The sequence below is a fragment of the Triturus cristatus genome, chromosome 6, assembly GCF_964204655.1.
Source record: "Triturus cristatus chromosome 6, aTriCri1.1, whole genome shotgun sequence".
NCBI classification, from domain to species: domain Eukaryota; kingdom Metazoa; phylum Chordata; class Amphibia; order Caudata; family Salamandridae; genus Triturus; species Triturus cristatus.
The window spans coordinates 1,009,152,411-1,009,224,499 of record NC_140589.1 but is presented as its reverse complement, the minus strand read 5'-3'; positions in this window follow the sequence as shown (position 1 = coordinate 1,009,224,499).

The window sequence follows — 72,089 nt, the reverse complement described above, 5'->3', positions numbered from 1 at the left end:
GCCCGTACCAACTAAACCACCAAGCTCGAGGATTGTGAGCTAGTCATCATCTCATCCGAACTACCTGACTGGTCAACAGACTGTCCCGCTCCCCCTTACCCTGCATTGAGAGACTTGAATCGAGGGGACCCCTGAGTCCAGACCTCCTTGTACCATTCAACCGTACCTTAAGAAGTGCTTATAAAGAACACTGAACCTTATCCGTGTGTGGTATCTGTCTGTGGGGGGGAAGTTACTTGTCTGTACGATCGCTGGAGACGGCTCTCCCCGGAGACCTCTCCTCCTGACCCCGGCCGACCCTCCCGGTCCGTCTACCCTTTCTAACAATCCATTTGGAACTTTTCAGTGGAACCTCTATCTTTGGCTGACATCGTGGTTTTGTCGTGGGGTGAGCTACTCTCTGTACGATTACGCGTTGATTCGGATCGCGCCGCTGGCCACCAATGTTAGACGGACCGGGAGGGTCGGCCGAGGACAAGGGGAGAGGTCTCCGGGGAGAGCCGTCTCCAGTGATCGTACAGACAAATAACTTCCCCCCCCACAGACAGATACCACACAAGGAGATGAGTTAGCGTTCTTTATAAGCACTTCTTAAGGTACGATAACAAGGTACAAGGAGGTCTGGACTCAGGGGTCCCCTCGATTCAAGTCTCTCAAGATGGGAAAAAGAGGGGTAGCGGGACAGTCTCGTTCCCCGTCTGGTAGTTGAGATGGTATGGTGGGTAGCTCACAATCCTCGAGCTTGGTGGTCTAGCTGGTACGGGCCGCGGCAGCGCCAGCAGGTCCCTGTGAAGATGGTCGATACACGGTCCGCGGCAGCGCCAGCAGGTCCCAGAGAAGATGGTCGTTACAACGGGCCGCGGCAGCGCCAGCAGGTCCCGACGAGGATGGATGTTGCAGAAGGCCGCGGCAGCGCCAGCAGGCAGGACGATAGTTCACAAGATAGGGCTACGGCAGTGCCAGTAGTCCGTCAAGGCTGAGTTCTCTCGGTGTCTCTCGACTCCAGGATACAACTGCCTTCCTGCTCCGGAGCTGCCCCAGTTATAGGGCAGGTGCCCTTTGATGTCCGGACCCTCGCACTTGGAGGTCGGAGGGTCCGGGGTGAAGGTGTCCAGACACCCAGCGGGAGGGTGGAGCCGGTGCCTGGGGGAGCTGGAGGCGATCGTCACCTGGCGGGGGAGAGTCCTTGGCGCTTCGTTCTCCCATTGACCTGCCAAGTGGTCCGCTCACCTCCTGGGTGGATGGTGGTGCCGGGATGTCGGGGCCGGCCAGGCCCAGGGTTAGGGTCGGGGGGAGGCCACGCGGCCTCGCGGCGCAGGGCCCAAGATGGCGGCTTGACCCGGCCGAGGGAGCCGGTGGTGGCTTGGGCCCGTGATACATGGAGGTCCGAGGGCAGGAGTTCCGTCGGGAGACGGGGTGCGGGTGATTCTCGTGGGTCACGCCTGGCGGGCCGGGGCTTGGGCCCTGTCATGCGGGGAGGAAGCAAGCCCTTTGTGTGGCCTGTCCAACATGCGTCCCCCCCAGCTGAAGGCGGGGAGAGTCACCCATCTTCTTGGGGACTCTCCTCGTCGAGGCGGAAGAAGCGTGACAGGCCATCTGCGTTGGCGTGGTCTTGGCCCGGTCGGTGCTCCGCGGTGAAGTCCATTCCCTGCAGGGAGATGGACCAGCGCAATAGTTTTGGGTTCTCCCCCCGCATCTGCATCAGCCACTGCAGGGGTCTATGGTCGGGTTGTACCCGGAAGTGGGTACCGAAGAGATAGGGCCGGAGCTTCTTGAGGGCCCACACCACTGCGAAGGCCTCCCTCTCGATTGTGCTCCAGCGCTGTTCTCGGGCCAGGAGACGTCGGCTGATGAAGGCCACTGGCTGGTCGTGACCCTCGGGGTTCACTTGGGAAAGAACCGCCCCGATGCCGTGGTCGGAGGCGTCTGTCTGTACCACAAATTCCCGACTGTAATCGGGGGCCTGGAGCACAGGGGCGGTGCACAGGGTGGCCTTCAGCCTTTCGAAGGCCGCTTGACAATCGGGGTCCAGTTAATCCGCTTCGGTTGGTTCTTGGACGTGAGACCCGTGAGGGGCCCCACAATGCTGCCGTAGTCCCTCACGAACCGCCGGTAGTAGCCGGTGAGCCCCAAGAAGGCTCGGACTTCGGTCTGGGTGACGGGGGGCTGCCAGGACTGGATGGCAGCAATTTTAAGTTGCAGTGGGGCCACCAGCCCGCTTCCCACCTGGTGCCCCAGGTAGGTCACGGACCCTTGGCCAATTTGGCATTTGCCGGCCTTAATCGTGAGGCCGGCCCGCTGGAGGGCCTGTAGGACCTCCTGGAGGTGGCGGAGGTGGTCGGACCAGTGGCGGCTGTATACAGCGATATCGTCCAGGTAGGCAGCGCTGAACTCTTCGAGCCCCGCCAAGACCTGGTTCACAAGACGTTGAAATGTAGCGGGGGCGTTCTTCATGCCGAAGGGCATGACCTTGAAGTGGTAGTGGCCATCGGGGGTAGAGAAGGCGGACCGTTCCTGAGCCCGGGGTGTGAGACCGATCTGCCAGTAGCCCGCTGTTAGGTCGAAGATACTGAGGTAGCGGGCGATAGGAGGATGAGCGTCGGTCCGGGTGACAGCGTTCAAGCCCCGGTAGTCGACGCAGAATCTCAGTTCAGGTGTGGTGCCGGGGGCAGCGGCTTTGGGGACCAGTACAACCGGGCTGGCCCAGGGACTGTCCGAGGGCTCGATGACCCCGATCGTGAGCATTTTGGCCACTTCCTCTTGTATGCAGGCCCGTACCCGATCTGGTACGCGGTAGGCCCGGTGTCGGATAGGGGGACTGTCCCCGGTGTCGACGTCGTGCAAGCACCAAGGGGTGACCCCGGGAGTGAGGGAAAACAGTGAAGCGAACCGCAGCAGGAGGTCCCGGCAGCCCTGGCGTTGCTCTGGGGTGAGAGCCGGACCCCGTCCACGGAACCGTCATTCTCCTGAGTCTTCAGGAGATCCGGGAGGGGTTCGGAGTCCTCCTCTGCCCCACTGTCCGTAGCCATCAGGAGGCTGAGTTCTGATCGCACAAAGTGTGGTTTGAGTCTGTTGGTGTGGAGGACCCGAAGGGGGTTCCGGGGGGTCCCCATGTCGATGAGGTAAGTGACGGGGCTTTTGCGCTCGACCACCTTGAAGGGCCCCGTCCACTCATCTTGCAAGGCACATGGTTCGGTGGGGGACATCACCCACACTTGTTGACCAGGTTCGAACTCGACGGAGGAGGCATTGTGATCATACCACCTCTTCATGTCTTCCTGGCTGGCCTCGAGGTTCGCCTTGGCCATCTCCCTGAAGCGCCGGGTCTGATTGCGTAGGGCCAGGAGGTACTTGAAGACGTCTGGAGGGGTCTTTAGGGGGGCCATCTCCCAACCTTCTTTGACTAGGCTGAGGGGCCCTCGCACAGGGTGCCCGTACAGGAGTTCGAAAGGGCTAAAGCCGAGGGACTTCTGGGGAACTTCTCGGTAGGCGAAGAGGAGGCACGGGAGTAGTACATCCCACTGGCGACGGAGGGGCTCTTCCAATCCCCCAATCATCCCCTTGAGAGTGCGGTTGAATCGCTCCACTAGTCCGTTCCCTTGGGGGTGATAGGGGGTCGTGAATCGGTAGGTGACCCCGCACTGTTGCCAGAGGGACTTCATGTATTTTGAGATGAAGTTCGTGCCTCGGTCGCTGACGACTTCTCGGGGGAAGCCCACCCGGGAGAAGATCCCCATTAGGGCCCGGCCAACCACCGGAGCTGTTACAGTTCGTAGAGGCACCGCCTCGGGGTAGCGGGTGGCGTGATCCACCAGTACCAGGATGAACCTATGTCCTTGTGCCGTGCGGGGGTCCAGGGGCCCCACAATGTCTATTCCTACCCTCTCGAACGGGGTGGTGACCACTGGGAAGGGCTGTAGAGGGGCTTTCAGCTTACGGCCACTCTTCCCGCTGGCCTGGCACGTGGGGCAGGACCGGCAGTGGTTCAGGACGTCGTTCCGCATCTTCGGCCAGAAAAAGTGGGTCACTAGGCGACTGTAAGTCTTGTCTTGGCCCAGGTGTCCAGCCAGGGGGACATCGTGGGCCAGGTTGAGCAGGAAGTCTCTGAAGCGGAGAGGTACCACCAGTACTCGACCGGCCCCTAACTCGGCGATTCTCTGTTCGCTGTATAGCAGGTCGTTCTCCCAGTAGACGCAGTGAGTTCCGGTGGAGTCCCCTGCGCTCTGGGCGCTGGCTTGTTGGCGGAGTCCCTCGAGGGAGGGGCAGGTCTTTTGCTCCTGGCGGAACTGTTCTTGGGTGGGCCCCCCTTCTTGACGCCACTGAGCCAGGCCGGGGAAGTCCTGGGGTTGCGCGTCCCCTTCGGTCGTTGGTCCTGGGGGGTTGGCCTCGCCGTTGTCTTCTACTGGGGCTACCGGGGGCGGAGGTGCCGGCCATTCCGGTTCTTCTGGTCGGGGGACGGCACGGGCGGCCATGGACCGGGTGGTTACGCAGGCCCAGTCCGGGAGGCCCAGCATCCCCAGGTGCTCTCTTCTCTCGACGGTGGCCCACGGGGAACTCTCCAGGTCGTTCCCCAGGAGGCAGTCCACGGGGGCATCATCCCGGACCGTCACTTTCAACAGGCCGGAGAGCCCTCCCCATTCGAAGGGGACGCAGGCCATTTGGCACAGACTTTCGGAATTGTCGGCTGAGCGGACGGGGCAGAGAATGTTCGGCAGGATCTGCTCGGGTTTCACCAGGTGACAGCGGACGGCCGTCACACTGGCGCCTGTGTCACGTAAGGCCTCGGCCCGATGCCCATTAATGGTCACCCACCGACCGTATTTCCTGGTGTTGGCGGGTAGGGGAGCCCGCGGGACTATGTCTTTTCCCCCTAGGCACGCTAGAACCATGGCGGCCGGTTCCCACTCTTGCTGGGCCGGCTCATACTCTTCCTGTTCCTCTGATAGTCGTTCTTCCCCCAGGGCGGCGGCAGCTACCTGGCGGGGCTTGGGCGTTTGGTTCTGCGGGCAGCTCGGGTCATTGGCGTAATGGCCGACTCGCTGGCATCGGTGGCATGTGACATTGGCTCGGAACCCTGGACGCATCGGGGGGTTTCCCCGGCCGGCCGGGGGCGGGGTGCTGGCCACGGGTGTTGCCGGGAGGGTGTCTCTCCCTCGCCCCTGGCCTCCTCCTCCTCCCCGAGGACGGTGCTGGCCTTGGTTGCTTCGGTTCTGCTCGTGTGGTCCTCTCCGGCCCACTCGGGTGCTTTCCCATCGGTCAGCTTCAGCGGCGAGCTGCCGGGGGTCAGTCAATTTACTGTCGAGGAGGTGCTGCCTGAGCTCGACGAAACAGTTGTTCGACAGGTGTTCCCATACCATAAGGTTAAAGAGTTGTTCGTAGGTCGTTACATGGCTCCCCTTGATCCAACCCTCGAAGGCTCGGCTGAAATAGTTTACGTACTCCACCCAAGTTGTACCCGGGATCCGGGTGCAATCTCTGAACCTCTGGCGGTACATCTCGGGTGTGAGACCGTAGCGGGTGAGGAGGGCAGCCTTCATGTGGTCGTAGGACGTCATTTGGTGATCTGGGAGCTGCAACAGGGCATCGCGACCTTCGTTGACGAACCTCCCCCATAGTCCGGCTCCCCAATCACTCCGGTCGATCCGGTGGGAGGTCATGGCGATCTCGTAGGCTTTGAACCACTGCTGTATGTCGTCTTCTCGGACATACTCTCGGACAACATCCTTGGGGATGTGGACTTTTTTCTCGGTTGCCCCTGGGGTGTGCGGTCGCTCAGGCACCCCCGGTTCTTTATTCTGTTTCCGAAGTTCTATTTCCGCCAGTTTGCGCTCGTGTTCGAGTGTTATTCTTTTTTCCTCAAGCTCTCTCTGTCTCTGTTTTTCTTCTCGTTCCTCTCGGAGCCGCAGGTGCTCTAGATTTAGTTTCTGCTCGGCCAACTTTAGCTCACCGTCCATCTTGAGTCGTGCCATTTCTAACTCGTGTAATCTGGTCCTTTCTCTTTCCTGGATCTCTTCCTGCGAGAGGCCCGTTCCCCGCTCCTCGGGAGCCGTGGCGTTCCCCTCTGGTGCGACACTGTTTTGGTCGGAGGATCCGGCGATCCCAGTTTCTGCCCACGACTCAAGGGCGCGCTTCAAATCATCTTTGGTACTCAGGCCGGTGGTAGCAATGCCTAGTTCCATGCAGAATTGTTTAAGTTCGCGGTGGCTATATTCTTCCAATTTATCCATGTTGGACAGGCCACACGAAGGGCTTGCTCCCTCCACGCACGACAGGGCCCGAGCTCCGGCCCACCAGGCATAACCCACGAAAAGCACCTGTACCCCGTCTCCCGACGGATCTTCTGCCCTCGGACCTCTACTCATCACGGGGCCCAGCCCCACCGGCTCCCCCGGCCGGTTCAAGCCGCCATCTTGGGCCCTGCACCACGAGGCCGCGTGGCCTCGCCCCGACCCTAACCCCGGGCCTGACCGGCCCCGACATCCCGGCACCACCATCCACCCGGGAGGTGAGCGGACCACTTGGCAGGTCAATGGGAGGACGAAGTGTCAAGAGCTCTTCCCCATCCACCCGGGAGGTGAGCGGACCACTTGGCAGGTCAATGGGAGGACGAAGTGTCAAGAGCTCTTCCCCCGCCAGGTGCCGATCGCCTCCAGCTCCCCCAGGCGCTGGCTCCACCCCCTGCTGGGTGTCTGGACACCTTCATCCCGGGCCCTCCGACCTCCAAGTGCGAGGGTCCGGACATCAAAGAGCGCCTGCCCTATAACTGGGGCAACTCCGGAGCAGGAAGGCAGTTGTATCCTGGAGTCGAGAGACACCGAGAGAACTCAGCCTTGACGGACTACTGGCGCGGCCGTAGCCCGCTCTTGTGAACCATCGTCCTGCCTGCTGGCGCTGCCGCGGCCTTCTGCAACATCCATCCTCGTCGGGACCTGCTGGCGCTGCCGCGGCCCGTTGTAACGACCATCCTCACCGGGACCTGCTGGCGCTGCCGCGGACCGTACATCGACCATCTTTCCGGGACCTGCTGGCGCTGCCGCGGACCTTGTCCCGACCATCTCGACCGGGACCTGCTGGCGCTGCCGCGGCCCGTACCAACTAAACCACCAAGCTCGAGGATTGTGAGCTAGTCATCATCTCATCCGAACTACCTGACTGGTCAACAGACTGTCCCGCTCCCCCTTACCCTGCATTGAGAGACTTGAATCGAGGGGACCCCTGAGTCCAGACCTCCTTGTACCATTCAACCGTACCTTAAGAAGTGCTTATAAAGAACACTGAACCTTATCCGTGTGTGGTATCTGTCTGTGGGGGGGAAGTTACTTGTCTGTACGATCGCTGGAGACGGCTCTCCCCGGAGACCTCTCCTCCTGACCCCGGCCGACCCTCCCGGTCCGTCTACCCTTTCTAACATTGGTGGCCAGCGGCGCGATCCGAATCAACGCGTAATCGTACAGAGAGTAGCTCACCCCACGACAAAAACACGATGTCAGCCAAAGATAGCAGCTCCACCGAGAAATTCCAAATGGATAAGTTAGAAGAATACAACCACCGCGAACTAAGACAATTCTGCATAGAACTTGGCATCGCTACCACCGGCCTGAGTACCAAGGATGATCTAAAGCACGCCCTAGAGTCGTGGACAGAAACTGGGGTCGCCGGACCCCCGACCAAAGCAGCATCACACCAGAGGGGAACGCCACGGCTCCCGAGGAGCGGGGAACGGGCCTCTCGCAGGAGGAGATCCGAGAAAGAGAAAGAACCAGATTGCACGAGTTGGAAATGGCACGACTCAAGATGGATGGGGAACTCAAGTTAGCGGAACAGAAACTCAACCTCGAGCATATGCGTCTCCGAGAAGAACGAGAAGAGAAGCAGAGACAGAGAGAGCTGGAGGAGAAAAAAATAACGCTCGAGCACGAGTGCCAACTAGCGGAGATAGAACTTCGGAAACAGAATAAAGAACTGGGGGTGCCTGAGCGACCACACACCCCGGGGCCAATCGAGAAAAAAGTCCACATCCCCAAGGATGTTGTCCGCGAGTATGTCCGAGAAGACGACATACAACAGTGGTTTAAAGCCTACGAGATCGCCATGACCTCCCACCGGATCGACCGGAGTGATTGGGGAGCCGGACTTTGGGGGAGGTTTGTCAACGAGGGTCGCGATGCCCTACTGCAGCTCCCAGATCACCAAATGTCGTCCTACGACCACATGAAGGCTGCCCTCCTCACCCGCTACGGCCTCACACCCGAGATGTGCCGCCAGAGGTTCAGAGATTGCACCCGGATCCCAGGTACAACTTGGGTAGAATACGTGAACTATTTTAGCCGTGCCTTCGAGGGTTGGATCAAGGGGAGCCATGTCACCACCCACGAACAACTCTTTAACCTTATGGTATGGGAGCACCTGTCGAACAACTGTTTCGTCTAGCTCAGGCAGCACCTCCTCGACAGTAAGCTGACTGACCCCCGGCAGCTCGCCGCCGAAGCTGACCGATGGGAAAGCACCCGAGTGGGCCGGAGGGGGCCACAGGAACAGAACAGAAGCAACCCAGGCCAGCACCGTCCTCGGGGAGGAGGAGGGGGCCAGGGGCGAGGGAGAGATGCCTTGCCAGCAACACCCGTGGCCAGCACCCCGCCTCCGGCCGGCCGGGGCAACACCCCGTGGCGTCCTGGGTTCCGAGCCAACGTCACGTGCCACCGATGCCAGCGAGTCGGCCACTACGCCAATGACCCGAGCTGCCCGCAGAACCAAACACCCAAGCCCCGCCAGGTAGCTGCCGCCGCCCTGGGGGAAGAGCGATTATCGGGGGAACCAGAAGAGTATGAGCCGGCCCAGCAAGAGTGGGAACCGGCCGCCATGGTCCTGGCGTGCTTAGGGGGAAGAGACATGGTCCCACGGGCTCCCCTACCCGCTAACACCAGGAAATACGGTCAGTGGGTGACCATTAATGGACAGCGAGCCGAGGCCTTGCGTGACACAGGCGCCAGTGTGACGGCCGTCCGCTGTCACCTGGTGAAGCCCGAGCAGATCCTGCCGAACATTCTCTGCCCCATCCGCTCGGCAGACAACTCTGAGAGTATGTGTCAAATGGCCTGCGTCCCGTTCGAATGGGGAGGGGTCTCCGGCCTGTTGAAGGTGACGGTCCGGGACGACGCCCCCGTGGACTGCCTCCTGGGGAATGACCTCGAGAGTTCCCCGTGGGCCACCGTTGAGAGAAGAGAGCACCTGGGGATGCTGGGCCTCCCGGACTGGGCCTGCGTAACCACCCGGTCCATGGCCGCCCGTGCCGTCCCCCGATCAGAAGAACCGGAATGGCCAGCACCTCCGCCCCCGGTCGCCCCAGTAGAAGACAACGACGAGGCCAGCCTCCCAGACCCGGCGACCGAAGGGGACGCGCAACCCTAGAACCTTCCTGACCTGGCTCAGTGGCGTCAAGAAGGGGGGCCCACCCAAGAACAGTTCCGCCAGGAACAAAAGACCTGCCCCTCCCTCGAGGGACTCCGCCAACAAGCCAGCGCCCAGAACGCAGGGGACTCCACCGGAACTCACTGGGTCTACTGGGATAACGACCTGCTATACAGCGAGCAAAGAATCGCCGAGCTGGGGGCCGGTCGAGTACTGGTGGTACCTCTCCGCTTCAGAGACTTTCTGCTCAACCTGGCCCACGATGTCCCCCTGGCTGGACACCTGGGCCAGGACAAAACGTACAGCCGCCTAGTGACCCACTTTTTCTGGCCGAAAATGAGGAACGACGTCCTGAACCACTGCCGATCTTGCCCCACATGCCAAGCCAGCGGGAAGAGTGGTCGGAAGCTGAAAGCCCCTCTGCAACCCTTCCCTGTGGTCACCACCCCGTTCGAGAGGGTGGGGATAGACATTGTGGGGCCTCTGGACCCCCGCACGGCACAAGGACACAGGTTCATCTTAGTACTGGTGGACCATGCCACCCGCTACCCCGAGGCGGCGCCCCTACGGACCGTGACAGCTCCGGTGGTTGGCCGGGCCCTAATGGGGATCTTCTCCCGGGTAGGCTTCCCCCGAGAAGTCGTCAGCGACCGAGGCACGAACTTTATATCCAAATACATGAAGTCCCTCTGGCAACAATGCGGGGTCCCCTACAGATTCACGACCCCCTATCACCCCCAAGGGAACGGACTAGTGGAGCGTTTTAACCGCACTCTCAAGGGGATGATTGGGGGATTGGAAGAGCCCCTCCGTCGCCAGTGGGATGTACTACTCCCGTGCCTCCTCTTCGCCTACCGAGAAGTTCCCCAGAAGTCCCTCGGTTTTAGCCCTTTCGAACTCCTGTACGGGCACCCTGTGCGAGGGCCCCTCAGCCTAGTAAAAGAAGGTTGGGAGATGGCCCCCCTAAAGACCCCTCCCGACGTCTTCAAATACCTCCTGGCCCTACGCAATCAGACCCGGCGCTTCAGAGAGATGGCCAAGGCGAACCTCGAGGCCAACCAGGAGGACATGAAGAGGTGGTATGATCACAATGCCTCCTCCGTTGAGTTCGAGCCTGGGCAACAAGTATGGGTGATGTCCCCCACCGAACCATGTGCCTTGCAAGATAAGTGGACGGGGCCCTTCAAAGTGGTCGAGCGCAAAAGCCCCGTCACTTACCTCATCGACCTGGGGACCTCCCGGAACCCCCTTCGGGTCCTCCACACCAACCGACTCAAACCACACTTTGTGCGCTCAGAACTCAGCCTCCTGATGGCTACGGACAGTGGGGCAGAGGAAGACTCCGAACCCCTCCCGGATCTTCTGAAGACTCAGGAGAATGACGGCTCCGTGGACGGGGTCCGGCTCTCTGACGCCCTCACTTCGGAGCAACGCCAGGGCTGCCGGAACCTCCTGCTGCAGTTCGCTACCCTGTTCTCCCTCACCCCCGGGGTCACCCCTTGGTGTTTGCACGACGTGGACACCGGGGACAGTCCCCCTGTCCGACACCGGGCCTACCGCGTACCAGATCGGGTACGGGCCTGTATACAGGAGGAAGTGGCCAAGATGCTCACAATCGGGGTCATCGAGCCCTCGGACAGTCCCTGGGCCAGTCCGGTTGTATTGGTCCCCAAAGCCGCTGCCCCCGGCACCGCACCTGAACTGAGGTTCTGCGTCGACTACCGGGGCTTGAACGCTGTCACCCGGACCGACGCTCATCCGATCCCCCGAGCAGACGAGCTGATCGACCGGCTGGGGGCCGCCCGCTACCTCAGTATCTTCGACCTAACAGCGGGCTACTGGCAGATCGGCCTCACACCCAGGGCTCAGGAACGGTCAGCCTTCTCTACCCCCGATGGCCACTACCAACTCAAGGTCATGCCCTTCGGCATGAAGAATGCCCCCGCCACGTTTCAACGCCTCGTGAACCAGGTCTTGGCGGGGCTCGAAGAGTTCAGCGCTGCCTACTTGGACGATATCGCTGTATACAGCCGCCACTGGCCCGACCACCTCCGTCACCTCCAAGAGGTCCTACAGGCCCTCCAGCGGGCCGGCCTCACAATTAAGGCCGGCAAGTGCCAAATTGGCCAAGGGTCTGTGACCTACCTTGGGCACCAAGTGGGAAGCGTGCTGGTGGCCCCGCTACAACTTAAGATTGCTGCCATCCAGTCCTGGCAGCCCCCCGTCACCCAGACCGAGGTCCGAGCCTTCTTGGGGCTCACCGGCTACTACCGGCGGTTCGTGAAGGACTACGGCAGCATCGTGGGGCCCCTCACGGGTCTCACGTCCAAGAACCAACCGAAGCGGATTAACTGGACCCCCGATTGTCAAGCGGCCTTCGAGAAGCTGAAGGCCGCCCTGTGCACCGCCCCTGTGCTCCAGGCCCCCGATTACAGTCGGGAATTCGTGGTACAGACCGACGCCTCCGACCACGGCATCGGAGCCGTCCTTTCTCAGTTAAACCCCGAAGGTCATGACCAGCCGGTGGCCTTCATCAGTCGACGTCTCCTGGCCCGAGAACAGCGCTGGAGCACCATCGAGAGGGAGGCCTTCGCAGTGGTGTGGGCCCTCAAAAAGCTCCGGCCCTATCTCTTCGGTACCCACTTCCGGGTGCAAACCGACCATCGACCCCTGCAGTGGCTGATGCAGATGCGGGGGGAGAACCCAAAACTCTTGCGCTGGTCCATTTCCCTGCAGGGAATGGACTTCACTGTGGAGCACCGACCAGGCCAAGACCACGCCAACGCGGATGGCCTGTCCCGCTTTTTCCGCCTCGACGAAGAGAGTCCCCAAGGAGATGGGTGACTCTCCCCGCCTTCAGCTGGGGGGGACGCATGTTGGACAGGCCACACGAAGGGCTTGCTCCCTCCCCGCACGACAGGGCCCGAGCTCCGGCCCACCACGCATAACCCACGAAAAGCACCTGTACCCCGTCTCCCGACGGATCTTCTGCCCTCGGACCTCTACTCATCACGGGGCCCAGCCCCACCGGCTCCCCCGGCCGGTTCAAGCCGCCATCTTGGGCCCTGCACCACGAGGCCGCGTGGCCTCGCCCCGACCCTAACCCCGGGCCTGACCGGCCCCGACATCCCGGCACCACCATCCACCCGGGAGGTGAGCGGACCACTTGGCAGGTCAATGGGAGGACGAAGTGTCAAGAGCTCTTCCCCATCCACCCGGGAGGTGAGCGGACCACTTGGCAGGTCAATGGGAGGACGAAGTGTCAAGAGCTCTTCCCCCGCCAGGTGCCGATCGCCTCCAGCTCCCCCAGGCGCTGGCTCCACCCCCTGCTGGGTGTCTGGACACCTTCATCCCGGGCCCTCCGACCTCCAAGTGCGAGGGTCCGGACATCAAAGAGCGCCTGCCCTATAACTGGGGCAACTCCGGAGCAGGAAGGCAGTTGTATCCTGGAGTCGAGAGACACCGAGAGAACTCAGCCTTGACGGACTACTGGCGCGGCCGTAGCCCGCTCTTGTGAACCATCGTCCTGCCTGCTGGCGCTGCCGCGGCCTTCTGCAACATCCATCCTCGTCGGGACCTGCTGGCGCTGCCGCGGCCCGTTGTAACGACCATCCTCACCGGGACCTGCTGGCGCTGCCGCGGACCGTACATCGACCATCTTTCCGGGACCTGCTGGCGCTGCCGCGGACCTTGTCCCGACCATCTCGACCGGGACCTGCTGGCGCTGCCGCGGCCCGTACCAACTAAACCACCAAGCTCGAGGATTGTGAGCTAGTCATCATCTCATCCGAACTACCTGACTGGTCAACAGACTGTCCCGCTCCCCCTTACCCTGCATTGAGAGACTTGAATCGAGGGGACCCCTGAGTCCAGACCTCCTTGTACCATTCAACCGTACCTTAAGAAGTGCTTATAAAGAACACTGAACCTTATCCGTGTGTGGTATCTGTCTGTGGGGGGGAAGTTACTTGTCTGTACGATCGCTGGAGACGGCTCTCCCCGGAGACCTCTCCTCCTGACCCCGGCCGACCCTCCCGGTCCGTCTACCCTTTCTAACAATCCATTTGGAACTTTTCAGTGGAACCGCTATCTTTGGCTGACATCGTGGTTTTGTCGTGGGGTGAGCTACTCTCTGTACGATTACGCGTTGATTCGGATCGCGCCGCTGGCCACCAATGTTAGACGGACCGGGAGGGTCGGCCGAGGACAAGGGGAGAGGTCTCCGGGGAGAGCCGTCTCCAGCGATCGTACAGACAAATAACTTCCCCCCCCACAGACAGATACCACACAAGGAGATGAGTTAGCGTTCTTTATAAGCACTTCTTAAGGTACGATAACAAGGTACAAGGAGGTCTGGACTCAGGGGTCCCCTCGATTCAAGTCTCTCAAGATGGGAAAAAGGGGGGTAGCGGGACAGTCTGGTTCCCCGTCTGGTAGTTGAGATGGTATGGTGGGTAGCTCACAATCCTTGAGCTTGGTGGTCTAGCTGGTACGGGCCGCGGCAGCGCCAGCAGGTCCCGGTGAAGATGGTCGATACACGGTCCGCGGCAGCGCCAGCAGGTCCCAGTGAAGATGGTCGTTACAACGGGCCGCGGCAGCGCCAGCAGGTCCCGACGAGGATGGATGTTGCAGAAGGCCGCGGCAGCGCCAGCAGGCAGGACGATAGTTCACAAGATAGGGCTACGGCAGCGCCAGTAGTCCGTCAAGGCTGAGTTCTCTCGGTGTCTCTCGACTCCAGGATACAACTGCCTTCCTGCTCCGGAGCTGCCCCAGTTATAGGGCAGGTGCCCTTTGATGTCCGGACCCTCGCACTTGGAGGTCGGAGGGTCCGGGGTGAAGGTGTCCAGACACCCAGCGGGAGGGTGGAGCCGGTGCCTGGGGGAGCTGGAGGCGATCGTCACCTGGCGGGGGAGAGTCCTTGGCGCTTTGTTCTCCCATTGACCTGCCAAGTGGTCCGCTCACCTCCTGGGTGGATGGTGGTGCCGGGATGTCGGGGCCGGCCAGGGCCAGGGTTAGGGTCGGGGGGAGGCCACGCGGCCTCGCGGCGCAGGGCCCAAGATGGCGGCTTGACCCGGCCGAGGGAGCCGGTGGTGGCTTGGGCCCGTGATACATGGAGGTCCGAGGGCAGGAGTTCCGTCGGGAGACGGGGTGCGGGTGATTCTCGTGGGTCACGCCTGGCGGGCCGGGGCTTGGGCCCTGTCATGCGGGGAGGAAGCAAGCCCTTCGTGTGGCCTGTCCAACAGGGGTACAACACAATTAATCATCCAGCCACACACTGTGCATCACAAGCGACACCAGGATTATGTGCAGCACCTCAAAGCAGTCACATGCCACAGGCCACTGAGGCGCACTCAGCAGAGTACACAGACACACACAGCCACAGGACAATCACCTGCCATTGCCGACTGCAGCTACACACCTCACTCTGCACATGTGCCACTAGACTGGGGGTGTCACAGGTGTGGGGCTGGCCCATCACCGCAGACACACAGCACTGCTCCCTGCTCACATCAGATGGGCAGGGTATATCCATCCCTCATGCAGCTGGGGTGCTACACTCCACATATGCACTCACCCACATGACAGGGGACTTACACCCACCCACCCACCAGTGTCCAGGGGACAAACACATCATTTGTACACTGTCAGCACAGGTACACTAAGCAAACACACATCTGTGGGTACTGCCACCTGTCACACTGGGGGGAGCACATATTCACATTAGGACTGTAGTAACACCATTCCCAGGAGGATTAGACAGGCAGAATGTGTAATGCCACATGCAGTGATTGTCCCAGTACACACAATGCAAGTGAGGAGAGCAGACATGCACCACAGCCTGCTCTGGCTGGGTGACATTAGGCATTCCCCCACCCGGGACCCACCCTAAAGTACATTGCATGTGTGTTACACCTGGACACAATGGCAGAAGTCACAGTCACAAAAAAGGGGCACAGTCTTTGCTAGTGGACTCAGCACTCACCTGAACCCCTGGTCGACCATACAGCATGGGGTACTGTGGGAGGATCACATCCAGCAGGGCTTGGTTCTCCTCCTGGGTGAAAGGCTGGGCCCTCTCCACAGACCTGGACATGGTGCCAGAGGGATCAGAGCAGCAGCTGTGGTGTGGAATCAAAGGTAGTGCAGGCAAGTGCTCTCTCATGGGACCTGGCTGCCTTATATCTGCCTAGCTGCCCTGTTTCATGCACAGGAGTACAGAGTGATTGGTCACTCACATTTGCATCCTATGTTTCCTCCAATCACTTTAAACCTACCACAGTCAGTGCCTTAGCATTTTTTTTTAAATGAGCATGATGTCAACTCTACAACCACTTTGCAACAATGTAGATTCTTTCAAACCGACTTTAGCTGGACAACTGATGAAAAAATTCAAACTTGAAACTCGGTCTCCATGACAACCAGCATGCATGTAGGGCTTTATACTTGTCCCTCATGTGTCCCCCATGTAATTTGGACATTCACACACAGGTACGGTGAGTTCCAGGGCCCTAGGGCACCCCAAATGCATAGAAACGGCCCGTAAACGCGCGTGTACGGGGCGTATCACTATGGGTACGCATACGCGAGCAAAGCCATAGTGAAACGGGCCGTACACGCGCGTGTACGGGGCGTATCACTATGGGTACGCATACGTGAGACTGACACACTCTCCCAATTATACAGATGTCCTCGTTTTATTCAGATTCTCTTCACTAATGTCACTGAGGCCGATTGCCTTCCTTTAACGGTTAACTTACATCCTCCCCTCCAGCAAACGTGCAGGTGGGCAAGGCAGCAAATTTAAAAGGACAGCTGAGCCAGAACCAAACTAGTGGCATGTCTAGGCCGTAAACGCAAAAGCACAAGCTAAGCTAAGCTAAGCAATCAGCATAAATATGTTAGAAATGGGATTTCTGGTTGGCTAGGGCTTGCGCCAAAGCCAGACAGAAACCACCACTCTAGTCAGGGCTGGGGAGTTACACGCCAAAGATAACCCCTGCTCACCCCCTTGGTAGCTTGGCACGAGCAGTCAGGCTTATCCCTGAGGCGATGTGTAAAGCGTTTGCGCGCGCACCCAGCAACAACACCCAAGGCCCACCACAAAGGAAACTCCACACAAGGTATTATATAAAAATAACCTTTGTATTATACCACAACACATTAGATAAAACACACACTCTACAATGTGCCAACAGGCACGGGCAGAATTTACAAGGGATTATATGTACAGGGGACAGGGCCACATGGACCGCTGTCCGGAATTAGCACTCTTAGAACATAGCACATAGAACATAGGAAATAAAATTACAGTTGCGCAAAATTACACCTAGCACACAACCAGTCACTACTGGTATCCGGTAAGTACCACCTACGCAACCCTAACCACCTTAGGAAAATATTGCGCAGGGAATCAGGACCTCACTGGCACCACCTGTACTAGGGAGAAACAACCACCTAAGTATCACAATACCTGGAGGGGTCTAAACACATAAATACATGATGCATAACATTCAGAGGTGTAAGACAAAGCACATGACGCATAAACACATTCAGAGGTGCAGGAAAGGAATAATAGCGCAAAAACTCACATTAGCCACCACTGTGGCAGTCCCTAGGCCAACTGGCCTTGAAGGGGCGGGGACGCCCTGTGTCCAGCAGAGCCAGGGCGCGCCGGCGCAGGCTGCGCAAACCAAGGCGCCCACAGCACAACGTACACGTAGCAGTTGCCCACTAAGTGCTGGGCAACTGGAGAGATGCTGGGGCCCCACTGGGCCTTCCTAGACAAATATGGCAGGGGTTGGAACCTCTCCTGGACTCCGAATGCACCAAATGCCCCCTAGAACCTTCGTGGCTCTGAACATCACTGCGGGGCAAGGTGGGAGTGGCCCGCTGCCATCTGGGGCCACTCAGTCACAACAGAAATGCCCCCTTGACGTTGGAGCGTGCAAGCTCTGTAAAACAACCAACGCGGGGACGTGGGAGCCCTCTAGGCTCGTTAAACAAATAGTTTGCGCTGCGTGGGAGCCTCGTGGGCTCACCACACCACAGAAATGCCCCTGGACGTTGGAGCCACTCAGGGGCTCAAGCACACGGAAGAATAATGCCCCCAGAGGACGTGGGAGCCTCACTGGCTTTCATGCAAAATGCCCCCGTTCGTTGGAGTGCTACTCGCACTCGAGAACATCTGTGCCCAAGTTGGAGCGCTCTGAGCACCAAAAGAACTGCTCCGTCCAGGTGGGAGCCTCGTGGGCTCTCTTCAAACCGGGAGTGCCTCGTTGGAGCGCCCACGCGCTCAGCAGCCGCCTAGGCTGCCTTGCACACCCTCCCGGCCAGAGCCCCACTTACCGGGAAGGAGGCGCCGGTCTTCGGGTCACGGCGGGAGGCTCTCTTCTTCCGTGGCGTGCGCGGGGCTCCCACCATCACCGGGGAGCCCCGCTTGGACCAGCAACGCTCCTCAAGCTTCTGCCTTGGCACTGGAGCGCGGGGTAGGCTCCCGTCAGCTCCTTCCTTCAGTACCGCGGCCTCCCTCACTCTCCGGCACCGGCGAAGGCGGGGTAGGCTCCCGCCCTTCTACTTCCGGTTGTCCCAGTCAGTGCTGCCTGACTTCCGGTACGAACCGGGCTGCAGCGGTGATTTAGGCAATAGTTTCACGTCGCGGGGTGGGCACCCGCGACGTAAGGGAAATAAACGGGGTGGGCACCCGCAACTAAATTATCAAATAAGCGGGGTGGGCACCCGCCAACGCACCACAATGCCGGGTGGGCACCGGCCTCCAGAATAAAGCGCTCCTAGCGCTACGGCCAAAGTGAAAGCGCTCTAGAAGCGCTGGGGGCATCAAATAAAGCGCTCCTAGCGCTAAGACAAAAAAAGAAGCGCTTCCAGGCGCTTTGGAGACACACATAAAGCGCTCCCAGCGCTTTAGGATAAAAAGAACCACAAAGTCCAGCAAAGTTCTTCCCTGCATGCAGCAGGGCAGGGGTGGGGGGCAAGGCTGGACCCAGAGCCAGCTCACTGGGCCTCCAGGCAGGGAGGTAGTCCAAGTGGCGGTCCTCTGGTCCAGCAGCAGCAGCAGCCCCCCTCAGGTAAGATCCTGGCAGAGAACAGTTTCTGTGGGGACACAGCCCCATTTTTATACAGTCAAACCCTTTGTTCTGGGTTCAGGGTGAGGGGGAAAACCAGTCGCAGCTGGTTGGGGAGCACCCTTGATGTGCTCAGCCCCTCACTCTATTCACTGGCAGGGCTAGGGTCGTCAGTCGCACCACAGGGGGCGGGGCCAGCATTGTGTGTGGAAAACCCTGTCCTATTCAGGACCCAGGTGTACTCCTCCCACCCATCTAGCTGCTGATCTCCCCATTCACCACTGGGTGACTCATCCTGACTCTGGGGAATCCCTAGCCCGTCACATGACATGACCAGCCAATCACGCGACAGACACCCTGCACACAGAAGTGCCCACCTCTAGAAGTGGCACTTGCACAATAGGTACATGCACGCCGCACACATCATCGCGCAGCATTCACTCCCACGAGTCCGCACATACCAAACTCGGGCCTGCACACCCCACGCATCAGGAACTACTAGGGACACATACACTCCCCATGCATTCCTATGGGAGGGCAGGCCTATCTCACCACATGCACTCAGAGCACGCACGCACTTTACCCTGGGACACAGGGAAAGTGCGCAGAAACCAAAAAAAAAGCCAAAAAGTCCAGGGGTGAACCTGCCAGAAGGGCCAAGTCCAACACAACCCCCTTCCAGCCAAAACGCAGGGCAGACCAATCACCACCGTGATGGACTTCCCTGCTTGGGGCGATAGAACACGGACGCGGGCCCGCAACTGCAGGGACACCCTCCGGTTCTACGCCACGGTGAACCCATGGAATTCTTTCTAACACCACTGTCTGGACCAACTGGGCTACCCCACTGGTACTCCCAAGCTGTCCGCGGCCAAGACCAGGCCCTAGGCCACCCAGGTGCCACCGGTCTTTGCCTAATCACAGAGTGGGGGGTAGTAACCCCTGGCACATAGCGGCCATTCTCCACTCTTCCTCTCTGCATGACAGGACTAGACTGCCACTGGTTCTCCAGCCTAGGGTCTACACCCTCAGGCGGACCAGGAGTCTCAGGGAAGGCTCTCCTCCCCCTACCTCTTCTCCTAGGGTTCCTCCTCCTCTGGCGAGGGGTACACCTAGAACGCCATTCCAACCCAGGGTTTAACCCCTCAGGTTGTACCGGGGGCAGAGGTGGGCTCTCCCACCCTCTGCACCCCCTTCCAGAGCCCTGCTCCCTACCAACTGGGGCGGTACCTCTGGAAGAAGAACTGGTCGGGACGCTGGTTACAGACGTCCCACCTTTCAGGTCAGGCTGATCCCGAACCTGGCCTTCCAACCTCCGGCCTAGAACCTTTGGTGGAATAGTTGCCTGGCACTCCAGGACTTCTGGGGATTTCCACTCCATCCCCCTGAGGCTGTCAAATGACACATATGTCGAGCGACTGTCTGTCTGGCGCTGATCTCCCGTCCCCTGTCCACCTGACAGTGCGCGGAGATCCCCCAGAACAGAAGTGGTGCCACCCTGGCCACTACATGGGATCCTAGCCCAACTGGGTAGTCCCTGACCCACAGGCTCTTCCACTGGGGAAATCATCCCCCAATCACTCCTCACGCTGGACTCCTGTACCCTCCCTACCGGATCGGTACTGCCAGACACTAGAACCACAGGAGCCCTGGTTACAGGTGCTCCAGGTCCTCTACTCACTAGGAGATCTTCCTCAAGTGGAGTAACAGGACAGCCTAGGTCCCCAACTTGGTGTTCCCTCAAGAAACCATCCAAGTCCTGAGGCAGGGTTTCGTGCATCTGGGGACCCTCGGTCACCCTCTCACTCCTGCTCCACTGAGCCAGGCAGTGAGCCCCTACACCCTCCTCGCTATCCTGGGACCTAGCTGGGCTACACTGAGCCTCTTCCACCACGCTGGGCTGGAAGATACCTGACCCACTACTTTTGGAGTCACTCCCTAATGACTCTAGAGAACCTCTAGCCCTTTCCCAGCGCTCTGCTTCATCCGCAAGGTCAAATGGCTCAGACAATCCACACCCCAACAGGTGTTGGCGCAACCCCGGCACACAACAACTGAGCAGGTGTTCTTTGAGAACCAGATCAAACAGTTTATCAAAATCAGTTTCTGCGGGAATTCTTATCCAATCAGCCAGTGCATCCTCACATTTATCCACAAACTCCTCCCAAGACTGGTGAGACAGTTTCCTACTGCCCCTGAATTTCAACCTTAAATCTTCCTCCTGGGAAACAGGTACCAGACTGGGGGAACTGGGACTGGGATTTCCTACACTGGAATCTATCTGGCTGCTACCACTGGACTCAACCCTCCCTGGTGAGTCCAGAAAACCACAGCTGCGCTCAGGGGATAACCTACCCTCCAGAGCTAGTTTCTCTCTGGCAAAGGCCCTCTCAGCCTCCGCCATCTGTCTTTTGACCTCCAGCTGCGCCATAGCCTGGGCATGCTGCAACCTGAGCTTTTCTAACGTCAGCTGGTGCTCCCTTTCTTTCCTCCTATCTTCCCACTCCTCTGGGGACAGGGAAAGGGATGAGGCGCTGCCTCCTACTCTGGACCCAGCAAGGGACTCCCTACCTATGGGGTCCTCACTCTCTACTGGCGTCCAGGTATTGTCATCCTCTTCCTCCTCTTCTGAATCTTCAGGGCTCCCCACAGACCCACCACCCTCTAGGTGTGAGGCCCGGGCCCTTTCCATACTGTGCTCAAGATCCCATGGACCCTTTTGCCATAGGACCAGGTGGTCCTGAAGTTCGTACAGAGTGTCGGACTCTCCCCCTGTACAGGACCTTTCTAACTCCTGCCTCTGGCGCCAAGCTAGCTCATAGGGATCACAAGCAGGCTCCATTCTGGCGGACGTTATGGTAAAAAGATTCTACAGGGAACCTAGGGGTCTGAGCCTAACAGGAGCACACAATTCACAAAAAGATTCAGCAAGCTCTCTAACCCAGAGAACTCACACTCACTTGCCTAGTGCCACACACCATTCATCCACACACACAACCCTCCCCTCGGACTGGTAAGGCAGTTTCTACCACCCCTGATTCCTCAACCTGACCACCACGTGACACAGGTACCAACTCTGGGCGCAGGGCGGGGGACAAATGTACAGGACACTATTACGCTGCCACCACTGGATCCCACCCTCTGGTGAATCCAGAAACACAATGCACTTGGGGGGGATGATCTACCCTCCCGAGCTAGGGACACCTAACTCACAGTGCACAAAAACACATTTCCAAAGAAATGACAATTAAAAACAAACTTAGAACAATAATCCCTATACCATGTGATTTATCTAAATGCAGAGTTTTGTAGTGCGGCCAGTTGCCGCTGCGGTACAGCGCAAACGCAAGTCCAAATCCCACCCTCTGATCACCAATGTTTGAAATGGGATCTCTGGTTGGCTAGGGCTTGCGCCAAAGCCAGACAGAAACCACCACTCTAGTCAGGGCTGGGGAGTTACACGCCAAAGATAACCCCTGCTCACCCCCTTGGTAGCTTGGCACGAGCAGTCAGGCTTATCCCTGAGGCGATGTGTAAAGCGTTTGCGCGCGCACCCAGCAACAACACCCAAGGCCCACCACAAAGGAAACTCCACACAAGGTATTATATAAAAATAACCTTTGTATTATACCACAACACATTAGATAAAACACACACTCTACAATGTGCCAACAGGCACGGGCAGAATTTACAAGGGATTATATGTACAGGGGACAGGGCCACATGGACCGCTGTCCGGAATTAGCACTCTTAGAACATAGCACATAGAACATAGGAAATAAAATAACAGTTGCGCAAAATTACACCTAGCACACAACCAGTCACTACTGGTATCCGGTAAGTACCACCTACGCAACCCTAACCACCTTAGGAAAATATTGCGCAGGGAATCAGGACCTCACTGGCACCACCTGTACTAGGGAGAAACAACCACCTAAGTATCACAATACCTGGAGGGGTCTAAACACATAAACACATGATGCATAACATTCAGAGGTGTAAGACAAAGCACATGACGCATAAACACATTCAGAGGTGCAGGAAAGGAATAATAGCGCAAAAACTCACATTAGCCACCACTGTGGCAGTCCCTAGGCCAACTGGCCTTGAAGGGGCGGGGACGCCCTGTGTCCAGCAGAGTCAGGGCGCGCCGGCGCAGGCTGCGCAAACCAAGGCGCCCACAGCACAACCTACACGTAGCAGTTGCCCACTAAGTGCTGGGCAACTGGAGAGATGCTGGGGCCCCACTGGGCCTTCCTAGACAAATATGGCAGGGGTTGGAACCTCTCCTGGACTCCGAATGCACCAAATGCCCCCTAGAACCTTCGTGGCTCTGAACATCACTGCGGGGCAAGGTGGGAGTGGCCCGCTGCCATCTGGGGCCACTCAGTCACAACAGAAATGCCCCCTTGACGTTGGAGCGTGCAAGCTCTGTAAAACAACCAACGCGGGGACGTGGGAGCCCTCTAGGCTTGTTAAACAAATAGTTTGCGCTGCGTGGGAGCCTCGTGGGCTCACCACGCCACAGAAATGCCCCTGGACGTTGGAGCCACTCAGGGGCTCAAGCACACGGAAGAATAATGCCCCCAGAGGACGTGGGAGCCTCACTGGCTTTCATGCAAAATGCCCCCGTTCGTTGGAGTGCTACTCGCACTCGAGAACATCTGTGCCCAAGTTGGAGCGCTCTGAGCACCAAAAGAACTGCTCCGTCCAGGTGGGAGCCTCGTGGGCTCTCTTCAAACCGGGAGTGCCTCGTTGGAGCGCCCACGCGCTCAGCAGCCGCCTAGGCTGCCTTGCACACCCTCCCGGCCAGAGCCCCACTTACCGGGAAGGAGGCGCCGGTCTTCGGGTCGCGGCGGGAGGCTCTCTTCTTCCGTGGCGTGCGCGGGGCTCCCACCGTCACCGGGGAGCCCCGCTTGGACCAGCAACGCTCCTCAAGCTTCTGCCTTGGCACTGGAGCACGGGGTAGGCTCCCGTCAGCTCCTTCCTTCAGTACCGCGGCCTCCCTCACTCTCCGGCACCGGCGAAGGCGGGGCAGGCTCCCGCCCTTCTACTTCCGGTTGTCCCAGTCAGTGCTGCCTGACTTCCGGTACGAACCGGGCTGCAGCGGTGATTTAGGCAATAGTTTCACGTCGCGGGGTGGGCACCCGCGACGTAAGGGAAATAAACGGGGTGGGCACCCGCAACGTAAATTATCAAATAAGCGGGGTGGGCACCCTCCAACGCACCACAATGCCGGGTGGGCACCGGCCTCCAGAATAAAGCGCTCCTAGCGCTACGGCCAAAGTGAAAGCGCTCTAGAAGCGCTGGGGGCACCAAATAAAGCGCTCCTAGCGCTAAGACAAAAAAAGAAGCGCTTCCAGGTGGTTTGGGGACACACATAAAGCGCTCCCAGCGCTTTAGGATAAAAAGAACCACAAAGTCCAGCAAAGTTCTTCCCTGCATGCAGCAGGGCAGGGGTGGGGGGCAAGGCTGGACCCAGAGCCAGCTCACTGGGCCTCCAGGCAGGGAGGTAGTCCAAGTGGCGGTCCTCTGGTCCAGCAGCAGCAGCCCCCCTCAGGTAAGATCCTGGCAGAGAACAGTTTCTGTGGGGACACAGCCCCATTTTTATACAGTCAAACCCTTTGTTCTGGGTTCAGGGTGAGGGGGAAAACCAGTCGCAGCTGGTTGGGGAGCACCCTTGATGTGCTCAGCCCCTCACTCTATTCACTGGCAGGGCTAGGGTCATCAGTCACACCACAGGGGGCGGGGCCAGCATTGTGTGTGGAAAACCCTGTCCTATTCAGGACCCAGGTGTACTCCTCCCACCCATCTAGCTGCTGATCTCCCCATTCACCACTGGGTGACTCATCCTGACTCTGGGGAATCCCTAGCCCGTCACATGACATGACCAGCCAATCACGCAACAGACACCCTGCACACAGAAGTGCCCACCTCTAGAAGTGGCACTTCCACACTAGGTACATGCACGCCGCACACATCATCGCGCAGCATTCACTCCCACGAGTCCGCACATACCAAACTCGGGCCTGCACACCCCACGCATCAGGAACTACTAGGGACACATACACTCCCCATGCATTCCTATGGGAGGGCAGGCCTATCTCACCACATGCACTCAGAGCACGCACGCACTTTACCCTGGGACACAGGGAAAGTGCGCAGAAACCAAAAAAATTACCACACCAAGTCACCAATAAAAAGCCAAAAAGTCCAGGGGTGAACCTGCCAGAAGGGCCAAGTCCAACAAAATAGTTAGTAAAGTATGGAATAAATGCTGCGAAAAAATATGATGAAGGCATTAGACACTGTAAATTTCGAAAACTTGTGTTTTTTGACATTTGGCTTGTTCAGTACACTAGGTTATAGCACTCCATTGACATTTATCAATACCAAAAGTTTCTGAACATGAAATTGGGACAATCATGAACTCCTCATACAGAAGACGATGCAATAAGTGAAATAAGTGAATGTCATGTTATTGGCCCTACATATAGGCAAAATTGCTATAGAGGGCACAACAAGTCTATTAAAACATATTCAAGAGAGGTTTGTTTATGTGGCCCATCCTGAACTGAATTATTTCAAGTTGCTCAAAAATGTAAAGATCAATGTAAATGGTACAGTGACTTAAAGTGATTTGACTTACGTCAACTAATCTGCACAAGCATGGTTTACATACACACTGTGCAACTATGTTATCTCTTTCTTATTAATTGTGGATTGCTGTAAAGTTTATCACCAATAACACAGTCATTTCTACTGACCTCAAACATCTACAATTCACTGTAACAAAGAATACAAAGCCTCTTATTATGATGTTGGTTGGATTTGCCTCCAACCGACAGGCTGCGGACTGGGAACCGACCGACCTCAGGTCCGCCATTCTGACCGCATGGTGCGGTCGCAAACTCCCATTTCTTAATGGGAGCTTGTGCGGTGGGCTGAAATCTGCCACAGCACAAACTCCATTGAGAAATGGGACTTTGTGAACATACATGCACTGTGTGGCAGGCACCGAGGTGCAGGGAAGTGCAGATGTGAGGGCCGGGTGGGAAGGGGGCCCCCCCCATTGTCACTTTGCAACAGGCTTTCCATGTGAATATATAACTTTTTTTCGCATGCGTTTACTTCGCATGCCGTTGCTACGCGGTCGTTAGTACGACCGCGTTGTTATTTAGCATACCGTTTGTACGTAATTCGGAACTACGAATTGCAGTAAGGGGGTGCTGGATGTTGGAATAGTATAATTTACTATTCCAACTCCAGTCTATGCGGACACTAGGGAAGGTGTTGGATTTTAAATCCAACACCTTCCCCCCCTTACTGCAATTCGTATTTCCGAATTGCGTACAAACGGTATGCTAACTAACAACGCGGTCGTACTAACGACTGCGTACTAACGCCATGCGAAGAAACGCATGCGAAGTAAACGTCGCTTCCCTTCCATGTCGGAGAGGCCGACATGGAAAAGCTGTCAAAACCAAAAACTTAATCCTGACAGCAGAAACGCCATCCTTAAGGAATTATGAGGCCTTTCCGACAGTCCGACAGGCTCCAGTAGCCTGTTGGATTGTGTCAGTCGGTCCCTTCGCCTGCTGCCTTTGACCACACACATCGTAATGCGTCAGTCAGACTGAAGAAGTAGATGTGGTTTGCACCACAAATGACAAGCTTCAGTTGCAGTCTGTACCGCATTGTAATGAGGCCCGAAGTGAATATATAATGGTTCAGCCACACCTTGGGATCATTTGCAAGCTTCCCAAAGCAGGTTCCTCACGCTATGGGAGTGGCCTACTGACCTGCAGCCAAGTTTGAACTACTTACCAATTGTCACTTAGGGTGACTGAGTTTCGCACCATGTAAGCGTTACACAAAGGAAAGCTAAAAATAGAATGTGATCCTTGGTTATCAAATCAAAAGAAAACAGGGAATGAATCCGAGAATTGCTTTAAGCTGCAGCCTACTGGTATCAAACTTAAAAGCAGCCATCACTTTCTTTTTCCAAAATTAGCTCAGTAGTATTTGTCCACTCTTCACTGAAGATGGATCATGAGAGCCATCATTCCCACACACAGCACTCACCAACAGCAGACACAAGCTAGCATTTCCTGCAGTTGCCTTTTGCGTGTGGACCACCATCTAGGAGCTACTATCTACCGGGTCAGGCAAAATTTAAATAATGTTGGCATAATTCGTGTAATTTCAAGAGTGCTGCGTTATGCTTGTTTCACAAACCTCTTAAAATGATGCCATTATACCAATGGCATGTTACTATGTTGTCGTTTATGGAAAAATTATAGCGTGGGAATTATTCAAGCAATCAGAAAGCAAGCAGTTGGTTTTCACTGCACTTCATGTTATTTTTTTAGCGTAAAGTGCGATGATGATAAATTTGACTTATACATACTGTCATGTAACTGAGAGGAATTTTTCAAAAAAGTCAGGTAATTATGCGAAAGAAAAGTAAAACAATTTATAAATGGAGCGCATTGCTCCATGTATCTGCTGGAGAAGAGCAGACATGAAAATAGCAAAGCTAGACTGTGAAATGAATATTCTCCAAACAGCTTTAGGTTGCAGTATGCTCTGTCTGCCCTTCAGTATGTACGTCTGTGGCACTGAGTGGAAAACTGGGCAAAAGAAGAGTGCTGAAATAGCAGACAGATACTGTCCATTGTCAAATAAATTATGGACTGTGGACATTACAGTTAAATTCACAGTGAGAGTGGTGCCCTTGGCTGTTCCTGGTGCCCCCTCTTTCCACTTAGCTACCTTCAGTAAGGGAATGCTGAGTGAACAGAAGAATCAGGAGTACATATTGTACTGTTGTGAGTCTATGAGTGCTAGGACCCTTGCAGTTCTGGGCGGATTTAATAGAGGAAGTATGTAACTTGCTGGGAGGTGTTCAGGTGTGATTATTGATGGTTATGATGTAATCAGAGCAGTAGCTACTGGCAGGGAATGAGGGGCGGAGAGAGGAGGGTGGCAGGGGGAAAAAATAAAAAAAATAACACTGACCGCTTCTGCTGGTCGTGTCTCTCTGCCTCTTCTCGAGTTCCAGAACCAGGAAGCACCCAGATTCCCCATAGGCAATAACAATGCTGCAATTCAGCATTGTGATTGGTCTGAGCGCTGAGATGGAGACTGGGGTCCTGGGCATGTTCAGCCTGGTAGATAAAACAGCATGTAATACTTGTAGTTCAGTAAATGTGACAAATTCACAATAATTAAATTTACCACATCCTCTCAGTTACACTTTGTGCATACCACCATGCATACAGACAGCATTGAAATTGCCAGAGCAAGTGAACGGGAAATATGGTAACCATCACTTCGATACACAAATGAAGGTGTACATTTTCAGTATGCATTGACGTACCTTCATGCTGCTGCTAATGTGTATCAGGCTGAGCATGGATGTTAGCCAAGCCATTTCAGGACCCTTCTTACAGTGGTCTGAGCCAAAAATAATGGTTGGGTGGACAACCTCAGAATATCCTGTGACTCACTGAGTTAGAGCACCCATTGCGCTGCAACAGTTGGCAAAGATTGCTTGTCATGCAGTGTTGCTCATCTGGGTATAGAGAACCCCATATATTTGAGTGTGCTAGGCATGCAGTGTTGCTCATCTGGGTATAGAGAACCCCATATATTTGAATGTGCTTGGCATGCAGTGTTGCTCATCTGAGTATCTAAAACCGCGCACATTTGAGGGTGCTTCTGGAAGACCCTCTCCCAATGCTGAGACATTGACATTGAAAGGTTTTATTTGGGCAGGGCCCCCCATTTCGAACATTTAGACTTAATGGTCTAGATGTATTGTGGGCCAGGTCATATCACAGGGATATGTTGGCTTCTGGCAATACAATCCAGCCATAAATTTGCAGCAGGACACTCCGTATCACAAAATTACATTCACAGAATTCCTGTCTCATTAGTACTTCTGAGGCAGGGTTCCACCTGTGATTTCCCATGTCAATCCTCATGAATGGCAAGGCACTGCAGAAATCAATTTCTGCGTTTGCAAAAGGCATTATAATAATAATGTCCGTGACGTAAAAAGACAGAGGGTGCAATCAGTGAACTCAAAAGCGGTGGGACAAACATTCCTACTGTAAGAAATTGGGGGTTTCATTGAGGGTGCTTGTAGGAAAGTAGGATCTGCTTCTTATGGTTTCCCCCATGTTTTGCTTGATGTGATGCTGTTTTTGACTAGTCTTACTGGGATCCTGCTAATCAGAGCCCCAGTCTATCTGCTTTCTCCCTAAACTGTTGTGATCAGTACCTAGGTATATCCCACATTGGATACTGGGGTACCCTTGTCAGTCCCTAGTATATGGTACCCATGTACTCAGGGCATGGGTACCCCAGAGGTCTCCCACGGGCTGCAGCATGCATTATGCCACGCTTGAGAGACCATTTAAAATGGAACTACAGGCCTGCCATTGCAGCCTGTGTAAGTTGGTACATGCAGAACTTACTAAAGATATAGGTTTACTATATTTAAGGATCACTGCACTTAACACCTATAAGTCACCCCTTTAGCATGCCTTCACAATCCTGAGGGCAGGGTGCTTGGTTCTAAGTGAGAGGGTGCCCCTGCATGAGCAGGACACCCCTGCAGCCTACGGAGTCCATTCTCCCAGGTTGTCAGTGAATCAGCCATATACTATATAGTGGGGCATCGCATGACCACACGAAGATTATCTCGAAAACGGCTGCAACGAATCCTATCAAGTTTGGTATCAAACATTTTGGACTCATATCCCCACACCATAAACGGTGTGGGGGTATGATTCCAAGCACCGGGAAAGCACTCCATTAAGCTCTCAGTGTTACCGGTACCTGCCTTCTAGTCCTGGACAGCACAAAATGGTTGCTGCCGACCAGAGACACATTTCTGCCCTCCTGCTGCTGAGCCAAGTTCGATCAGGGGAAGGCAGAACAATAGGCATCTTGTCACAAGGAGATGTGACCACCTGCCAGACAGGATTTAGTGCATTAGTGCTGGATTGGTGTGCTTGCCAGCGCCTGTAAATCTGCATGAGGGGCACATTTGGTGACCCTGTACATAGTCCAGTTCAAACAGTCCTGGAAGCCGTTGGCTCCCGCTCTGGCATGAAACTGGACAAAGAACAGGGGAGTAACCTCCCCCTGTCTAGACCCTACCCTAGGAGGGTCCCCTCAATCTTCCTAACCCTTTCCTTAGGGTACTTAAGGGCTTACCTGGGTGTAGGTCCCTAGATTCATCGTGGACAAGATTCAGAACTGAAACCACTGCACTTCTACCGTCTGGGTACTCTGGACTTCGTTTGGGTCTGACTTTGTCTACGTTTCAGTCTGCTGCATCGTCTATGCCTGAGAACCATACAGGAGCCATGCAGAACCTGTGGAGCTATTCAAGACACTTGAAGATGATCTCCCTTGATGTGAAGGAACAAATTCCCTGCATTTGCAGGTACCTCAACACTGCTGACCGGTCTGCTGATCCCGAGCTCCTACAGACTCCGAAGGGTTTAACAACAAAGGTTGTGGTTATCTACATCTCTAGAGGCCCAAGTTGTCCTCTCAGTGAGTTTGAGGTCAAAATCCCTCGTGGGGGCTGCATTAACTGAATCCATGTGTATTGCGTACGTTTGCAAGTGCATATGCTTGTTGGCAACTTTCCGACAAGTGCTTTGGACTCCAAGTAGCCCCAATCTAAGGCAACTTCTTCCACCAAGATCTTCAGCCACAACGCCTTTTGGGCACGGCGGCCTACTCCTGTTGTTGAGCTACTCGAAGTCCTCTCGCGACTCCTGTGCCTCTGGCCTGTGGATCCATTTGAGGGTCACCTTTGTTTTCTTTGGGCTCCCCTGAGTGCTCGGGCCCTGCCCTGATTCCCCTGCTTGTGGTGAGTCTCCTGGACTTAACTGGTCCCAACCGTGCACCGTCTTGACTTCCTGTGTGGGTTGCCTTTGCTCAGGCTTGTTGGTGCTCCTCCCAGACACCGTCCTCTCAGCAATCAACATCCTTCATGGGACAGCTCGTATCCGGGACCTGGTCATCCTCAGAATTGCCTGGTCCTCCAACTGCAGATTCAAGGTCACCGCCATCCTTCCTGAAGCACCCGACATCGAAGGGCATCCCTATTCCAAGTCTTCTGGTCAATCCTGAGTGACAAAGACACTGTCACCTCTGCTTTCAGGTATTCCTCTTTAAAAATCCACATTTGGATTCCTCCGGACACGTTCTCCTCTTCCAACAGCAGCACTTTCCTGAAGTCCTCCATTGGGTATGAGAGCGGTTTCTGATGCCACTTCACACCTATGCACTCGGCTTCCCTGTGATAGGTAACTTGGGTACCATGGTATCCACAGGTGGGGTGGCACTCCAACCTTCTGTCTTCCACGGGGTTTCTTCAGGGTCCACTTACAAAGGGTCCCTAATCTTTAAAATTCCAGCCGTTACTTGCACAAAGACTTGTACGGAGCACGAGGTCGTGTTCACACACTACACACGCTCTCTGTAGCGTCCCTATCTCTTTACCTTGGGTGGTTCTGTGGGTACCCAGCAACTCTACATACTCTCGACATTGTCCTGACGCGAGTCATGGTTCTTATACCACTTTCTCAGTACATGGTTTGGTCCCCCCCAGGGCCCACTGTATATTAGTGCTATTTACTGTGATTTCTATGCTTAAGTATTGTGTGCTTTGTGTCTATCTATGTGTAGGAGTTACTGTAAGCTACTAGATAGAGTTATATAACAAATAGATATTTTTATAAACACTTTGTTCTGACATATCCTTTTTATTGGCATTTATATTATTACATTCAGTACCGTCTATACATTACTCTCTGTTACAGCAGTGACATCTTTTTGATAGAAAAGAAAAGAAAAACAATCAACGTGCTACGATTTATATTCCTGCATTAATACACAGACTAATCAATCCTTGAGGGTCTTCCCCACCATATACTATTCTCTAGGTCTATTCTAGAACATCCACATTTTTGCCAATATGCTGCTGCTGTAAATAAACATTTATTTTATTTTATGGGGAGAAATCATGTTTACAGTCTGTACTAATTCCTCTCATATTTATGCCATGTATTTGTCTACCTATAAGTTATAGTGTACAACAAAGAAAACTTACTTAGGTATCTGTGGAACATTTGATACCAAACTGAAACATATGAAGCTACTGCATCTACCGGGGTCCTCCGTCTGCTTGATATATCACTTTGGTGTCAATCATGATTTTATAAATAATTTGTGTGGTTCTATTTCATTTAATCTATACTATAAGATTGCATTCTGGTAAAACAAGCTGCTTTACACTCCTTCAAGACTAAGCCTGAAGGCTGCTCTCCACAGCTACCACTTGGGTAGATTTCTAAGGTTGTCTGAGACCTCCTAAATCACCATAAGGGTTGTCTGGGCTGATGCTAGGTGCCCACGCACATTAGTGGACATCATATACCAGGCCAGCTTCTCACAGTGGTGAAAATCCTTCTTCAACCACAACAATTCTTCTTAGGGTGAACTAAATAAGTCACTAAATTAGCCTGTACTTAACCCTCTGGTAGCTTGGCACAAAAGAAGTCAGGATTAACTTAGAAGCACTGTCTTAATTATTGATACAGCACACAAACAGTATTAATGTGAAACACAGCACAATAAAAATAATAAACCAATTGAGAAAAATAGTATAAACTTTCATAAATAACAACAAAAATTCAATCTGTAGAATCTGAGAAATGCAGTTTTAAACATTTAATTAAAAATAGCTCCAAGAAGCAGAAAGAGCTAACTATTTGTATCTGGTCACACTAGTATTGGCCAACCGTGATGGAGTGTGGGCCAGATACAGGGAACAAGCTAGTCCTGCTAAAAAAGTTACTGTTATATTCCCGAGTTAGGCCATTGTAGAGAAGCAGTTTATTTCTTACATTTTTATTTTGTAGAGTTTTATATAGCGCAAACTAAACCCAAGAAATCGGGTATCAGAGCATTCATTCATTCACGGGGAGATTACGTGATTTGCCCAGAATCACAAGATGTTGAGCGTCGTTGCCGAGACTCGAACCCGGTTTCCCAAGATAAAAGTCGACCGCTCTAGCCATAAGGCTACATCCTCTCCCCAATTGTCGTCCCCCCAAAAATGTCAGCTGTTTCCTTTTGTACATATTTGCGTGTGCGACAATGTTGGATTAGTTTCCCTGAAACTAAACTTCATTATACATCTAGCTTCGCACAACACCCTGAAGATCATGCACAAGGTGTCTTTTCGGACAATGTACAAATGTCATCTCTATCTTCATCCACAGGGTGACTGGGCTATCTACAGATCCAGAACATCACTAATCTATACACACATCGCAAGGCTGAGTTCTATTATAAAAGATGAACATCCTGATAGATTAGCAGAGGAGGCTCTTCCACTGACACAGAGGATCCTGGAATGCTGAGAAATCACCACACAAAGGTCCGACATCTCATGAGGGGTATCCAGTTTGTGACCAAGACGGGGTCCTTCATTTTCTCGCACCAGGTAATGGGGTTTATTGGCTCTACACTGACACACTCTCTATGTACACCTAGAGTACAATTCGCATAGTAGGAGTATGTCAATTACTGCCTTGTGTTATATGTCAGCCGATATTCATGTTTTTAGCACCATGGTAGAACTATATCTACTATTCCCGCTTTTAGTGCTTGTAATCACTTTTATCTGTTTCTGACTATTAATCATTGCAGCACATGTATTCTATACAAGAATAACACTGGTTCAATAAATATATTGAACATGTATCACTGTGTATTGTCTGTATACTTACCTGAGAATAAGTAAGCAGGAGTTTTCTGAGTGAAAGGTTCTGTACTGTTTCCACAATCCCTGCGGGGTCAGCGTTGTCATGTTCAGTGGTTGCCAGAAACCATTTGCTCCCTGGTAAGTTAGGGGGGCTTACTGTAGCACTAAGAGCTATCTGGTCTAATAAGCCAACATATCCTGTCGAGCTGTCTGGAATCAGTCTTGACACCAAGCCCCTAGTTTATGTTGTTCAAATAATGTGCAGAACATATGTATTAGTAGGAACTTCACGACATGGCACCGCCAACATTGGTTGGGGTCTTATTCAGCGGTCAATCTGGGTAGTTCAGTCGTGCTTTCTCAGAGACTCCTACTCTCATTTAAAGTGGAGACGTCCGAAGTGGGAAGGGAAATAAGTCTGCCCCAGCTGAGTAGGTATACCCTATATATTGGCTGTTGGTTATTCAAGCTTGGAGGATTAGAAGTTCCCTCATTGTGCAAACCATATCTCCATAAAATTCATTTAAATAAAATAGCTTTTCTCTTCACACAATGTCCATAAACTGAGAACCAGGTGAGGACATTGAAGAGCAGGTAGCGTCTCTAAACATTACAGAAAATTGTTGATAAGCAGTTACTATACAATTACTACAACATGGCCTCCTAGCAATGGGTAGAAATGTTACCTTCATGGTTGAGGCACACAAAGCATTCAGAACAAAGGTTTTCTACTCTTGGGTTAAATTCCCACCTGCAGACGCACATACACAGTTGTTTCACACTTATATTGAAGATGAACCACCTGAGGAATATTTCCCATACGTGGACATAGAAGTCCCATTAACTTACCAACAGCGTATTAATTGGTTTAAAGGCACCCTACCCCATACTACAGAAAAAATTAGACTCAGTCTACTCAGCAGAGAAGGAGCGACCTGGCCGGTTTTAGCTTCATACATACCACATCCAAACATTACTGCTTTATCAGCAGCTGAAATGATTACACTATACAGAGATTTTTTAAACATTTACAGAAATCTTACTTAAAGCATAATGAGAACATTGACAGTCTAACCTGTGAGGGCTGCTCAGGCGGCACAACCTCTATTGGCTACTACAAGTATTAGCCCCCAAACACTGAACACCATTATGGGAAAGATTCCCACCAGCCGGGAGCAAATCCAGTTCTAGTTAGAGGAGAACAAAGCACAGCTTGAAGCAGCTTTTCCCATATGGCCAAACAGGAAAAACACAGAATGCTAATGCTTTGCTTACCAATGGGGATGGCTCCCCCAATAGAAGATTGTGTCACATGGGGTGCAATCCCCGTTGCTGTTTATACCAGAACTCATGGTACCCCTTCAGTAGATGTTATACCAGATGTACTGAAAGAAATACAGAATGAGTATGGGGAAGGGCCTGCCCTAGATCTGGGGATGAAACCAATGGGCAATTTTGCTCAGGTATCGGCCATTATGTTAAGTAACATGAAAGGGGAGGCAGAAGCAGTGGCTATACGCCAATACATGAGGGAATTTACTCTTGCACATCAGGAGAGAGAATTGCCTAAGATTATCAAAGATACATATGCTTCATTAAGTAGAGATAATCTGGGATCAAGACCTGGGCAACTAATAGTTAAGAGCAATTCAGAAAAAGATAACTCTATGCAAGCACACGATTCTTTAAAGAAGACATGGGATAATAAACATAAAAATAAACAAAATGGAATAAAGTCACGGTGTAGGTCTCCTCAACAGGAGCACACAGAGAAAAAATGCAATTTGGGAAACCGTGACAATATTAGAAAGCCTGACAGGTATCAGGATTAGGCCCGGGCCGAGAACTCCGCCCCGCCCGTGGAATATGTGGCGATTTGCCTTCTCTGCATTCCGCAAAGAACATGGAGAAGGCAAATCTCTGCACACTCTGCAGCGTAGTGGAGTTGGCCAGCCCCCGCCTCCACCACCCCTATATTAACAATAAATGTTATTACTTAAGAACAAATTAAAACCCACTAACCTGTACTGCAGCGTTCCCGGGCTGCTCTCCTCCTCTTCGTCACCATTTTCTTCTAATCCAAGTGAAAACTGCCCATGCGCGCGTGTCCACGCATGCGCATTTCTTGTGAGAAATGCGCAGGCGCGCGCATGTCCACACAAGCTGACATGATAGATTCTAAACATTTACATGCGCTGTTTAACACAACTAACCTAGTGATCCGCATAGTCGTTGGACCAACCGGGTACACATATATCACTTTCAATGAAGGAGATACATTCCCTATTGCATACAAATCACATTTATACGCAAATTCTGAAATGCGTTTTGCACCAACTGAGAAGATACTCACTGCGTACAGACTGCTTTATTGAGAGAGAGAGACCATTGGTGCAGGGGAAGCGCATAATTGTTGTGACCCCGGTTCTGACCCTAGAGGCCGTTACAAAATCAAGCATCCCAAATGCTAAAGTAGTACATCCAAGATGGATTCAATGGGCTAACTCTCTCACTGCAACAGATGTAGATTACAGATTTAACTCTACATTAAAAACACAGTGTTTCTGCAGTACAAACAAGAGTATCCTCCGCTGAATGAAGTTATGCCTCTAGATCGATAGAAATGCCTCATTTATACCAATAATTTTGCCCAGCTGGCCCTAGGAATGAAACAGCAATATTCAGTGGCATGTGCTATTGTAAAAGGGTGCATGCATGACGAAAAGTTCCGTCCTGGAAAAACCCACACCCAGTCCCTAAGGGACTGTATGGCACAGCTGGCAAAAATAAAAGCTTTGATACTGGCACTTCAAACTATGGCTCATAAATTCCCCACGCTAATTGTGTGTGATTCATTTTTCTGTGTTCATGCCTATAACAAATATTTACATTATTTTGGCCAAAATGGATTTAGGGATTCCAACGGTTGCCCAGCAAAGCACAAGATGCTTTGGGAAAAGGTGGCAAAGCTGAAAGAAGGCCTGCCAAGTTATTCATACATTGAGTCATCAACATGTTGGCGTTCACGTTGAAGGAAATTCAATGGTGAACGAAGCCACCAAGGTAACAGTTCATACTGCTGCCATTGCTGCAATAACTTGCTCAAGTATGAGGAGTGAAGAAACAACTATGGTGGCAGCTAATGCCACAGGCAATGGAACAGGTCCACCAAAGTGCTTTCCAGTCAAAAACTGCTACAAGTTAGCCGCACAAAACATTCCATCTGCTCAAATTCCAGGAGTGGGGAATAGATTAAGCCTGAGCAAAGCACTACGCTACGCGCGCGTAGTTTGCGAAGTTTGCGCTACTTCACACTACGCGAATTGCACGTAGCACAGTGCAAATACGCGTAGCGTAGCGTTGCACAGCGGTCAGTTTTTGCTTCCTCGCGGTCCTCAACGTCAAGTTGGTGACCGCGAGCAAGCCAAATGACATCCTGGCGAGACTTTTTCCTCGTTCGCGATCAGCAACATCAAGTTGGTGATCGCAAGCGTGGAAAATAAACCTCCCGGCGAGATTCTCAACGCGGGGAGGTTAGGTTTCTCATTGCGAGGGGTCGCGAATGCTCGCGACCGCTCGCGATGAGAAACTACCAGTCCGCGTTGAGAAAGCTGCAGCTCGAATAAAAATCTACTCGAGCGGCAGAAAACTACAGCTCGCACTGTGCAAGATGCCGTTTTCAATGATTGCACAGTGCCGGTTGCTTGTCCGCACTGTGCAATCATTGAAAACGGCATCTTGCACAGTGCGAACTGGGTACTACGCAGTTCGCGAAGTGCTACGCGTAGTGCGAAGTGCACTTTGCGTAGCTACAAGTAGAGCTACTTCGCGAACTACGCCCAGGGTTAGAATAGATTTATATTAAACATTGGTCACAGATTAGGACTGATATTTGCTGCACACAAGGGACTTGCAGGCACATGCATCAACGTAGACTTTTGCGATTCCTTAATTGCGATTATTAAGGAATCGCAATTGAGGAATTGCAAAAGCCTTCCAGGCACATGCATCAAAGGAAAAACCGGTCGCAAACGGGCAGATTCTCAGAATCTGCCCCTTTGCGACCGGTATTTTTGCATTTGGGATGCATCATCCCAAATGCAAAAATCGCAATTTAAGGAATCTCTAAATTGCGATTACTTAAATTGCGATTGCATTTAAGGAATCCCAAATTGAGATTCCTTAAATGCAATGCATTAAAGTAAAAAAAATTGCGATTTCGCTAATAGGGGGAGCAAATTACCATGAAGTTCAACTTCATGGTAATTTGCAAAAGTTTGAAAAATGCACTTTTGTGAATCTCCAATTCATTCCTATGGGCCTAAAGGCCCATAGGAATGAATGGGACGGCATTCCTTAATTGCGACTCGCAAATTGCGAGCCGCAATTAAGGAATGTGTAGGAATCGCTATTTTTATAGCGATTCCTACATGCATAGGCTTTTGCAATTCCTCAATTGCGATTCCTTAATAATCGCAATTAAGGAATCGCAAAAGTCTACGTTGATGCATGTGCCTGTATGCATGTAGGAATCGCTATAAAAATAGTGATTCCTACACATTCCCAAATGCAAAAATACCAGTCGCAAAGGGGCAGATTCTGAGAATCTGCCCGTTTGCGACCGGTTTTTCCTTTGATGCATGTGCCTGTTGGTTCTGCTCAAGCAGGGATTACTCCTACAGTTTTAAAACTGAAGCATCACTATTGGTTGCCCGGTGTTCCCAAACAGACCACGGACTATGTCCTTAAATGCAACATCTCCTAGCAGATGAAAGACTCCACCGTAGTGCATCCAGCACAAACACCACTACTGATCTCAGACACCACTACTGATCTCAGACAGAAGGGGCTTTACAGAACTTCTTGGTGGCAGTGAATTCCTACTCCAGATTTCAGTGAGTGTGACCACAGTGCTTGGCTGATGCTCAAACAGTTATAAAGAATTTGTGAGTCTTTATCGGGACATACACAATTGGCACATTACAATCAGACCAGGTTCCGGCATTTAGCTCTCTGGCTTACCAAGAAGCAATGTGTCAGGGCTCCTAGGGGCGCTTTGACAATAGCGGGCACAGTGTTGGGCAAAAGTTATGGGTCAGGAGGAAGAATGCGGGCCAGAGGCAATGGCTGGACCAGGCTGAACCAGAAATGGAACCGAAGAAAGGCCGCCGCTTTCTAATCATCGCAGCGGTCTAGTTTATTTATTCCCCACAGGTGTTCAGAGGCAGCTTGAGGCGTGCGCGCTGGAACCAACGTGCACTTCACTGAGGAAGTTTCAGAGCACGCAGGTTAATTTTTAGGCTCCTCAGATTTAGTCAGAGTGTTACCTCGTCGGGTTTCGCCCGGTTTCTCGTCCGCTACCTCTGTCGGAAGTAGTCAGAAGCAGTCTAAGTTCGCAGCAAGTTAGAGAAGAAGAAGTTTGCTGAAGTAACAGTTGGTGGCGCCTCTTCCCTATTTTTCGGCTTCAGCTGGTGAAAGCAACTTGTCGATGGATACCTAGCGCTGCCAGAACCTGAAGGAAGAAAGAAGACATAAGCTACGTCACAAAAGAAAATGATAGAATTACTCTGAATAAAATGTATATAATGTTGTATATAGTTATATACTAGACAGTACTTACCAGAAAAATAGATTAACAGCAATACCCTGCTAAGAAGGAAAAGGTCGTTAAAAACTCTCAAAAAAGGAATTCCTGGACAGTTAAGAAAAGACGTTAAAATACATGTTAGAAAATAGATACTATTAAGAAGAGTCCCTACAGAGATAAAGGCATACACACTCAAGTAAGTGAATTAGATTACCTAAAGAGCAAGAGAGTTTAAGGGGTAAATAGGAAATAAATACATTAAGTGATATCTTGTTGACAGGTTATTCCAGAGGTGCCTTTTCAAGAAAAAGAAAGAAAAGAAAGAGAGATAGTAACAAGAATATTAGAAGAGAGGCACAGTGCTTGGAGCTAAGGGTAGGTAAAGAACAAGGGAGCGGAATAGAATATAGAATTCAGTTAAGTGTAAGAGATTATAACTTAATGCTTGATTTTTAGATTCTCTCAGTTGACACGCAGTCTGCAGATTGAACGAAGAAGTAGACGAAAGAGAGAAGACAAGTTTCAGGACCAGTCTTTTCTTGTTTATTATTTTATCCACTCCCCCTTCCCCCTTGGGGGTAGATTTGTGGGTCTAGAAATTAAACTGGACCGCAGAAATATCCTTGAAGGGGAGTTGGGAATCAGCGTCTCTGTTCCTGTGCAAGATTACTGAAAGAATACTCTTGAACCCTTGACAGAGTGAAGTGCCCACGTTTAAAAACTTGCACCTGAGCAGAGATGGCTGAAGGAATACATTTGCAAACCTTAGGAACAGTTTTAGAGACAATACAGAAGGAGTTGGTGGCAGTAATGGAGGAAAATCAGAGTCTTAGACAGGAGGTGGTCAACTCTAGGAAGGAGACAGCAGAATTAGCTCAGAGGTTAAGACAGCCATTTAGTACAGGACGAGAAACCGGAGACCCTCCTATTGAAGGTCCAAGTAGAATAGCAACACAAGTAATTCATTCTCTGTCTCCAGTCATACCGTTAGCTTCCCCAGAGCGATTTAGCGGAGACCCACAAAAAGTGCAGATATTCATCACTCAGTGCTCACTACACTTCATGTGCCGCCCTTCGATTTTCCCAGATGCACAGTCAAGAGTAGCCTTCGTGTTGTCATACTTAGGTGGAGATGCGGCGTCCTGGTCAATGCCCTTGGTTTCCCGTGATCACCCCCTACTGCATAATTACGAAGCATTCAAACAAGAATTTCTTCGAATCTTTGACAGATGGAGAATCTCTCAAGTGGTAGATAATGAATTACTTGACTTAAGACAAGGAAACCGAGATCTCGTGGCATACTTGGCACAATTTAACAAACTAGTGGTGGAGACTGACTGGCCTGAGAGTAAAAGAGCAGCAGTCTTCTATAGAGGGCTAAAAGACGAACTCAAAGATGTGTTGGCGCAAATTCCAAATCGACCCACCCAAATTTCAGAGCTGGTAGATCTGGTCTTAGAAATAGACTTCTGCCAAGGAGAGAGAAAAGGAGAAAAGAGAAGAGATTTTAAACCAATAGTTCCAAGGTTTGACAGGGCTCGGTCAGAAGGAGTCAAGTTTGTGGACGGACAAGTGGTGTCAGAACCGATGCAAATAGGAACTATAAGGGGTCCTTTGACCAAGGAGGAAAAAGAAAAGAGAAGGACAGGCAATTTATGCATGTACTGCGGCTCCAGTGGATATTTCGTTAGGGGGTGTCCAAAGAAACCAAAGACTTCTTTCAAGCCGAAGGAAAACTTGCAGCACCACCAGTAGCGGGAGTTGGACCGGTGGATGCTAATCAAAAATCAACTCCAACTGAACATCAAGTAGCGAATACCCTGCAATCATCGGCCCCACACTTGATTTTGTCAATGGTAATTAAGTTTCGGCAAGTAACATTGACCGAGGATTCAGTAATGATAGATTCCGGAGCCACTGGAAACTTTTGCGACTTAAAATTTGCAACCAAGGTAGGGTTACGAGCAATATTGAAATCTAGGAGCGAACCCGTCCGGGCGGTGGACGGAACAAATCTTTCCTCCGGACCCATAGTGAGCCATACAGAGCAAGTACAGCTAATTTCCAGCGACGGACACCAAGAAGTGATCCAATTCAATTTAATTGACGCACCCCAGTTTCAACGCATCTTAGGCCTACCCTGGCTTACAGAACACAACCCAACAATCAATTGGAGCTCCAGGACAATAGTAATGGATTCGGAGTATTGTAAGAAGAATTGTTTTGAAGCAAAAGAAAAAACCAATGGGTGTAATCCAGCTCATTCTTTGTGTATGACTGCAGTATCTTTTTGCGTCATCAATTCTCAAGAAATTCCACAAGAGTATCGAGATTTTGAGGATGTGTTCAATGAAACGGAAGCAGAACAATTGCCACCACATCGGGTGTACGATTGTAAGATAGACCTGGAACCGGGCTCAAATCTGCCTTGCACTCGAGTTTATGCCTTAACAGAAAAAGAACATCGTCATTTAAAAGAATACTTAGACAAATATCTGGCAAATGGTTTCATCAGGCCATCGCAATCTCCAGTGTCTTCGCCTCTATTCTTCGTGCCGAAGAAGGAAGGTGATTTGAGAACTTGTATCGATTATCGCGCAATTAACAGAATCACCAAAAAAATCGGTACCCGCTTCCACTTATTTCCGTCCTTTTGGATCAGGTGAAAGGAGCACAGATATATACAAAACTCGACCTTAGAGGAGCTTACCATCTTGTCCGAATGCGAGAAGGAGATGAATGGAAGACAGCTTTCAGAACAAGATTTGGGCTATTTGAATACCAAGTTATACCGTATGGTCTCTGCAACGCTCCGGCTGCTTTCCAACATTTTATTAATGACATCCTCCATGAATACATTGATCAGTGTGCAATAGTCTACATTGACGATATTCTGATTTATTCATCCGACAAGAATAAGCATCGAGGAGAAGTGAGAGGAGTTTTACAGAAGCTCCGAGAAAATAAGCTGTTTGTGAAACTAGAAAAATGTGTGTTCAACGTTTCCCAGGTGGAGTTTTTGGGCTTTGTCCTTTCACCAACCGGAATAAACATGGACGAACGGAAAATCAAGGCAGTGGTCGACTGGAAGTCCCCCGAAAGTGTAAAGGAGGTTCAGAGCTTTATAGGGTTCGCAAATTTCTACAGAAGGTTCGTAAGTGAATTCTCACGGAAAATACTTCCTCTTACAAAACTACTCAGGAAGGGAGTTCACTTTGATTGGACTGAAGAAACCAAAGAAGCTTTTAAATCTCTGAAGAAAGACTTTAGCACTGCTCCAATACTTTTACATGCAGATCCCTCGGAACCATTTTATGTTGAGACTGATGCCTCCGATTTAGCAGTTGGGGGAGTGCTATCTCAACGACACAAGGAAACAGGTCAGCTGCATCCAGTAGCTTACAGATCAAGAAAACTAACGCCTGCTGAAGTAAATTACACTATAACGGAAAAAGAGTTATTGGCCATTAAAGACGCCTTTAAAGAGTGGCGACACTACCTCATGGGAGCTCAGCATATCGTGACAGTTTTCACAGATCATCGAAATTTGAAATTTCTAAAATCAGATAAGACACTAACACCAAGACAACTTAGATGGTCATTGTACTTTGCCGATTATGACTTTGTAATCACCTACAGACCTGGGGCACAGAATGGGAAGGCTGATGCCTTGTCCAGACTAGGAACCAATAACCAAAAAAGTAACACGGAAAATCAAGCCATAATTCCAAGTACCAGAATTATTGGCGACATCACCTCAACTGACCTGAAGGAACAAATAATCGAAATCATGAGTCCAGAAGAAATGCAAGGTTGGGCCGAAGAGGGCGCTGGAAGAGAAATCCAACATCAGTTGCCATATTTTAAAGGAGCCTTGTATTTGCCTACCAAAGAGTTACAAAATCAAGCGCTGTACGAGTGCCATGATGCTCTTTTAGCTGGGCACAAAGGAGAAGCTAAAACCGAAGAATTAATTAAAAGACTTTATTGGTGGCCTCAAATGACCAGGGACGTGGAGCAGTACGTCAAGACCTGTGAAATCTGTGCTCAGGGAAAATCAGAACGGCAGGCTCCTAAGGGGTTGTTACAACCTTTGCCTACACCACCCTTTCCATGGCACACAGTTACGTTAGACCTCATTGTAGATTTACCCCTTAGTCAAGGTTTCAACACCATCCTAGTGGTAGTGGACACATTTTCTAAAATGGCACATTTTAAGGCTCTAAAAGGGGTTCCCACAGCTAAGCAACTTGCCAGACACTTCAGTACACAAATTGTGAAGATTCACGGAATTCCGAAGATTGTCCTTTCAGATAGGGGTACACAGTTCGTATCCCATTTTTGGAAGGCTTTTTTTGAAGGTCTGGGAATCGAAGCTAGGTATTCAACCAGTTATCACCCAGAGACAGATGGGCAAACAGAGAGGGTGAACCAAGAATTAGAGCAGTACCTAAGGTTGTATCTTTCGAAACAAGATGGAGAGTGGGCAGATTATTTATGGGCAGCTGAGTTTGCACACAACAATGCCAGGAATGTCGCTACAGGCTATTCCCCATTTTACTTGAACTTTGGCCGACACCCAAATTTCACCATAGGGCAGACTGATGTTCTAGTCCCAGCAGCGAAAGACCTAGTATCTCATTTGAAACAAGTCCTCAGACGGTCATACAAAACTTAGAACAGGCTAAGAGAAAATACAAGACCTATGCAGATAAAAAAAGACGAGAGGGTCCTCCCTTAGAGGCAGGAGATTGTGTTTGGTTAAGTACAAAGAACCTTAGGTTAAAAGGTAACAGGAAATTTCAACCAAGATTTATAGGGCCTTATCGGATAGAAGAAAAGATGTCTCAGGTTACCTATCGGTTAAAACTACCCACCAAATTGAAGGTTCATCCAGTGTTTCACGTATTATTGTTGAAAAAGGCACCACTAGAACTGCGAAAAAACTTGCCTCCGAAACCCATTCCATTAGAATCTGGAACAGAATTTGAAGTCAAGGAGATTTTAGACTCGAAGAAGGTAAAAGGCAAATTGTACTACTTAGTGGACTGGAAGGGCTATGGGCCAGAGGAGCGATCTTGGGAATTGGAGTCAGATGTGCATGCTCCGAGATTAGTAAAATCTTTTCATCAAAGATTTCCTACAAAGCCACGATTGAGAGGACCACCTTTGTTGGGGGGTACTGTCAGGGCTCCTAGGGGCGCTTTGACAATAGCGGGCACAGTGTTGGGCAGAAGTTATGGGTCAGGAGGAAGAATGCGGGCCAGAGGCAATGGCTGGACCAGGCTGAACCAGAAATGGAACCGAAGAAAGGCCGCCGCTTCCTAATCATCGCAGCGGTCTAGTTTATTTATTCCCCACAGGTGTTCAGAGGTAGCTTGAGGCGCGCGCGCTGGAACCAACGCGCACTTCACTGAGGAAGTTTCAGAGCACGCAGGTTAATTCTTAGGCTCCTCAGATTTAGTCAGAGTGTTACCTCGTCGGGTTTCGCCCGGTTTCTCGTCCGCTACCTCTGTCGGAAGTAGTCAGAAGCAGTCTAAGTTCGCAGCAAGTTAGAGAAGAAGAAGTTTGCTGAAGTAACAGTTGGTGGCGCCTCTTCCCTATTTTTCGGCTTCAGCTGGTGAAAGCAACTCGTCGATGGATACCTAGCGCTGCCAGAACCTGAAGGAAGAAAGAAGACATAAGCTAAGTCACAAAAGAAAATGATAGAATTACTCTGAATAAAATGTATATAATGTTGTATATAGTTATATACTAGACAGTACTTAGCAGAAAAATAGATTAACGGCAATACCCTGCTAAGAAGGAAAAGGTCGTTAAAAACTCTCAAAAAAGGAATTCCTGGACAGTTAAGAAAAGACGTTAAAATACATGTTAGAAAATAGATACTATTAAGAAGAGTCCCTACAGAGATAAAGGCATACACACTCAAGTAAGTGAATTAGATTACCTAAAGAGCAAGAGAGTTCAAGGGGTAAATAGGAAATAAATACATTAAGTGATATCTTGTTGACAGGTAATTCCAGAGGTGCCTTTTCAAGAAAAAGAAAGAAAAGAAAGAGAGATAGTAACAAGAATAATAGAAGAGAGGCACAGTGCTTGGGTCTAAGGGTAGGTAAAGAACAAGGGAGCGGAATAGAATATAGAATTCAGTTAAGTGTAAGAGATTATAACTTAATGCTTGATTTTTAGATTCTCTCAGTTGACACGCAGTCTGCAGATTGAACGAAGAAGTAGATGAAAGAGAGAAGACAAGTTTCAGGACCAGTCTCTTCTTGTTTATTATTTTATCCACTCCCCCTTCCCCCTTGGGGGTAGATTTGTGGGTCTAGAAATTAAACTGGACCGCAGAAATATCCTTGAAGGGGAGTTGGGAATCAGCGTCTCTGTTCCTGTGCAAGATTACTGAAAGAATACTCTTGAACCCTTGACACAATGGGAAGTTTGGGTGTGGCCTTGCAATTCTCTTCCTCCTATCATGCAGAGGGACATTTGGTCCAAACCAAACACAGAGACCCAAAAGAACAAAAGCTGCAATGTCCATGAGTGAGGCGATGGAACTTGCCAACACCTATGACACATACCCTACTGTCACCCTGAACTCCAAGATCAAGGATATCACTGGAGTCGTAGAGACCGATCACCAACACTTGCCACCACCTATGACACATACACCACTGTCACCATGAACTCTAAGATCTAGGTTATCACTGGAGTCGGTAGAGACTGATCACCACCCAGAATGACAAGACCCCCTGACTTCCTCTCTACTATTCTTCGGGCCTCCCCAACGAAGAATCTCAACAACAAGGGGAACTCCATCAATTGCATGCTTATAAACTGCAGATCAGCCACAAAACATTCAACAGAACTGGCAGAAACTATCCTTGCTCATGACATTTACATCACGTTCATCACCGAAACATGACTGAACAATTTCTCTGCCCCAACCTTTGACATGCTTCAGCCCCGGGCTTCCTTCTCATCAATAAAGACAGAAAAAAGCAACGAGGAAGGGGTATTGCAATCATTCACAAAAATAACATCTCTGTATCAGAAATTGACTCATTCACATATAACTCCTTTGAATGCCTAACTGCCAACGTTAGGTCAAGTGTCAAATAAACACTAACATGCCATCTCCTCTACCATCCCCCTGGCAACACCACCGCATTCGGAGAACACCTCGTCGACCTGATAACTCACTGTGCACTGCATGACTCCAACAACATAATTCTAAGAGACCTCAACTTACACTGGAATGAGGAAAACAACTCGCTGATCCAAACCCTGAACAAACTTCTACACAACAATAACCTCACACAACACTACATAGAACAAACCCACAACAGAGGATCAATCCTAGATGCCATTATTGCCCAATCAGACATAGTCACTATCGACCACATCCTACCTGTTGACTGGTCCAACTATCACATCATCTTTTTCCACATAAACCTAACGACTCAATGCATGCCCCGCAAGCAGGTAACTACCCACTGGGCGAGGAATCTAAGTCAAATCCATCTTAGTGAACTGGAGGAAAGGGTAAGCTCACTCTTGCCCACCTCCACTGACAACCTCTCCACAACAGAACTCACCTCCTACTACAGTACTACTACAATGACTTCCACCATGGAGCAATTAGCCCCCTGGAAACAAAAAAGAGTTAGAAACACCCCATCCAGATCATGGTTCAACACGGACATAAACTCCGAAAGACGACAACTAAGAGCTGCAGAAAGACTGGCGGAACAACCAGTCCACAATCCTCCAGAATCAACTCAAATCAATACGCAGGAAATACAAAAACCACATTAAGAATGAAAAAAAGTCCTTCTTTTGTAGTGCTTTGAACACCGCTAAGAACAGGCCAAAATAACTCTTCAATATCATCAGACAACAAACGTCCAAACCCCCCACATCCTCTGCTCAACCCTCCAAAGACCTGTGTGACAACTTTGCCAAGTTCTTCAATGCCAAAATCACAAAGATTGAGCTCTCCCTGGAGATTCAAAGCTACCCATCCCGGTAATAGCTCGCTTGCTGACACAGAAGCTATCACACCCATGCCCCACCCAAACTACTGGAAATGCTTCAATGGCATCTCTGTAGCAAAAATGATTTCCAACTCTACTCCCTCATCTCACCTCTCGAACCCCATTTCTCCCCAACTGGTAAAAAAGCTCAAGCTCACCCTAGCTCTGATCTGGACCAAGATTATAAATAGCTCCCTGAAAGCCGGACTGTCTCAAAATTGGGCAAGTCACACCACTACTAAAAAAAACAGGATCTGACACAAATGATCCCAATAACTTCAGACCCGTCTCTAATCTCCCTCTCTTAGCCAAAATCTTGGAAAAAAGAGTTATCCTCCACCTCACTCAACACATGGACTCCAACAATCTCTTAGACCCTCACCAATGTGGTTTCAGAAAAGGTTGCAGCACGGAGACAGCGATCCTGGATGTCATAGATGACATCCACAATCTCTAGACAATGTCCAATGCTGTCTGCTCATTCTCTTGGACCTATCGGCAGCCTTTAACACGGTTGACCACAAATTACTCATTAAGGTAGTGCAAGAAAGGGTAGGAGCAGATGAGGTGGTCCTACAGTGATTCACCTCCTTTCTACAGAACTGCACACAAAGAATAAATATCAATAACATCTTGTCGAACCTACAACCCGTCAGCAGGGGGGTACCCGAAGGATCAGTTCTCTCTCTGCAACTTTTCAAAATCTACAATGAACCCCCCACATACATCCTCAAGAATCCAACATCCCCTAACACCTTTATGCGGATGACACCCAGATCTATCTCGAAACCTCCTCCATTGACGACATTCACAGACTAAATGACACGCTAAGAGAAGTCCAACACTGGCTAACACTCAACCACCTGAAACTCAACCAAGACAAGACGGTATTCTTACTCATCTCCAACAAGGAGCAGAACCCCCAAGTCACAGAATGGCTAAAAGCAATAGATGCGCTCAACTGCAATCTCACCCTGACCGACTCTGCAAAATCACTAGGGATCACTCTGGACCCAAAACTAGACATGGCTAAAACACATCACGAACTCCGCTAAGAGCGCCTTCCTCAATCTTAAATTGCTCAACAAAATAAAACCCTTCATCCCTCCCAGTGATCTCAAACAAGCTACCAAATCCCTGGTGTTGTCCAGACTGGACTATGAGAATGCAACCCTCACAGGAACAGCAAAATCCTGATTAGCTCCCCTTAAATCAACTCTCAATGCAGCAGCCAGAATGATCACTGGAGTGAAGAAATTTGAACACATTTCATCAACACTCAGAGAACTGAAATGGCTCCCAATCGAAATGCGGGCCAATTTCAAGACTGCCTGTCTCACGCACAAAGCTCTGCACACTGGGAAACCCACCTACTTGGCTGTCAAACTCAAGAAAGCCGGCCAGACAAGAAACCTCAGGAGCACCAACACTCTACTCCTCATCCCCCCTGAAAACCCGCAAACAAAAAACCTTATCTCGATCCTTCTCTGGAAATGCACCGAAAATCTGGAACTTCAACCCAGTCCATACCAGGACTAACCCCTCCTTTGTAAAATTCAAAAGGCAGCTCAAAGATATCTTCCTCAACCGCGCCCTTCCAAATGGATAGCTACCACCCAAATGCAGACTCTTGTCTATTGAAGCACTCAGAGACCTTAATATTAAGGTTTCTACCTCACCCCCCTTCTGACTCATTCATATGTCCCCCTCCCTGATTGGTCTCCCCTCGAGTCTAGGTATCTATCACCCTAAGATTACGTGTTCTCCTGTTATGCAATGCGTATTTCTATCTGAGTCGTTTGACTCGCCACAAGTCTACATGTATACTGCTTTTTTAATGATCTCCTGCTATGCATTGTTTATGCTGATCCGAGAAATTCGACTTGCAACGAGTCAACATGTATACTACTGTTATCTCTTTTGTGATCTCCCTTCCACCTATGTTGTAAAGCGCTCTGATACCTTTGGGTCTGGCTAGCGATATATAAAACTCCTAAATAAATAAATTGAGAGAAAGAACCGTGACTTAAAGCAATCCTTAACAGCAAGGGTATTAGCATCGGGTGGCAGTTGGGTCAATCGCGAATATGGGGTCCAGAGGGCACGTAACAATATGCCATGAAAATCCCTAGGGTGTTGCATACCTGATGAACATATGTATCTTCAATAATCTTAGGCTTTTTGCGCTCCCCTTTTATGTTACTCAACATAATGGTAGATACCTGGGCAAAACTGCCCTTCAGTTTCATCCCCAAATCTAAGACAGGCCCTGCCCCATACTCATTCTGTATCTGTTTCAGTACATCTGGTATGACTGCTATTGAAGGGGTACCATGTGTTATTGTAAATACGGCAGAAAAGATTCTACCCCAAGTGGCACAATCTTCTAAGTAAGGAGCCATCCCCATCGGCAAGCAAATTGTCAGTATTCTGTGTTTTTCAATTAGGCCCATATGGAGAAAAACTGCTTCAAGATGTGCTGTTTTTTGTGCTATCCAGAACTGGATTTGCTCTTCTATGGTGGGATCTTTTCCTGTGATGGCATTCAGTGTTTCTAGGCTACCTGCTAGTACCCCTGTGTGGTTGTGTAGCCTGAGAAGCCCCTGCAAGCTGGACTGTCAATTTTCTCATTAATTATTTTGTTAAATTTCTGTACATTTTTACTTAATCTCTGTAAAGTTCACACATTCCTGCTGGTGTTAAGGCAGCAACGTCTGCGGTGTGTATGATGCTAAGACTGGCCAAGTCGCTTCTTCTCTGCTAAGCGGACCAAGTCTCACGTGCTCTGTGGTATAGGGTAGGGTGCCTTTAAACCAATTGATATGCTCTTGGTAAGTTAATGGGACTTCTAAGTCCACGTATGGGAAATACTTATCAGGTGGGTCATCTTCAATATATTCATGAATTAACCGTGTATGTGTATCGATAGGTGGGAATTTAACTCAAGAATAGAATTCTTCTGTTCTGAATGCTTTGTTGCCGGGAAGGTAACTTCCCCACCCATTGCCGGGAGGTAATGGTAACTGCCTGTCTGCAATTCTCTGAAATATTTAATCCAAATAACTATTCTCCAACGTCCTCATTTATTTGTTTGGTCATTGTTAGAGCAGTAGTATTTATGCTAAAATCTTATAGAGTTATGTTATGCACAATGTGGGAATTTCTAAATCTCCATGCTTGATTTAACCAACACCCAAAACACATATTCTCCTTCCATACCGAGATCGTGGGGGACCTCTGAGAACCCCATAACTGTGCGATGTCGCGTTTAGCCACCATATTCCCCAGAGTCGCCCACTGCGTCTGCGCCACATCATAATCATTTGGCTCCCACACGTTCAGCAGACACCTTCTAGCTTCTGGTAACAGAGCGACGTGTGTGACCTCTTCCATTACCGCATGCACCCGATTCCAAAAGCGAGCCACCTCAGGACATTCCCATATGACGTGAAGGAAAGTACCCAGCAAACCACAGCCACGCTTACACAGACCATCCACGGAAAGACCCATGCGCATCAGGCGGGGTCCAGTGATATACACTCTATGGAGTATCTTCAATTGTACGAGCCGAAGGCGAGCCGGAATTGCCACCTCCCTCGGGGAGGCCACCGCCGATACCCAGTCCTCATCGTCTAATACCAAACCGTCAGCTACCCAGACCTCCCTCAGGTGGGTCAACAGGTCCGCCCGGTCGTTTATAAGCTTTTTATAAATCAAGGAGATTGTGCTGTCAGGCACGTAGCCATCTAGCATCCTGTCCTCCAATGGGCAATATTCCGTTATAGCAGTAGCATCAGGAAAAACCGAACACAACGCATGGCGGACCTGAGCATACCGGAAGTACTCCCTATCGTTCAGCTTATATTCCACTTTCAGCATGTCAAACGTTTTAAACTTCCCTTTCACCCATAAATCACTCACCTTACATATGCCAATCATATCCCATTTCTCAAATCCTTTTGTTTTCCACAAACAGCCCAGCCTTTCTGAAGCATACAGCGGGGTCGCTCGAGTCAGGCGGTCCTTCCATCCCATCGCAGCATTCGCAGCATGCCACACACGTACTGCCATCTTTGTTGGGCCTGTCAACTGCACACCAGGAGACTTCGAATAAAGTGCCCATTTGTAATCCCCACCAGGCAATAACATTTTATTCATCGCAAACGCCGGGTTCAGGGCCGGTCCGTACATCCCGTGATTCACCGCCGCCAGTTGGGACGCCCAATAATATCGCTTGATATCGGGGAGTGCAATACCCCCATCATACCAGGGGAGTGTCAATTTTGTGAGAGCGATTCGCGATCACCCGTCCCAGAACAATTGCCTCTGCAAACTCTCCACCTCACGGAAATAGCGGGCCGGTATAACGTCAAGCGTGTTTTGTAGTGCATACAGGAATCGTGGTAGTGACATCATTTTAAACAACGCCGCACGTCCGAGCGGCGAAAGCAGAAGCCGTCGCCAACCCAAAACGTCGGCCTTTAGTCGCTGAAGTGGGGGGAGCAAGTTCCGCTCATAACGGGCCACAGGGTCTAATGTTATGAAGACTCCCAAATATTTAAACCCAGATTGCGAAATCTGGATAGGGCAGCCACGCGGGAGGAGAGGAGCATCACCCGAGAGAACGTAGACGCATGACTTAGTCCAGTTAATGACCAAGCCGGAGTTACGACCAAATGAGTTTAGAACATCGACTAATACAAGTAAAGACTGTCGGGAGATGTGAGGTACAGGAGAATGTCATCCGCGTAAAGAGAGATGCGGTCCTCAAATTCAGGCGTCCACTGAATGCCCCGCAATGAGGGCTCCCATTGGAGCCAGGCAGCCAGAGGCTCCAAGGTGAGTGCGAAGAGAAGAGGCGACAACGGACAACCCTGCCGCGTGCCTCTTCCCAAAACAAAGGGTGTCGATACTCTGCCATTCACTACCACCTGAGCCAATGGTTCATCATACAACAACTTCACCCAACCAATAAACCCAGGGCCAAAACCAAATTTCGCGTGTGCCGCCCAAAGATATGGCCATTCTAGAGTGTCAAATGCCATTGTCGCATCCAGAGACGCCAAAATGGCCGGCTCACGTATGTGCGCCGCTCTGGCAAGCACTCCATGGAGACGCCTCAGGTTCAGAGCCGTGTTACGGTGAGGTATGAAACCAGACTGATCCGGATGGATCAAGTCGCCAACGACCCTAATCAGACGATTAGCTAAAACCTTAGCTAGAATTTTGGGCTCCACATTCAACAGTGAGATTGGTCGATAAGAAATACATCGATCCCGCGACTTCCCCTCCTTGTGAATCACGACTATTGTGGCAAGACGCTGATCATAGGGGAGGGAGCCCACTTCTCGTGCTTCAAGGAACATTGCACGTAGATGAGGCACCATCTTGTCCGGACGCAGTTTATACAGTTCGATGGGAAGGCCATTAGGACCCATGGCCTTGCCGGAAGCGACCGAGCGAATGGCCAAAGCAATCTCATCAGGCGACAACGTCGCGTCCAGCAGTATCCTATCCTCCTCTGACAAAGATGGCAATGCAATATCTCTCAGCAGTAGTTGAGAGTCATCCTCAGAGCGATCCGAGACTGGAGAATATACTTCGCGGAAATAATCCACGAAACATTCAACAATTTCCACAGGGTCAGTCACACGCGCGCCATCCGCTCTCTCAATGACCGGTACCACTCGACTCACTCTCTCTTTCTTGTCCAACCATGCAATCAACTTTCCAGCCTTATCCCCCACATCGTATAAGCGCCCTTGTTGCTCTCTACTCATCACCTTGGCAGCATCAGTGACCAACGCTCTATAGTCAAGCTGCTTGAGACTGAGAACGTGCAACTTATCATTTGTAACACCCCGCTCCAGGTCCCCTTCCCGAGACGTTTTCAATAATATTTATTGAACCAATGTTATTCTTGCATAAAATATGTGCGCTGCAATGATTAGTAGAAAGAAGCAGATAAATGTGATTACAAGCACCAAATGCATAAATACTAGATATAGTTCTACCATGGTGATAAACAATGTATATATGCAGGCATATAAACAAGGCAGTGATCTAGCGTACTTCTACTATGCCAACCCAACTCTATGTATACCTAGAGTGTGTGTAGGTGTAGAGCTAATAATCCCTCCAAGGGACGATCCAACCCCATTACCTGATGGGATAGAGTGAAGGACCCTGTCTTGGTCACAAACTGGACACCTCTCACAAGATGTCAGACCTCTGCGTTGTCATTTCTCAGCATGCAAGGACCCTCTGTGTCAACAGAAGATCCTCCTCAACTAATCTATTGGGATGCATATCTTTTATAATAGAAAGCAGCCTTGCAATGTACACATAGATTAGTGATGTTATGGATATATAGATAGCCCTGTTGGCCCATGGATGATAATAGTGATGACGATTGTACGCAGTGTGAAACAAAACCTTGTACATTATTTTCAGGGCATTGTGATTATGTTCTGTGAAGCTAGGTGTAAAAACAAGTTTAGTTTCAGAGAAACAAATCCAACATTGTCGTCCGTGCAAATGTGTGCCAAAGGTCACAGCTGCAGGTGATATTAGCGATGAGGACAGTGTAATAAATAAGCTGTTTCACTACATGGGCCTAACTCAGGAATATAATACACTGAGATGAAGGTAGTATATCATCACTCAAAGAAAGAAGTCAGGCACCGTTGAATCATCGTGATAACTCAAGACGAAAAAAGGTAAACATCCTTGAGAAACTCAACAGCAAAATCAGGGTTGAAAACACTTCTGTTCATTCTGTTTTTGTTTTCTTCTCTCCACAATATCTATGAGTAGGCCAGTGTTAGACCTGTTAGCTTCATATTAGACCTGTCAGCCTTAGAATGGTCTTCCTCCAAACCTTTTTGCCTGCTTATCTCCTCTTCTTGCTCAATCTTTTTGTAGGACTTATGACTCTGCGTACTATACCACTGCTAACCAGGGTTAAAGTGCCTGTGCTACCTAAACAAGGTAACATTGGTGTATACACAATTAGCATATTTAATTCAATTGTAAGGCCCTTGTAAAGTGGTGTGCCATATACCCAGGCTCTGTAAATTAAATGTTACTAGTGGGCCTGCAGCACTTAGTATGCCACCTACACAAGTAGCTCGTTAATCATGCCTCAGGCCTGCTACTGCAGAGCTTGTGTGTGCAGTTTACTGCCACTTTGACTTGGCATCTAAAGCCCTTTGCCAAGCCCTAAACTCCCCTTATATTATACATAAGTTACGCCTAAGGTAGGCCCTAGGTAGCCCATAGGGCACGGCGATGTCTAAGTAATAGGTAGGACATGTACTTTTAAGCTTTGCATGTCTTGGTAGTGAAAAACACCTAACTTTGTTTTTCACTACTGTGAGGCCTACTTCTATCAGGTTAACATTGGGAATTCCTTAAAAACCTTTTAAGTTGTAATTCCTGATTAGAAAGGAGTAGCTTTGTCATGTTTTATATATTTAGAATGCTAATGATAAAACTCTCTTTACTAGGAAAATTGGATTTAACATTACTATTTTAGAAATGCCACTTTTAAGAAAGTTCAACATTTCTCTGCTCTTACAACTCTGTGTGTCTGCAGCATGTCTCCAATACATGTCTGGGGTGGAGACTTTGTACATTCCCTCTAGACAGCCTCAAACACAGGAAGGTTAAAAGTGTCTGTGTTTGCATATGCATTTTGATGGCTCTTCCTGGCAGGAAGGGATGGAGGAACTGATACTTGCACCTGAATACAGCCTACTGATAGTCTGGAGCCAAGGCTGTGAAGAAAGGACCTCTGTGCATTTCGAAGACCTTCTTTGAAGTAATCTCCCTTTCAAAGGCACATCTGGGTATAAGTACTGGGTCTCTGACCCCTCCAAACCAGAACTACTGGACCTGTAAAGAACTCTGCCAGGAGGAAGGATTTATTTTCAGCCACAATGACTGCCACTGTATTGGACTGCTCCTCTAGAAGTACTGCTTTTCTTCTTTGCTGTGCTGCCCTCCTGCCTCCTACCCTGTGCCATGCTAAGGAAAGGACTGGATCCATCTCACTTGAACCAAGAGTGACTCAAAGGGCATTCTGGCTTTCCCCCTGTTCTGAAGTCTCAAGGACATCACAGACTTCCTACAACCCTGCAACAGCACTTGGATTCTGCCATCTGTGAGTCCAGCCCTGCCAAGTGTTTCCAATACAGTCCTGGGACTTGGAAGTGTGTTTGTCTGTGCTGCAACTCTCAACGCATTGCAGCCATTGCGCCGATCAAAACCTGTAGATTTCAAAAGACGATAATGCATCCGCTATCTTCATCACCGCTCGATGACAATGCTTTCCTGATTAGGCAGCTTGACGATGACACATCACCCATCTTCAGTCCTGGTCGATCGATTAAGCTTTCCCCGACTGAGCGGCTTGATGAGGATGCATCTCCTACGAGTCCCTCGGATCGACAATAATAAATCGCCTCCCTGCTCCTTGCATTTTCAACGTTGATACAGCACCCATCCGAAGGTACTGTTTTTAGCAGGCCAAGGTGGGCCCCGGTATCTAATTTGTGCTCCATTGCGGTCGGCCTGAACTTTTGGATCAACCCTTGTCAAGCATGACCAGATATCTCTGGTTGGTGCTTTAAGACTCTAAGCACTATATTTTCAAATATTCTTTAAAAATTCATAACTCCATTTTTGTCTTGTTTTATTCATAAAATTATTTTCTATGTTTCTAACCTAGTGTGGAGTCTTTTTGTGTTGTTTGCATTGTGTTACTGTGTGTTGCACAAATACTTTACACAGTGCGGGCCCGATTCACAGAACTAACTTAAGACAAAATCCTAAAATTACTAACATTTTGGTATTCACAGAAGGCACTTACTCATTTTGGTATTCACAGAAGGCACTTACTCATTTCGGTATTCACAGAAGTTAGGAGTCCTAACTTTAGGACTCCTAAATGCCTTCTGTGAATACCGAAAGTCTTAAAATTAAGATTTTTCGCAGTTTAGTAGTAGTATAGTTAGGACTTCTAACTTTAGGACTCCTAAATGCCTTCTGTGAATACCGAAAGTCTCAAAATTAGGATTTTTCTCAATTTAGTAGTAGTAAAGTTAGGAGTCCTAACTTTAGGACTCCTAAATGCCTTCTGTGAATACCGAAAGTCTTAAAATTAGGATTTTTCTCCGTTTTGTAGTAGTATTGTTAGGACTCCTAACTTTAGGACTCCTAAATGCCTTCTGTGAATACCGAAAGTCTTAAAATTAGGATTTTTCTCAATTTAGTAGTAGTAAACTTAGAACTCCTAACTTTAGGACTCCTAAATGCCTTCTGTGAATACCTAAAGTCGTAAAGATTAGGGGTGGGCGGAATTTGCGTAATTGCGTTACGCAAATCTCCGCGAAACGGTAAAAAATCTCCGCGAACACGCAAAAATTCCGCGAACACGCGGAATTGCTTGTTCGTGATGCTTTTTTCCTGTTCACAATTGCTGTTTGCGTGCTCGGGGAGAAATATCTCGCGAACACGCATTTTGAGAACGCGAACAAGCAAAAATTTCGCGAAATCGCGGAAAGCAGACTTTTGAGCAATTTCGCGTTCTCCGCGGAACGCGAAATTACGCAAATTACGCAAATTCCGCGAGCGGAACGGAATTTACCGCCCAGGTCTAGTAAAGATAGGATTTTTCTCAGTTCAGGAGTAGTAAAGTTAGGAGTCCTAACTTTACTACTCCTAAACTGAGAAAAATCCTAATTTTAAGACTTTCGGTATTCACAGAAGGCATTTAGGAGTCCTAAAGTTAGGAGTCCTAACTTCTGTGAATACCGAAATGAGTAAGTGCCTTCTGTGAATACCAAAATGAGTAAGTGCCTTCTGTTAATACCAAAATGGTAGTAAGTTTAGGATTTTGTCTTAAGTGAGTTCTGTGAATCGGGCACTGCATCTTTAGATTAGCCTGGCTGCTCTGTGCCAAGTTACCAAAGGATGAGCACAGGAAATCTTTTAGTGTGTATTTGACTTACCCAGGCTAGTATTGTGATTCCTGCTTGGACTAGATGCATACCTCTGCCAACCAGATACCAAATTTGTAACAGTCAGCATGACATTTTAAACAGGGGAAACCTTCTATGGCTATTTTCACCAATCCCAGTACTATCTAACATCAAGTCAAGGGGTTTTGAATGGGTTGCTATTATAGAGGAAATGTTGTTAAGACTGATATAGCAAACCTCCTTAAATCTCAAAGAAATATTTTTCTAGTCTGGGGTACTGCTATAGTGCAAGACATCAAGGTTAAATATTCAGCGTCATTAATATCCCTCAGAAACAAGCAAACAACCATTCCGCATAAAGTGAAGCATGTTAACGTGAGCGTTCTGAGAAGTTCCTATTGAGCCCAGCAAGAAGTTAGGGAACATATCCATCACTCAAATGAAGACGGGAATAATTATGGGACCAGATAGCCATCCATTATAATTAAATCAAGAATTAAAACCAGAAGACTTGGGATGGCTGCTGGGAATTTTAGCATCCACATGCTAGCTAGACAAGAAACTGAGCCACAGTTATGCCAAGAGTCATCGGCTATCAGTACTATCCTGGAAATTGGTAATATACAGGATTGCTAAACAAATACTCTATTATATGCTTGCAGGAAACCTGGGTTAAGGACGATTTGGCCCTAAAAGGCTTTAGCTCAAAGACAAAACCAACAGTGAAGCTCTCACAGCATGGAAGACTATCAGGTGGTCTTGCAACATGCATCTCCACTATAGTGGACTATACATGGTTGACAGTGGAGATAGCCTCAAACTATTAGCAACTGATACAGTGGAAATCAAATGGGACTAGTTTTTTATACTGTATACATACCTTCCAATCTGGTAAGAAAAAGATTAACTGTATCAGCACCTAATTGATTAACAGTTAGCTGATGTAAACAATTAATTCATCATAATCGGAGGGTTAATGGGGGATTTCAATGAGGTTCTTACCCCAATGTGTCTGCAAGAGCCTGCCTATATGAATTAAAACATCATTACAAAATTCTGGATATGATGCTAAAATCATACAGAATTTGACATACAGAAAGAGGCAAAGAGTTTTGGGCAGCATTATTTGACTAAATGCTGGTAAATTTAAATGGCCTCTGTCATACAAATATTTCAGCAATGCCAACACATAAAGTTGGAAACTCTGTCAATGTTGTGGTTTAGACATTAGTAACTCCCTGTCTTTAGGAGAAGACAGTTGCATGTCAAATACTTCCATGTCTCAAAAGTTATCTCGATGCATAGGTGACAAGAATTAACTAGGATTCACATTACAACAACCAATTAAAGGCAATCACTTCAGATAATGGAACGTCCACTCACGTGAAAAGTATGGTCGGTAGAAACCATTTCGAGGAGTTGATCTTTTAGCTGTGACAAGAAATCCGAAAGGTGATCCAACAATAATTAGAACTTGGTAAATAATTCTTACCTCACTTGTAGGTTACAATCAGCCTAATACCAATTGAAGGAGATTGCTAAATCCTAACATGTAGAGGCACCGTACAAAACGGGAAGAACATATATGGTATAAGGCGGAATTAAGAACATTAAGAAAAAAAATAATAAACTTCTAAGACAACTCCAAAAGCATGGACAAGCAGCTATCAAACCAACAATCAAAGTTCTAAATTACAAATACAGAGCGAAATGTAGCATTTGAGACAAGGAGAAAGTATAACAGGGCATAATATCAAGGACGGCGTTAAAATTATCAACTGTAAATCGGTCATCACTCGGGACAACAACAAATTGGAATCTAGAATCTCCTCAAATTGTAATATCCTTAGATTGTAATAAATAACATAGATGTGGAATCATAGAAAAAACATTTGTTAAAACTGTATTATAATCATCCAGAATCCAATGTGCCCTGTGAAATCCCCACTGGCTTCTCTGTAATCATCAAGGCCAATGAACAAATCCCTGGAATATCTAAGACCAGGGCCCATTTGTTGAGAGAGGACCAGCCTTCCAAAATCAATTCAATGCTGTCAATCACAAAATCGGATATAGCAATTATAGTATCATCTCCGAGAAGCAGTGGTGCGTCCATTCCAAATGGACCCATGGCAGTTTTTAAACATGTCAATAAGCATGACAAAGGTGCTTGGTGTCCTCCTCTATTTAATTCTATTTAAAGACATTTTTGCCACTGATAGCCCTCCTTGGCAGAGAAGCAAAGGAGTTTGCCAGATTGCTGTTGGCCACACTGGACAGCCACGGCCCATGCAGGTAAGGGCAGTGGTTAGGTGGGCCTGCCTGGGGGGGATTTGACAGATGACGACAAGGGAAAATGAATTATTGATTACATTTTCCCTTGTGGTCGTCTGTCGAATCCCCCCCCAACCCGGCCCAACCGCCCTACCGCTCTTACCTGCACAGGCCCCGGCTGACTCTGGAAGATTGGGTAAATAAACTAAACATCCTGCCAGCCTTTCAGACTGACTCCAGAAAATGATGGAAAGCACTGGACAATATGACAGCTGTTAATGTGTTAGCCAAAATGACAGTAACTCACAAAACATCATTGTATGTGTGATTTTTTATTACAGTGTAGCCTCCAACAAAGTCAACGAGGAACTCTCTGGCGAAAGCTAAAGTTTTTTAACATCCCGGAACAGCTTTTCAGTGCAATCTGCCTTCTACACATTGACACATGAGTCAGGATAAAACTGGATACTGGATCATCAATCTCCAAGAAAATGCAACCAGCCAAGGTTTGAAACAATGTTGCATGCTGGCACCAGTGCTCATTAATCTTTTTACTTCCGTCACTGGCAAAGCCAAAAGAAATTCCCCCAAAATGAGGGGAGAGACATGTCCCACTTCCACAGTACACAGACGCCACAGCAGTGCTGGATCAGACCACAATAGGCCTCCAATTGACCCCAAGTGGCCTACAAAAGTTTAAACAAGATAATGACCTGAAATCATTTTAAAGTATAAGCAAAGACAGTGGCAAGGATAAACGTATTTAAAAAAACATCTATGCCCTTGGCAAATGGTCTAAAGGGCAGCTTATCTTACCATCATACTCCCCGCCTTTTCCACAAGCAGTTCTCTCTTTAAACATGAAACAATCTACAAGAATCAAATATATATGACTGAGGTTTTTGCTGTTTCCATTAAAAACACTAGAATATTGGAAAAAACATGTGTCATGTAAATGCCATAGGGGGTGCAGACATAGCTTGGAATCAATAGCACATGTAATCTGTATTTGTCCATGTTAGATCTGTCAGCCTTAGGGTGGTCTCCACCAAACCTTTTTGTCTTACTCCTCCATTTTTGTTGAGCTTATTTTTATTTGCCTTAGGACTCTGTGCACTTTACCACTCATAACCAGTGCTAAGGTGCCTGTGCACTCTTCTTTAAACATGGTGAAATTGTCTTCCACCCAGTTGCCACATTTAATAAACCTTCCTTTTTAATACAGATATGTCACCTCTAGGGTTTGACCTAAGTAGCAGATAGGGCAAGGTGCAGTGTACTTAAAAAGCCTGGCATATACTTTTAACTTTTACATGTCCTGGTAGTGAAAAACTCTTACACTTATTATTCACTACTGCAAGTCCTGCTTCTCCCATTGGACAAAATTGGGTTAACTTATTAGATGTAATAAGTGATAACTTTCGATTGGGACAAGGTAAGAACGTTGAGATTGTTGTTTAAAGGTTTGTAATTCTAAGCCCTCTTAAATAGTAACGTTGGATTTTTAATCACAATGCCGAAAATGCCACTTTTGGAAAGTTGTACTTGTCTTCTTCTAACCATTTTGTGCCTGCTGTCTGTACCCTGTCACATGGCCAGGTGCAGCTTGCAGTTGGTCTTTGTATATTGTTCCCAGACAGTGACATAAAGGGGAAAATGGTGTTGGCAGGATGGGCCATGTTTGACTTGATGAGGGGGAGGTGCTGTCACCTAACACACTGGCACATTATAGTGGGTGTACCTGAGCACACTCACAAGGGGTTTGACACTAGTCTTTGGTGATCCCAGACAAGCTGGGGCAGGGCAAGGAGCCAAGCAATTCCAAGCTCCTCTGGGGTAGAAGCCTCCAGGACCTTCTCCTGCTTCAAAGTGGAAAGCAGATATAATTAATGAACCCTCAGACTCAAATCTTCAATATAACTTCCGGCCTGTGGAAGACTCAGAAAGACTGCTGTACTTCTCTTTCAAGACGGACTGCTATTTGGTTGCCCTGCTGCCCTGCTGTCTGAGTAAAAGGACTAGACCTGCATCTTCTTCCCAAGAACTCCGTGTGACTCTAAGGGCTAATTGACTGGTCTCGTGATCAGAGCCTCAAGGACAGAAAAGACTCCAGCTACCTTGAAGTCAGCACCTGGACTCTGTCTGATGTGAGTCCAACCCTCCCAATTATTGCCACCCCAGTTCTGGACCCTTGGAAGTGGGCCTGAATGTCCTTTGCCAGCCCAGCTGTGGTCCTGTGGGCAGAACCGACGCAGCGCAACACATCGCGGGTCCACTATGAAACCGCCGCAGCATGATTCATCCCGACACCAGACCTTCCATCACAGTCCGCAGTCTCTTCAGAACCTCTGCTTTGTGACACATCCTTGCCGCAGGCCTTTGCATTGCAAACCCTTTGTCAACGGAACACTTGACGACAACGCATGGCTCCACATTACATCATTTTCTTCGGAACCTCTGGTGTGCAACACATCTTCATCGGAGGACTGTGCATTGTAAGCCCCTTGTTAATGGCATTCTTGACGATGACGTAGGACTCTGCATTGAAGCCCCGCAGTTTCCTTGGAACCACTTCTGTGTGATGCATCCTCGACGTGAGATCTCGCAGTGCTCTGCAAACAAGGATTGAAGGTACCTTATTAAGTAGGCCTAATTAGTCCCTGTATCCAGCCCACACTCCATTGCAGTTGGCCTGAACCTGTGACTTGGTCCTGGTCAGACAAGACCAGATAACCACAGTTGGAATTTGATGCTTCTAGGCACTATTTTCACTTCTTTAACCTTGCATATCTTCAGTTCTACTGATTGGATTTTTGTTGTTGAGATCTCAAATAAATTATTAAAGTTCACTTTATGGTGCTTATTTATGAGCCCCAGCATCACTTTTGCACCGCAACTGCGTCACTTATTGTGACGCAGCAAAGGTGTAGTTGCAAAGTAACGCATCTAGGCAGATGCATCACTTTGTAAAGTCCTGCACCACCTACCTGCATCAGGTATACTGTATGCAGGGCGAGCATTCCCCCACAAGTAAGCCTCATAGAAGTGGAGCAGTGAAATCTATGAGATATCACTGCGCACCTTCTAGGATACCAATGCGTCAAAACCTTATGTCTGCCTGATAGCAGGCGCAAGGGTGACGCAGTGGCATAGGCACATGCCTACACCATGCATTGCTGGAGTTGAGTCACTCTTAAGATGCTACTCCACCAAAGCGTGGGTTTTGTTCCAACAGATGTTTTAGGATTTCTGATGCATCTGTCTTTCCCTGTGACATAGAGTGCAGTATAGTAAATAAGGCGAATCCATCGTGTCGCAAGGAGGGCACAGAGAAACTGACGCATCAATGCCCATGCATCAGTTTCTCATAGATAAAGCCCTATTTTTGTAAATTGGTGTGGTATTTTAACTTTATTACTGTTTGAAGTTTTGCATAATTACATCACACATTCCCTGTAAGTTAATCCTCACTGCTTTTGTGCCAAGCTACCAGAGGGTTAAGCACGGGTAATTTGGTGTTTGCTTCACCCTGACAGAAATTGAGACTGCTGCTTGAGTAGGGTTTCATCCCAAGCAACCAGTAACTCAATTTCCAAGAGTTCACAGTTACGGCCATATTAATGAAAAGGTTGTGTTGCTTTGGCACCATGCAACAAGGTGCATGCGCAGTGCAACTCTTAAGTGTGATTTATCAAGACGTGCAAGGGCACCTTTGTGCCTTGATAAATCCAGAGTAACGCAATGCAGCACAAATCACTTTGTTGCGTTACTCTGCCACAGGGAGGAGTTCCATGGGTGGTGAGTGTGTGTTCCTGTGCAACACCCATGGATTTTCATGAATTCCCACATTTACCATGAGTGGGAGACCTGGAAATGCACCAAAACTGCTATGCCTCCCCAGGTGAGATGTAAATAGGAGAAATATGTTTATTTCTCCTTGTATTGTCTCAGTGTATTGTTTTTGTGCAGGAAGGTGCCCCTTGCTGTACAAAAACAATCCTGCTTGCAACGCATAATGATGCAAGAGTGCCTCCATTGGTGCTAGGCAGCACATTGTGCGCCAACACAGATAAAAGACAGTAATGTGCCATATTATGTTATATACGGTGCATTCCTGCCCTGTCACGGGGTGCAGCAAGGTGACTTGCTGTACTGCGTGACATAATGGTAAGTTTTAAAGAAGGAATTTTAAACTTCACTGTTTGGAACACCCTGCTGTAAGGTCGATCAAGGAAGCCATTACAGTGTGCGTGCAGGGCGTAGATCTGCTGTTAATTTGCTCATTATTAAAATGTTTGGAATTAGCTATATGAGAATTTCAAAAAGTGGAAATGATTTCCCACATCCTCTCCTGTTCATTGGATTGAAAGTACCGTGACTTTGGAAAGGGTTTACAGCACCTGGTTGGCTTTAAGTCTGCGATTTGCACAACGTACTAGCACGCGGAAAATATGAGTTTTATTGGTCAAGTTATTTCAACTTTCCAAGAGGGTCCCAGTTGCGCCAATGGTGCACTCAAGCATTAGGGGGCAGATTTATGACGACTGGCGCATCCCTGCATATCAGCAGGGATGCGCCAGTTATTATGCGCCACAGCTGCGCCACCATGGATGCGCCGCATTTATAATGCGGCGCACCATGGGGCAAAAACGGCACAGATGCGTGACGCATCTGTGCCGAAAAGTGGCGCATTGCTGGAGTTGCGTCGCAAGCGCGACGCAGCTCCAGCAATGATCTGGGGGGCCCTATCTGTACAATGCTGCGTCAATCCTTACGCCTGCTTCAAGCAGGCGCAGGGTTTTGACGCAGCATGGGCCTAAAAGTGACTGAGTGAAATCTTGTAGATTTCACTCAGCCACTTTTAGGAGGCGTTCCTGCGCCGGAACGCCCCCACCTGCCCTGGAACGCCTACATGTGGCGCAGGGCTTTACAACGTGACGCATCTGGGAGATGCGTCACGTTTGTAAATGCCCCGCACCATGGCGCAGGATTTGCGCCGCTGCTGCGTCACAAAAGTGACGCAACGGCGGCGCAAAAGTGACGCAAGTGCAACATAAATCTGCCCCTAGGAACTTTAGCAATGAGCAAAAATGATTTATATAAGCACATGGAACCTCAATGTTAATTCTTTGTTCGTCAACCACGGCTAACTGAAACAGTCTGCCCATACAGTCATCATAGGTGTAAAGTAAAAGCTGTAGATACATCAAGAACAAGCAAGGCGCGCACCACCAGCCAACATTAGCAAAGGCAAAGATAGAAGGGAGTATTGAATTAAATTTGATTAACCTGATGTTTCTAATATTATATTATTTTATGACATGTGTATATATACTTTTACTATTGTAATGGTTTATTTAACTGAACAATTAACTACATTTCTTTGACTCGACTGTTGATAATGAAGCAGCCTGTGTGGCCACCAGAGGCGCAACTAGAGCCAAATTTCGTGAGGGGCTAAGAAAACCTACATTTTTAGTCACAGCGATCTCAGAAACCCTGTTTTGCCACAGTACCGTTCATGCTACTGGTAACTGGTGGCGAAATATATCTCTGCCGGCCAAGCCAAACGTTTGGCAGCATGTGAATAATCCTGATTGTCACAAGTAGCTTGCTAGGGTCTAACTTTTCTAGGCAGTGTTCAGCGCTGGTAAGCATGTGCGAATTGGTTTCTGCTCACGGGGGAAACTGTCACGCGCTCCAGTCAAAGCATGTGATTCAGGCCTCGTGAGGAGGCCACCCTTATTTACACCACAACAGCGGGCACTGAAATCCATTCGCACCATGCTGCTACTGTGCTGAGAACGATGCTAAATCAAATAGAAATGTTCTACTCTGAGTTTTTGTAGCACAGGGCTGCTACTCGTGGACTCTAAACAGCATTATTTTCAACCACAGAGCTTAAATACAAAGGTCCAATTCACAAATCCATTTCAATTTAGGTAGGCGAAAGGCGTAGTGCCCGAGTCACGGGAAAGCGTAAATCTACATCTGTGAGTTTCAACCTGCGTTTTTCAGGTGCAGTGGCGTAACGAAAGTTGAGGGGGCCCCCCTGCAAAGTACATGGAGGGGGCCCCCTCCCCGGGCCACCACCTACCACTTTTGCAGAGGAGGTCCCCTGGAGCTTGCGGGCCCACCCTGCACCGAGGGGGCTGCGGGGCTTATCTTACGCTACTGTGAAGATGCCAGACATGCCTCTTATTTCAGTTATGGACCTATCTCATTAGAAAAACAACAGGCCTACAACTTCGGGCCATAAGACATCCACTTTAACACCAGGTAAAAAAACAGAACAAATTCATTTTGCACTGACATAGCAACAATAATTAGCCCATAGTAAGATTATTCTATTTAGGCTACAGCCCAAAAATAGAAAAACATTCTCATATGCCCTGGCAGTGAGGTCTGTGGGACTAGCAGGTTTCTGTGCCCGGGGAGGTCTGTGGGGACTGGCAGGTTTATCTGCCTGGGGAGGTCTTTGGGACTGGCAGGTTTCTGTGCCCAGAGAGGTCTGTGAGACTGGCATGTTTCTGTGCCCGGGGAGGTTTGTGGGACTGGCAGGTATCTGTGCCCAGAGAGGTCTGTGGGACTGGCAGGTTTCTGTGCCCGGAGAGGTCTGTGGGACTGGCAGGTTGCTCTGCCTGGGGAGCTCTGTGGGACTGGCAGGTTTCTCTGCCTGGGGAGGTCTGTGGGGTTGGCAGGTTTCTCTGCCTGGGGAAGTCTGTGGGACTGGCAGGTTTCTGTGCTTGGGGAGGTCTGTGGGGCTGGCAGGTTTCTGTGCCCGGGTAGGTCTGTGGGGCTGGCAGGTTTCTGTGCTTGGGGAGGTCTGTGGGACTGGCAGGATTCTGTGCCTGGGGAGGTCTTTGTGGCTTGCAGGTATCTCTGCCTGTGGAGGTCTGTGGGACTGGCAGGTTTCTGTGCTCGGGGAGGTCTCTGGGGCTGGCAGGTTTCTGTGCCCGGGGAGGTCTGTGGGACTGGCAGGTTTCTGTACCCTGGGAGGTCTGTGGGGCTAACAGGTTTCTGTGCCTGGGGAGGTCTGTGGGACTGGCTGGTTTTTGTGCATGGGGAGGTCTATGGCACTGGCAGGTTTCTCTGCCTGGGGTGTGGTCTGTGGGACTGGCAGGTTTCTCTGCCTGGGGAGGTCTGTGGGGCTGGCAGGATTCTGTGCTTGGGGAGGTCTGTGGGGCTGGCAGGATTCTCTGCCTGGAGAGGTCTGTGGGGCTGCAGGTTTCTGTGCCTGGGGAGGTCTGTGGGGCTGGCAGGTTTCTATGCTTGGTGAGGTCTGTGGGGCTGGCAGATTCTGTGCCTGTGGAGGTCTGTGGGACTGCCAGGTTTCTGTGCTGGGGGAGGTCTGTGGGGGTGGCAGATTCTGTGCCTGTGGAGGTCTGTGGGACTGGCAGGTGTCTGTGCTTGGGGATGTCTGTGGGGCTGGCAGGTTTTTCTGCTTGGTGTGGTCTGTGGGGCTGGTAGGTTTCTGTGCCCGGGTAGGTCTGTGGGACTGGCAGGTTTCTGTGCCCTGGGAGGTCTGTGGGGCTAACAGGTTTCTGTGCCTGGGGAAGTCAGTGGGACTGGCAGGTTTCTGTGCCCTGGGAGGTCTGTGGGGCTAACAGGTTTCTCTGCCTGGAGAGGTCAGTGGGACCGGCAGGATTCTGTGCTTGGGGAGGTCAGTGGGACAGGCTGGTTTCTGTGCCCGGGGAGGTCTGTTGGACTGGCAGGTTTCTGTGCCCAGAGAGGTCTGTGGGACTGGCAGGTTTCTCTGCCTGGGGAGGTCTATGGGACTGGCAGGATTCTCTGTCTGGAGAGGTCTGTGGGGCTGGCAGGTTTCTCTATCTGGGGAGGTCTGTGGGGATGGCAGGTTTCTGTGCCCAGAGAGGTCTGTGAGACTGGCATGTTTCTGTGCCCGGGGAGGTTTGTGGGACTGGCAGGTATCTGTGCCCAGAGAGGTCTGTGGGACTGGCAGGTTTCTGTGCCCGGAGAGGTCTGTGGGACTGGCAGGTTTCTGTGCCTGGGGAGGTCTGTGGGACTGGCAGGTTTCTCTGCCTGGGGAGGTCTGTGGGGTTGGCAGGTTTCTCTGCCTGGGGAAGTCTGTGGGACTGGCAGGTTTCTGTGCTTGGGGAGGTCTGTGGGGCTGGCAGGTTTCTGTGCCCGGGTAGGTCTGTGGGGCTGGCAGGTTTCTGTGCTTGGGGAGGTCTGTGGGACTGGCAGGATTCTGTGCCTGGGGAGGTCTGTGTGGCTGGCAGGTTTCTCTGCCTGTGGAGGTCTGTGGGACTGGCAGGTTTCTGTGCTCGGGGAGGTCTCTGGGGCTGGCAGGTTTCTGTGCCCGGGGAGGTCTGTGGGACTGGCAGGTTTCTGTACCCTGGGAGGTCTGTGGGGCTAACAGGTTTCTGTGCCTGGGGAGGTCTGTGGGACTGGCTGGTTTTTGTGCATGGGGAGGTCTATGGCACTGGCAGGTTTCTCTGCCTGGGGTGTGGTCTGTGGGACTGGCAGGTTTCTCTGCCTGGGGAGGTCTGTGGGGCTGGCAGGATTCTGTGCTTGGGGAGGTCTGTGGGGCTGGCAGGATTCTCTGCCTGGAGAGGTCTGTGGGGCTGCAGGTTTCTGTGCCTGGGGAGGTCTGTGGGGCTGGCAGGTTTCTATGCTTGGTGAGGTCTGTGGGGCTGGCAGATTCTGTGCCTGTGGAGGTCTGTGGGACTGCCAGGTTTCTGTGCTGGGGGAGGTCTGTGGGGGTGGCAGATTCTGTGCCTGTGGAGGTCTGTGGGACTGGCAGGTGTCTGTGCTTGGGGATGTCTGTGGGGCTGGCAGGTTTTTCTGCTTGGTGTGGTCTGTGGGGCTGGTAGGTTTCTGTGCCCGGGTAGGTCTGTGGGACTGGCAGGTTTCTGTGCCCTGGGAGGTCTGTGGGGCTAACAGGTTTCTGTGCCTGGGGAAGTCAGTGGGACTGGCAGGTTTCTGTGCCCTGGGAGGTCTGTGGGGCTAACAGGTTTCTCTGCCTGGAGAGGTCAGTGGGACCGTCAGGATTCTGTGCTTGGGGAGGTCAGTGGGACAGGCTGGTTTCTGTGCCCGGGGAGGTCTGTTGGACTGGCAGGTTTCTGTGCCCAGAGAGGTCTGTGGGACTGGCAGGTTTCTCTGCCTGGGGAGGTCTATGGGACTGGCAGGATTCTCTGCCTGGAGAGGTCTGTGGGGCTGGCAGGTTTCTCTATCTGGGGAGGTCTGTGGGGATGGCAGGTTTCTGTGCCTGTTTAGGTCTGTGAGACTGGCTGGTTTCTGTGCTTGGGGAGGTCTGTGGGGCTGGCAGGTTTCTATGCCCGGGGAGGTCTGTGAGACTGGCAGGTTACTGTGCCCGGGGAGGTCTGTGACGCTAGCAAGTTTCTGTGCCTGGGGAGATCTGTGGGACTGGCTGGATTCTGTCTCCGAGGAGGTCAGTGGGGCTGGCAAGTTTCTCTGCCCGGGGAGGTTTGTGGGTCTGGCAGGATTCTATGCCTGTAGAGGTATGTGGGACTGCCAGGATTCTCTGCCTGGGGAGGTCTGTGGGACCGGCATGTTTCTCTGCTTGAGTTCTGTGGGACTGGCAGGTTTCTGTGCTTGGGGAGGTCTGTGAAGCTGGCAGGTTTCTGTGTTTGGGGAGGTCTGTGGGGCTGGCAGGTTTCTCTGCCTGGAGTGGTCTGTGGGGATGACAGATTCTGTGCCTGGAGAGGTCAGTGGGGCTGGCAGGTTTCTGTGCCCGGAGAGGTCTGTGGGACTGGCAGGTCTCTGTGCCTGGGGAGGTCTGTGGGGCTGGCTGGTTGCTCTGCTTGGGGAGGTCTGTGAGTCTGGCAGGTTTCTGTGCCCGGAGAGGTCTGTGGGGCTGGCAGGTTTCTGTGCCCGGAGAGGTCTGTGGGGCTGGCAGGTTTCTGTGGCCGGAGAGGTCTGTGGGGCTGGCAGGTTTCTCTGCCTGGAGAGGTCTGTGGGGCTGGCAGGTGTTAGGGGCAGGATGCTGGGTGATCTTGTCACACCCACAGAGTCAGGGATTTGGAGCCATTTATGGACCAGAAACATTGATCCTTTTACTGCTACTGAGTGGAGTACGACGGCTTCAGGGCGGGAAAGTGCATGGAGCGCCCCACAGTTCAAAGGTCGCAAGTGAGGTAGGTTGTGCTGTTGTTAAAAAAAAAGTCCAGAAAGAGAAGAGAGTTACACACGCTGGTGCCTGTTTCCACAAAAGTCACGTGCAACCTCTGGTAGAACATGCTTCGTAACATAGAAAGGCTGTAAATGCTATTTTTTTCCTTTCATATCAATGGGGTAGGATTGGTGGCTGTTTGCGACAGCAGTAAACAGAGGGGAAGTACATGGTAAGCAGTGCCATGAGAATGATGCTGCAGGTACTCAATTATGCAGCAGGAAAAGGCAAATTATGCGGTCTAATGCCGCACATTTTGTGATACTTATACTTAATTTTTTGTAATTTTTGCACCTTTTAAGACTGTTCTGGCAAATGTTTCACCTCAGTCTCAGTTTAACAACCAAAGAACAAAGAGTAACTGAAAGATGGCCTGTCAATTTTAGCGAAGGGCATTCGACTGTGCAGCAATGCATGTTGCTGTATTTTAGCAACTTTTAACTGTTTCAGCTAGAAACCATTTTATCTGCAAGCTGCAATTTATGTAGCACCACTGCCACCACAGCCCCAATCCTCCCCCTCTCTGCCCCACTCACACCCTGATGTCCAGTTCAGCTGGACCTGCCCCTTCAGAACCGACATCACTTGACAACTAGAAATCAGCGACAAGAAATCGGGTCAGTTTTGGGGGGAAGTGGGTATCACTTTGCCTTGACTAAGTCGGGCGAAACCGGGAAACTTTTCCCAAAGTCACAGACTAAGTTGTAAATTCATAGGTGAAGGGTATATTTTCTTACGCCCACAAACTTCAATGACGATTTTTGTGTTTTCTGTAAAATCCGCAAATCAATATAAATCGCAGGTGAAACTGATAACACGCACTTTTAATCTTTAATGTGTAACATAACCCCCCCCCCATATTTTCCAAACAACCTTCATGTACCAAAGGCGCCTTTCTTTTACTAAATGCCTTCACACTAAACTGGAGACCTTACGCACACAAGTGGTCGTCGCAATTAATTTTGGGTGGGGTGCACTTGTCTGCGGGGGGGGGTGGCATAGACTGGGCGAACAGACAGACTCACCTGCGCGAGCCGCAAAAGACAGGGCAAACAAGGCTAGCCAGAGAAATAATTAAATGATGGCAGGTAGTCGCCGCCGCACGTTACCTCTCAATTGTCTCCACTCTGGCCTCTGGGATGCCTCCTCGCTTCACCAGTCAGCAATGCGCATGACAATTGGTCACCAGCCCCACCCTAAGGGTGAAGAGTAAGACCGCGCAGACGCGGCGACGGAGACATCTGCACGCTGCGCAGTGTGCACCATTACCATTTTTTAAATGTTACCATTTAATTTATAAAGAAAAGTCTAGAGCAAGCGTAAATTACATAACCTACCTATATTAATTAATTACCTATCCCAGACAGTCACAGATTTGTGGTGCTTGCTGGCACCGCTGAGGGGGCCTCTGGAGCGCTGGGGCCCCCTCGCAACACGGGAGCTGTGGGGGCCTGTGTTACGCCCTGGGGCCTGTGTTACGCCCCTGCTTATAAATCCACACTGCACAATTCAACTATAAATAATTTAACCTTACAACATTCCATACCACATAATTACAATCCAGAAAATACACATATTTCCACTTCACTCGATACCACATAATTCCACATCACAGAATCACTTTCCACACAACTTAATACCACTCCCAACTACATAATTACACTCCACACAACATATTTACACTCAACTCTAAAACACATAATTACCCTCCACAAAATACAACTCTGCAACATGTTGCATAATTCCACTGTGCATAATTATACACCACACCATGCCACATAATTCCACACGTCACACAATTCCACAATTCATCCCCACACAATTTATCACAGAGCATAATAACACTCCACATAATACCACTCAGCTCCACATAATTAACCTCCACATAATTATGCTCTACTCCATACTGCATACATACACTCCACATAAATCCCGTCTATGCCACGTAGCAACACTCCACATAGCTACACTTCACACCATGCCTCATAATACCACTCAACATAATTTCACTCAACACCGCAACTTCCACGTCACACAATTCAACTCTACACATTTCCATTCCACACCACATAATTCACACTAACACCACAAATGCACAACACACCACATACATCCAATCTACACCACAAATTCCACATCATGCTATAATATTTAACAGCACACCACATAAGGAAACTCCACTACATACCACTCCACAACACAAAATACCATTCCAGATAATCCCACTCCAAGACACACAATCCCACTCCACTCAATACCACATAATTGCACTGCACACCATGCCACATTATTTCACTACACAGATACAGTCCACACAACACAATTCCACAACCAACAATTCCAATCCAAACCATATATGTCCAATTGACACCACACACATTCCCTCCACTACAAACAGAAAACGCATAGGTAAAATACATTGTCCATTACAACATCCATAGCTCTAACTCTCACCTTCTGATGTGTCCCAGCAGATCCTGTTTCTGGAGCTGCAAACTTGCTGGCTGAAGTCAGCTCTGTGCTGACTCAGAGGAGCAGTGAGTGCCCTGTGGTGAATGCTGTCTCTGGGGCCCCCACCCCCATCCTTTCCCCTGTCAGCTCTCCTCTGTGCTGCCTCCTGCCTGCTGTCTCTGGGGCCCGCACCCCCATCCTTGTCCTCTCCCTTCTCAGAGGCAGTGCCCTGTGGGGAATGCTGTGCTGCCTCCTGCTCTCTCTGGGGCCCCCATCCTTGTTCCGGGACTGGCTCGTGGCTCTGACTGAAGAGA